The 72,089-nt window shown below is 39.9% G+C and overlaps 2 pseudogenes across 1 annotated transcript; one reads left to right on the forward strand and one right to left on the reverse strand.

The window, feature by feature from the left end:
- The first annotated feature begins 8,559 nt into the window (after positions 1-8,559).
- On the forward strand, positions 8,560-24,523 carry LOC106008011 (zinc finger protein 844-like; annotated as a pseudogene). Its single transcript, XR_015446746.1, has 4 exons — positions 8,560-8,775; positions 22,048-22,174; positions 22,546-22,606; positions 24,099-24,523. The product of XR_015446746.1 is annotated as a zinc finger protein 844-like (transcript).
- A 28,424-nt stretch (positions 24,524-52,947) lies between these two features.
- On the reverse strand, positions 52,948-56,753 carry LOC101697352 (zinc finger CCCH domain-containing protein 8 pseudogene; annotated as a pseudogene).
- Between the last annotated feature and the right edge of the window lie 15,336 nt (positions 56,754-72,089).

Below are 72,089 nucleotides of genomic sequence, written 5' to 3' on the forward strand. Positions count from 1 at the left end.
TATAATCTCCTGTGCCTCTGTAGTGTGGGACCAGGTAGCAGAAAAGCCAGAAGGCCAGAGGCACGGGGTGGGCGAAACGACTGGGCCTTGGAGGTGCCCATGTGGCTAAGTGGACCTCACTGTGGTGTGTGTGGGGGGCCCGGGATGGCTGCAGAGCTTCAAGTTGCTTGTCTCACCTGGCTGGTCACACTTGAAGAGTGTCGGATGGGGGTGGGGCTGCAAGTCACCCCTGGGACCTCGCTGTGGCAGGCATGAGTCCCAGGACAGCCTCGGAGCTTCAAGCTGCTTGTCTCACCTGGCTAGTCACCATGTTCTTGATTTTAAATGGAGAGATAGCTAAAAGTCCCCAAGTATTCCATGCCACATTCTGAATTTTGAGATGACTTCAAATTTCTTTCATAAGATTAATTAGCCTGCTCACATTAATCTCATCTGAGGCATTCTCAGAACATGAGCAAAATGAAGACAATTTTTTTTGCCAGAGTGTAAAACACTTTATCTCGATTCCAGCTGGTAATGGAGCCCTTGTTCCTATCTGAAATTTCCTGAGCCTAGTCTTTTCAATCTTCATTTCTATTTGCATTCAGGTTTTCTGAGCTTATACCAGAATCTTCCACAAGCTTTGTTTTTGCATTCCAAAACTGTTTCACCAGCTGAGTTCTTCAAACCTTCCCAAACTGCACCTTTAAAAGGCTTGTGATCCACAGGGTTAGGTATAATCACAAAAATGGTCACAGTTTTCTGGTACTAAAATCTTGGTTAACTTTCTTTTGATTTAGACATAATACCAGATGCCTGCAATTTAAAGGAGGAGAGATTCATTTTTGTCACACAGCTTGTAGAGCTTCCAGTCCATGGTCTTTTGGCTCCAAGGCAGGACAACATGAGAGAGGAGCATGGCAGAAGAATCAGTTCTCATGTTGTGATGGCCAAGGAGCAGAGACATGAAGGGAGGAGGTAGGGAGGGAGATAAGATCATCCAAGCCACACTTGTGAGTGCTAAAGGCTCTTGGGAGACATCTAGATATAGACATAAAAAACTCCCATCCCAATTTCTCTGATCTTTCAATGGTCACACTTGTCCTCCTTCACATATTTGTCATTTCTTTAAATTTACTCCCTTAGGTCTATATGTAACCACTTCATTTCATTGCAAGCAGTATTAATAATCATTTCAAGTTTGAAGGTACAAGTTTAATGGCTTGAAACAGTACTCCAAGCCCATGTAAACTTCTTCCTGATACACATGGTATGTGGCATCATCCATTCAACATCAGGCACACTGTCTCCATTCTGGGCACATGGGTATCTCCACCCTGCATTCTGCCAGAGTCCTGGACACAGTCCCCACATATCACAATAGGCCAGTTCTCTATCCAGGAAAGGAACAAGGGTCTGCCTTTTTTTCTCTGTACTCCAGATGCTTGTGAGACACTTGCCAGAGCCCTGCAAACATAGGGCTGCATGAATTTCCCCATGTTACTTGGGTACATCAGAACTCCTCTGGGGATTCTTAGTCAACATGAGCCTCTGCCTGCTATCAGGGGACTGTGGCGTGGACACTGGAAAATCCATTCAGTAACTAACATTGGTCCCCAACCAGCATGAACCCACAACGTGAGCCTCAGAACCAAGGCCTCACATCTTCCCTAGCCCAATACCTCACCATGGACAGCTGTCAGAAATGGCATTACAGAGAGAGGTCCGCTTGAACTGAGTAACCTGCATACAAACTCATAGGCCATCAAGAGAAGCAAAGGGGAATGTGACCTGTAAGGTTAAAGACTACTGGACCTCGAGGACAATACTCTTCTGGAAACACAGGAACTTTTTTCTCTTTCTTTTTTTTTCTTCCCCAATCATTTCACACCCCCTTTCTTTGCTCCTCCATTGGTACATTTTTTATTTTTTACTATTTATTTTTTTAGAGGTTGGAATTTTATCACCCCGACTTTTTCAAATATTAGTTTGTTTTATTTGTTTGAATAGGCCCTTCTTTTATTCTTTTTCTCTCCCTTCGCTGCTCACCTTTTCACTTTTAACTTGTCCCCCTAGTAGTTTTTCTTATTTTATTTTCATCTAGTTTAATCTCCATTCTCTTTTATTTAACATGTTCCTGGTTTGCCTTCTCTGTTAGTTTCCTAGATTGTTTTTTCTGTTAATACCACCAACCCAATTTCCCTTTACTCCACAGTACCTTCTACCTCACTCTTACCACACATTTCACACTTTCCATTGCTTTATTTTTCATAATCTATTTCTTTTCTCTTTTTTCTTCCTGCTTGCATCCTTGTACCATTTATCTTTATAAATCTGTAGGTAGCTGATTTTAGCTTACTATGGCTGAATACTGCTTAACAGTAAAATTGCTGCACCAAATGGATATTTAGTGTACATAATTTTCTGGTTTGTTTTAGATTTTCATGCCTATTGAATTTCCTGCCTATTGTTGAAGGTGGCAGTATTAGTCATTATAGTGTGCCATTTTCCAGTTTGTGCTTGATACTATTATTATCATTATTGATTGTACTAGTTTAGCTAAGTTAACAGAGTTGTTGTAATCAATTGATCTTGCTTGTATGTCAATAACTATATTGTCTTGGAGTCATAGACAGTACTGAAGTCCAGTACTATTCAACTGGGTACTAGGGTAAGCAGGCTGCAAATTATAATCACTAATAAATAGAGAAGACAGGATCTTGTGACAGACTCAAAGGTCGAAAGCCAGCTATGCCTAGAAAACATCTCTGAAAAGAAGTCATTACCTGAAGAGGTCTTTTTGCTAGTAATGAAACTACCTACAATAAGCAATTTACAAGACTTGACACAGAAAACAAATTTAAGAAAAAAAAAAAAAGAAAACATGGCAGGAAAATTCACCTGAAAATCCTTACTCCCCCAAAACAAATTGAGGGTGCATTAAGTTCAAGAAATCAAAAGCTACCCAGGTGAGTTTTCTGAAATGGTAGCAGCAGAAGGAACAGAGCAGATAAATAAATCTTTTGACAAAGTCAAAACAGAAATAATTACACAGGTAAAGGCATGATGAACAAAATGAATGAAATAATGAGTGAATCTAGAGAGAGATTAAAAAAAAAAGAAAAGCATAGGAAAAACATGGAAACTATGAATGCCAAACAAAGAAGAAAAATGAATCCCATAAAACAGAATTACATAAAGATTCAGGATATTTGAAAATTCTATTAAATGTATATGCAGCAGATTCAATGAGAATCTGCTTCACCATCAATGTGAAGATAGATTATCAGATAGAATATCAGTTCTAGAAGACAGGGTTGTAACTGGTGATCACCAAATGAAAATTTCTTAAAAATTCAACGGACCATCAAAAATTAATCCAACATCTGCTAAATGATGCAAAGAAGTTTAGTATAAATTTAATTGGAATCAATGAAAAATCAGAGCCTAACAAAAAGGCCAAAATATAATGTTCACAGAAGTAATAGCAGAAAACTTTTCCAGCATGAAAAAAGAATTTGACATACAGATAAATGAGACATATTGAACTCCAAATAGCAATGATCAGAAAAAACTATGCCAAGGCATGTACTAGTCAAAATTTCAGAAATTCAACACAGGAATGGAACATTAGAAGCTGTTAGAGAAGAGGAATGAATCACGTATAAGTAAGATTCATCAGAATCACAGCAGACTTCTCAACACAACACCCAAAGTCAAGGAGAGGTTGGAGTAAAGTATTTCAAGCCCTGAAAGAAAAGAACTTTCAACCCAGATTGATGCACAATAGAAAATTATCTTATAAAATTAATGGAGAATCACATAATTCCATGATAATGAACACCTGAAGAAGTTTATAACCACAAAACCACAAAACCAGCACTCCAGAAATTCTGAAGGATAGCAATGTGAATGGTCTCAATTCACCAATCAAAAAAATAGATTGGCAGAATAGTTTAAGAAATAAGATCCAACAATACGTAGAATACATGAAACCTCTTTAAGTCAAAAAGAAATTCATAGATTGATAGTCAAAGGATGAAAAACAATACTCCAGATAATGGGAAATCAGACACAAGGCAGGAGTAGCTATTCTAATTGTAGACAAAGTGGATTTCAAGACAAGACTGATCAGAAAGGGCTTCAGGATTTAGCTCAGTGGCATAGTCCCTGTCTTGCAAGTGCAAGATCCTGAGTTTTATCCCCCTACCCCCAATACCATAAAACAAAAAATAAAAAATAAAAATTAAAAAGAGCAGACAAAGACAATCACTACATACTTGCTAAAAATAAAGAATCCAAAAAGAAGAGAAAACAATCATAAATATATATGCACCAACTACCAATCCACCCAATTATAAAAAGCACTAAAAATAGGAAAAAAATCAAGATAAGTACTAATACAATAATAAGGGGGAATGTCAACACCTCACTGTCACAAATAGACAGATTAACTCAATATAAAATCAACAAAGAACTATCAGAGTTGAACCACACCTCTGAACAAATGGACTAAATAATGCCAAGCCTCCCACCTAGACAGAACAGTAAAACCATTTCACAGGAGCTGCACACGGAGCTCTTTATAATTTTAAGAAATGTACAACAGAAAGCCAGAACACAAATTCGAGGAAAATATGCCCACCACACCCAGCAACACCTATAAGCATTGACGCCCAACAACCACAAGAGACATCATGTACTCCAACAGACCTCCCCCTCTCAAGTCTCAAAAATTTCCATTCTCCCCTAATGACCTCCACTCCCCTACCTAAACTACTTTATAAAAGTTTTCCCTCACCCCACACTTGAGGCCAAGATTCCTTTTGCCTTTGGCTCAAAATAAACTCCATTTCTTACATCAACTTTTCCTGACTCAGTGGGGTAGTATTGGTCGCGACTCAGGTTACCCTAACAAATAGATGTCTACAGTGTTCCACTCAACACCAGAATACACATTCTTCTCAGCACATGGGAGTTCCTCCACAATAGACCAAGTACTCACTCACAGAACATTCTTATGTAAATGCCAAGGAACTGAAATTATAATATGCATATTATCAGATCACAGTGCAATGAAATAGGAAATAAATGGCAAATGAAACCACAAAAAGGACATAATCACATGGAAATTTAAAAATACCCTTTTCAATGACCAATGGGCCACAGATGAAATTAAAGAAGAAATTAGACCATGTCAACTGAAATTGTTGCAGAAATCTTGGAAAGAAATACACGGCGACACAAAATTCGGATAAAATAATAAAATTTTTTCTTGCGAGTGGACGGTGAAAGGTCGCCGAAGAAGGGGGGCACACACGGATGTTCAAGCAAGCTTTATTGGGGGGGCAGTCTGCAGCCTGCCTGGCTGACTCACAGAATGGAAACCAGCAACTGCATGGGCTGAGCTGGAAGCTTATGTAGGGATCTTGCAGGTGGGAGAGCACTAGTCCATTGGTGGGGGTGGGGGATTGGGGCTGGGGTATGTAGCAACAGGTTTTTTGGGGGGTGATGGAGTCACCACTTTTGGGAAGCCCCTATCTTACTGGAACATCTGACCATGAAACCGGTGGGGCAGAAAGACCTTAACTAGGCAGGGAATCACTAACAAAGGGAGGTCAGTGTTGTGCCCAGTTTACAAAGTCCCAAAGACCACCAGGAGGCCGTTTCTGATGTAAGCACACGAGGGTCGTTTATTCAAGCTTAAGCAGGGACTCCCAATTGTCACCGACACAGCGGATCGAGATTGAGAGCCCCGAGTTTCAAATTAGTAGGGTTTTTATTGAGATTACAGCAAGCTTCGGTCATTAGCAGCCATGTGATTGGTTAACATTTACCAAGTATGACGTGTAGAATTTTGATTGCCTAGGCTCATTGGGGGTTGAAGAGGATTACATATAGGTTTTTACAAGAAAAATGGGGACAAAGGTTAGTGGTCTACTGTCACGTACTGATGGTCAGCAGACATCTTGACTAATGGTCATGACCACCTTGTGTGGATAGTCAGCACGTTAACACATTGTCCTATAGATAGTGGGCCCGGGACACTTGTTTCTAGGGCAAACAGATGGCTGAGTAACGAGCTTAGGAATCTTGAGTTACAGATCATGTCTTTTGTCCCAGATTAAGCACATTTAATCATTAATTTGAAAGAACAAAGGAAACTGCTCCATTTTGGACAAAATGGAGACATTCTGGTCTCACATTAGCAAAATGGAGTCACTTTTGGTCTCACAGTCAGGCCTTAGCTATGCGGAAGTTCCCTGTTCCTTGTGGCCGGAGTGGGGCAAAGGGAAAGGAGAGGAGGGTGCTTGCTCTGTGGGGGCTCTGAAATACCTAACAGACGGGAATGCCAGAAACCTGTCTGGTGAGTATGTGTGCCCCCTTGTTCAACATTTCCCTTTTTATATCCTTTTCAGCCATTGTCTCATCGATGACCTAGTGGTCTTTGATGTGTAAATACAATTCCAGTTCCTATTTACATGTCACAGAAACAAGATAGGCACATATACATTGTAAATTCTCTCTGGCATGGTAACTTTGTTAGGTTAATGAAGTTACTGGTTAAAGAGGCAGATAACAGTCACCTTAAACAAGGAGTTATGGGAAAAGCAAATCTTAAAAGAACACCTTACTTATTTTGCTTCTACAAATACCTTAATATTCAATCTATTGTTATCTAAAACTTTTCCTTATCAAAATATATACATACAAAAAATCTGTTTAAAGTATTCATAGAGAAAAACTCATTTATATAGTTTTCTGAAGAAAGAATTGAGGTATTTGGAAGTTTAGTGAGAACAGATACCTAAGGTAAATGTGAACTGTAGTGGTATTTTATTGTTTTTGTTATTACAGGAAAAAATACCTAACATATAGAGCTTAAGAAAAAAAGTTTTATATGTCTTATTATTTAAAAGATTTTAGTTTTCATTTGATTACTTCTAATGCAGAAACATCATGGTATATAAATGAAGAAAAAGAAAACTATTTTCTGCGAACCAGGAACGAAAGAGAAAGGAAAGAGGGTTAGAGGAAGGGCCCAGGGGTCAGGTTTGGTCCTTCAGGACACACTATCATGACTCAGCCATGCACATCTAGAAGTATGCTTTATATTATTAATGTGCCACACAGCTCTCAAGCCAAAGAAGTTATTACTAAGGGTGTATCACCTGACTCAATGTAATATTTTTCTTTTAGGAATATAAATGTTGAAAGGTGGAGAATTTCAAGCAGTGATTGGCCATTACAGGGCATGGGGAAACATACAGTCTAAAGTCCTTTTGTATCCCAGCCTCATTACCAGGAACTGATCAGGTTGATCAAGTGTGGGGCTCTTTTTCAGCAATCTTTCTGGCCATCACGCTTTTCTATATGTTTATCTTCAGGATTCAGACATTTTTTTATGACTCTGGGTAAAATATGAAGTTTGTCTGAGGGAGTTGGAATGTTTTTCTTTCATCTCTGCTCTTCTGCAGAATACTGCTATCTTACAACTCTTATTTCTTCATTTACTCAATTACTGTATTCCTCTTGGGGGCCATACATTTATGTTTTGGATGACAATGAGTAGACTGAGAGAAAAACTGAAAATCTTGGCAATGAATCCTACTGCCTCATTCTGTGAGACCAACAGTAACTCCATCTTGCTGAAATTCACCATTCTCCTCCTCTCTATTGTTCTTGTAAGCTAATGGTTAAAATGTGCTTGCTCAGGGGCAAAAAGACACAATCTAAAACAGGGCCAAATTCCTAAGTTTATTACCCAGCCATCTGTCTACCCAGAGAAAGAGCGTTCCAGGCACACTATGTATAAGATAAGCAGTTAATGTACTGACTATCCACACAAGATAGACATGATCATTAGTCAGTGGGTCTGCTAACCATCAGTATGTGACAGTCGGCTGTTAACCCTTGCCCCTTTCTCCCTTGCAAAAACCTATACGTAATCCCCCTCAACCCCCTATAGACCTAGCCAATCAAAAGTATACACTTCATGCTTGCTAAATGTTAACCAATCATATAGTTGCTAAATAGAAACCCCTAACCTTGCTGTAACTTCTATAAAAACCTTGCTAATTTGAAACTCGGGGCTCTCAATCTTGACCCGCTGCGTCGGTGACAGTTGAGAGTCCCTGCTCGAGCTTGAATAAACGACCCTCGTGTGCTTACATAGGAATCGGCCTCCTGGTGGTCTTTGGGACTTCACGATCTGGGCACAACAGTTCCCAACAGCAGATCTCCCTTTATTTCATTTATTGCCGGTCCAGCCTGGACTTGTGATGTATTCTGATATAAGGGGACTGATACTTTCATAGGACATTGACCCTGGAACCTTCTAAGGACACTTGTGATCCACTTTCAGGAAGAGTCCACTGAGTCTATTAAGAAACCAGGGAAGCTCTGAAAAACAAGGAGTAAAGCCCTTCAATGCAAGTATTCCTCATGCGAGATGAGTTTGATATCGCAGGAGAGAGACTGGTTCAGAATTTCCTGGGTGACCATTTGATTACTAGTTGAGCTCCACTCCTGCTGGTAGAGAATTGTTTCTCTTGTCACTCTCAGCTCAGGGTGCTGGCAATGGGACAGGAGCCAATCAGCGATGAAGGTGCGGGCTGTCTGAACTACCCAATCAGGTGGGCTGAGGGAGGAAGGCGGGCCCTTCCTGTATCATGGCGGCTAAGTGTACACCGTGAGAGGTTTGCTGAGAGTCCTCAGCTACCACATTTTTCTGTATTTTCTACTGGATGTGAGCTGAATTCAAAGGATTCTGGAGGACCCACAAACCACGCAATGGTAATATTGTGCAGAAGAAGCTGGGGATGGGATGGAATCGGGTGCATTTTGAAAGGAAGTACCCAGAACTAGCTGAGAATCTGCAGCCTCCCTGCTTAGCTCCAGACACCGAGGTCTTCTTAGTGTTTGGTTCTGCATCATCATCTGTCCGTTTTCCCTTTTATTCAGGCAGGGCGAGTTTCAAGTCCTGTAGTTTCAAGTTTCAAGGTTCCTGTGTCCTGTAACTGTGACACTGCCAGCCCAAAATGCTTTATTGGGCAGCTGCAGGCAGATCTGTTTCTCCACCAGTCTGAGGAGAGCAGGAGCTTTGGTGAAAAGGGAGCGCTACTCTGGGGTTTTTTCCTTGTTTGCTTTAGTAATAATAATGAGAGTAGGACACTTCTTAACAATAATTATATGATATAATTATAATTAATATATAAATTACGTATGTTATGTAACCATATCATAATTATATTATTATTATTGTTAAGAAGTGCCCTACTTTGATCATACTATTTGGCTTATATCAGCAGGACGAGGGGGATACAATGGAAATCTTCAATTAGCAGACACGAGACTGAGTAGTTAGCATTAGGGTTAGAGTTAGGGTTAGCCCCACCAAGTTTGTCTGTAGTATACATCTGAAATGTCATCATAGGTCCTGTAAAACAGCTTCACATTTATGATTTCAATTGAGTGGTGTGATTCAGCCTCAGAAGAATTCAAACTTAGAGGAGATATACTTTTTGAAAGGGAGAGAAACTTCTGAGGTGCTTAGGATTTATTATAGAGCTGACTCCATCCTTTAGTTGTGTGGGTGTACAGAAATAGTTTTAAAAAGATGAATAGAAGTGTGAATCACTAGGAATGGAGCTGCTGCAGCCTATACTAAACTGGATTGATAAGGGAAGCAATGCCCAGAAAAAAAATGGACAATTCACATTTGATATTTTTGGATAAATTTTGTCATTCAGAAATAAATTTTTGACATCTTTGATTTATCCTGATAAAAATAATTTAATGCTTTAAATCCTGGATCAGCATGAAGTACTCTTGACTATGACAATCTACAGAGTGTTGGAAAGCAGGAGTCTCACATACAGATTATTTTGTGGGGTTCTTCTGTCTGAGGATGTGAGTCTCATTGTCATAGGGCTCTTACTGGAAAATGTTTGCTTTGTCACCTGCAAAGATTTGATAGAATCAGAAAATAATTACTATATATAAAGAATATCTGTGAAGCACATGTTTAGCAAAAAAAACACAACACAGTGTTTTGTGATGATTAACTGTGATATGAATTTTTGATAAGTAAGCACCTCCTAGCCATTTGTAAAGCTCTGTGTTTCTCTGTGGAAGACTAGTTTGTAAAACAGGAGGGATGGCCCACCTTGTATGTGGTTGACAATAACCAATAGGCTTGTACCCAAGATGGAATAAAAAGGAAAAAATTCTCTTATTTTTCTGTGGAGGACCTCTGGTATTTGCCATTGCCTCTAGAATTTGCCATTACCTGTTTGCTGGTCTCAAGTTTCTTCAGGCTCCTACCATTAAGTCTTCAGCCTTCCAATGGAGAGTCTTCAGCAGAAAAAGAGGCTGAGAGAAACAGGCCATGCACCAGATGTGATCTCCTGGGTCCTGCTTCCTTGACTCAGTGAGACATGTCTTTACTAACAACCTAGGTATGTCTCCAACTAACCAATGTGACAATAGAAGTCTAACCACCAGGTAACATCAGGTGAGAATATTTCTTTAGTGACATTAATATGCCAAAGGAGAGATGCTTTCATCCTGTGAGGAGGAAAAAGCATATTTTGGAAATTTACTGCATTAAGTTTTTCCTTTCTCTGCCTCATCACAGGGAGTGAGTGAGGGTGGGGCTACATTAGAGCTATCATTCTAGTCTACCTGCTATGATTAGGGTTCATAATTCAGGATTTCCTTATGACTTAAGTTAAAGTAACTTGCCTGTCTGAGGCACTTGAAAATTTAAATTCCATCTTGATGCCTTTGTGTAATACTACTAACATATTATGCCAATTTGTTCATTCAGTAAATAATTATATTCCCTGTTGGCATGCTTTTGTTTTCTTTACTGAAGATGATTAGATTAAGAGCTGATGTTTGTGAAGCTGAGTGTCTCCTTCAATTTCCTGTCCTCTGACTACCTTAGTACTCCTACTGCATTGTGTTCAGCCTTTGCCTGGGCACAGATTCTTCTTTGGGTTTGGTGGTTTTTCTCTAAATGTCACTGAATCTGGAAGTACAGTCACAGAGCTGTGATGCCATTGGCTAGGACAAGAAATAGAAAGAGCCCCCAGAGTACAGTAAGTAGATGTTAGCACTCTGCAAAGCTAGGAGCAAATCCTATTTCAAGTCACTGATCCAGCAGGCTGGGTCAAGTCAATGATCTAGGTGGAAGCCTGGGTGGGTAAAGGGTTTGTTTAATCTATCATTTGGACTGCATTAAGGGGATAGTGTATTGTCTTTTTTTTCTCTTTGGCTCAGTCAGCAGATCATGGAGCAACCTTGCATCAGTGAAAAAGAGTTTTGGCTGCATGAGCTGTCAAGAGAGATTGGATGGCCAGAGAATAGAATCCTCCTTTGTCAGTCACATAAGTCAGAAGCTCCCAGTGTGTTGCTGAGAGACTCCCAAGTTGGATTAGCCTGACTTGTTCTATGGATTCTACCGATTGGCTGCATGTGAAGGACCTGGGAGAAGTCAGTCCCCAAGAAGGTGATTGTAGGACCAAATGCCCAAAGACAGAAGTAGAATTTGTCTTAGAGGCATAAGTTCTGGGTGAAAGTAGACAAAACCAGTTTTTTATTTGTTTTTTTTTGTTTGTTTTTTAACAAAACCAGTTTTGACAGGATGTGGGCCTTTCCACATGAATTGAGAAATCTTTGTTTCTGTAGGCCAGTTTTCACTGGAATGTACACATTTGGTCCTTTTATGGGACTGCATAACTTTTGTTCCTTTTCTCCAGCCCCATTGTGATTAAATGTGAGTTAATGGATAAAGATGCTTGTTAGTTTTGGCTCGCTAGAGAAAAATCTGTAACAGACCTAAAGTCCCAGAGTAAACTACTCAACTCTTTGTTTGCCCAGAACTGATATTCCAGGCACCACAATTGTTAGAACAAGCTGCAAATGTCTGCTGACCATCAATATGTGACAGTCGACCACTAACCTTTGTTCCCTTTTCTTTAATTCTATATGTTAACTTCCCCCTCAACCCCCTATAAAAACAGCCTCGGATTCTGAGCCAGTTGCCTCCCTAAGCTATTTTGCTTTGGGAGTGCCGTCTGGCCAGACTAATAAAGGTCTGTTTTCCAACTTGTCCGGTGTGTTCCTCCCCGGGTGTTCTTTGCTCTAGTCAGCTCCTTGGAGCATTCGGTAAGGCTCTTGGTCTTACATTCTGAAGGCACCGCTGGGATTCCTGGGTGTGCTTCACTAGTCAGCTCCTTGGAGCATTTGGTAAGGCTCTTGGTCTTACATTCTGAAGGCACTGCTGGGATTCCTGGGTGTGCTTCACTAGTCAGCTCCTCGAAGCGTTTGGTAAAGCCCTCGGTCTTACATTTTGGAGGCCCCAGCGAGATCCCTGGGTAAGGAACCCCAGTTCAGCCGAGACTCTGTGGCGGGATCCAGCAAGAGACTCAGGCACAGACCTCAGAAATCCTCCGGAGGTAAGTTTTTGGCCAGTTGCAACCCTTTGTTGTCAGGAGTGAGGTGGCTGATGGGCCTGTAAGCCTTCCCTGACGAGGAACAAGGGAAGGTTTAGTTTTGCTTTTGTTGTGGCGCCTGTTTGTCTTATTTGTATGTTAGTGTCCTGTCCGTTGTGTGTTTAATTTTGTATTTCTTTCCAAACCATCAAGACACAGATGAGAAGATCCTGCTCCAGAAATACCCCATTGGATTGTTTTCTCACTAATTTTAAATTGGCTTTTTCCTCCAACAGGAGAAAGAATATGGGGTTAAATTTTCTCATGGAAAACTTCACTCCCTGTGTCAATTGGAATGGCTGGCCTTTGGAGTTGGATGGCCAGCTGAGGGCTCTTTTGACCCAGGTCTCTGCAGGGCGGTATGGAGAAGGGCCACCGGGCACCCTAGCCATCCTGATCAGTTTCCATATATAAATATCTGGGTCCGGGCTTGTCAAGAGCCTCCGGCATGGTTGCAGAGTTTGTTCCCTGAGAACAAACTCTCGAATTCTGGTTATGGCCCCAAGGGAACCCCAAGAGGCCAAAGCCGGGCTCCCAAGCTGGTGCTCTCACAAGATCCTGACCTCTTAGATCTTGTTATAAGACCTCCACCCTATGTGGAGCCATCCTCCTCCTCTGATAAAGTCGGCCCCAGAGCTCGAAACTCTCTCTCCCCTCCTCTTCCCGAAGAAGGAAAATCTCCAGATTCTATAACCTCCCCCTCCCACACGAGAACAGGGGCAGCTTATGGTCCCCGAGGAGCTCTCACTGAAGGGACTAGTTCAGTTCCTCTTCTGTCTCTTAGGGAAATAGAACAGGGTCATTATGTCTATATCCCTTTCTCTACCAGTGATTTGTATAATTGGAAACATCAAAATCCCCCTTTTTCAGAAAAACCCCAGGCTTTGATCTCCCTCCTAGAATCTGTTTTTCATACACATGACCCAACCTGGGATGACTGTCAACTTCTCCAAGCTCTTTTTACCTCCGAGGAAAGAGAAAGGATCGGAGGGCAAGCCATAAAGTCAGTGTTAGGGGGAACAGAGGGCCCCCTCGATGAACAGCAGGCCCGTATTGAGGCGCAACTTCTGTCCACCCATCCCCCATGGCAAGCTAATTCCTCGGGCAGGAGAGAAGCTCTCCAAAACTACCGTCAGCATCTCCTAGCCAGCTTGAGGTGAGCTGCTCGAAAGCCTACCAAGTTGAACAAGGTAAGCGAGGTCCTTCAAGGACTTGAGGAATCCCCTTCTGCCTTTCTGGAGCATCTGTTGAAAGTATACCATACGTGTACTCCAATTGACCCAGATGCCTCTGCAAATTGACAGGAAATTAATTTGGCTTTTGTTACTCAATCGGCCCCAGATATTAGAAAGAAACTACAGTGGATGGAAGGATTTGAGGGAGAGAATAGGGAAAAGTTGATGAGTGTGACAATAAAGGTGTTTAACAATAGGGATCATTTTGAGGATAGAATGGCTAAAAAGATAAAAAAGGCGAACATTGCAGCCTTGACAGATGGAGGTTTTATCCAAAAGGAATACAGAAAAAGAATAAAAAAGAAGATAAAAGTAAAGTATGGCCCTTGTTAGAGAAGGATCAATGTACATATTGCAAAGAGAAGGTCCATTACAAGAGGGATTATGAAAAGTTAAAAAGAGAGAGAAAGAGACTAAGAAAGAAAGAGACGGGGTTCTTCTAGTAGATAAAAAAGATTGACGAGGCCAAGGTGGGGATCTCCAAACACATCCATCGACTCCAGGAAGCCGGCATCTTGGACCCTTGCTAGACAGCCTGGAATACACCCCTGCTTCCTGTAAGGAAGCCTGGCACCTCAGACTTCAGACCGGTACAGGATTTGTGGGAAGTAAACAGCCGGGTGGAGACCGTTCACCCAACAGTACCAAACCCCTTTACTCTGTTGAGTCTCATCCCTCCCGGTCATGTGTGGTACTCGTTATTAGACCTTAAAGATACATTTTTCAGCCTGCCTCTAGCACCTGTGAGCCAGCCCCTCTTTGCCTTCGAATGGACTGACCCAGACACCGGAACAACCAGACAGCTGACATGGACCCGGCTGCCGCAGGGATTCAAAAACTCCCCCACTCTGTTCGGGGAATCTCTCAGCAAAGACCTGCAAGAGGTAAGAAAAGTGTTTCCCCAGGCGACTATTCTTCAGTATGTTGATGACCTCCTGGTGGCGACTTCAAATGATAAGGAATGCATTGCAGCCACCGAGGGCCTCCTGAAAGCCCTCCAGGAACTGGGATATCGGGTGTCCTGGAAGAAAGCTCAACTCTGCCGGACCAAGGTAACCTACTTGGGCTATATTCTTGAAAAGAAAAAGAGGAGGCTGGCAGAATCGAGAGTATCTGCAATTCTCCAGATTCCGAAGCCAGGCTCAAAGAAACAGGTGAGAGAGTTCCTAGGGGCAGTTGGCTATTGCAGGATTTGTATTCCTGGCTTTGCTGAGATTGCCAAACCCCTACATGAGGCCACTGTGGGAGGAAATACACCCCTCGAATGGACTGAGGCTTGCCAGCAGGCATTTCAATTGCTCAAGACTGCACTTGCATAGGCACCAGCCCTGACATTCCCAGACTTAAAGAAGCCCTTTACCTTGTATGTGACAGAGAAAAACGGGGTGGCTAAGGGAGTGATTACTCAGCTTTTGGGGCCATGGAAGCGGCCTGTAGCATACCTCTCAAAGAAGCTCGACCCAGTGGCCCGAGCGTGGCCTGTTTGAGGACAATAGCCGCAGCAGCTGCTTTAACCTGAGAGGCTGACAAATTGACCTTTGGACAGGATTTAACTTTGATGACTCCCCATGCCATTGAGCCCTTGTTGAATAGCTCACCTAGCAAATGGCTGTCTAATGCCAGACTGTTACAGTATCAAGGACTCTTATTAGAACAGCCACGCATTAAGTTTGCCACCACCGCTGGCCTCAATCCGGCTACTCTACTCCCAGAATCTGACAAATGCCCATCCATGATTGCCTCGAGACTCTAGAAAACTCGAGGGGAGGACGTCCGGACTTGACGGACTAGGCCCTCCCCCACACAGAGATAACGTTCTACACTGATGGGTGCAGTTTCGTTCGTGATGGTGTGCGGTATGCTGGAGCAGTGGTGGTCAACCAGGACCAACAGGTGGAATGGGAGCAAGGGCTACCTCAAGGGACATCAGCACAGAGGGATGAGCTGATTGCTTTAACTAAGGCTCTGGAATTGGGAAAAGGAAAAAGGATAAATATATTCACTGATAGCCATTATGCTTTTGCCACCGCCCATGTACATGGGGAGATTTATCAGAACAGAGGGCTGCTAACCTCTGAAGGGAAGGAAATTAAAAATAAGACTGAGATATCGGCACTATTACAAGCCATCTGGTTGCCCCGAGAGGTTGCCATCACCCATTGCCGTGGGCACCAAAAGGGGTCAAGCCCCGAGGTGACTGGTAATAATGCTGCTGATCAGGCAGCCAGACAAGCTGCCCAAAAATCAGTGGGGAAGCAAATGGTTTTGCTACCCACACCAGTGCTCCCAGAAAAACCTGAATGTACAGACAGAGATAATGGAAATGAACAGGAGACACTGGACTCGAGGAAGACATGGGTGGTGGAAGACTGAGGGAAAGGTGGTACTCCCAGCTGCTGTAGCAGACACGTTGCTGCGAGAACTACATGAGTCCACCCACCTCGGTGAACAAAAAAGGATGATGGCTGCCTTACGACCCCATTTCATCAGCCAGGTATTAGCCCAAAAGGCCCAGGCCATGGTGAGATGATGCCCCACCTGCCTCAAGGTAAATGCTAATAGGGTAACCCGGCCCCCTGGGGTCCGACACAGAGGGCTAACTCCAGGAGAACATTGGGAACTGGACTTTCAGAATGGGTAGAAACATACCCCACCAAGAGGGAGACAGCAGAAGTAACGGCTAAAAGGCTCCTGACAGAAATAGTTCCCCGTTTTGGTTTGCCCTTAGCTCTGGGGTCCGACAATGGTCCAGCCTTTACGGCTAAGATATCTAAGTTAATTAGTAATATCCTTAGAATAAAGTGAAATCTACACTGTGCCTATAGGCCTCAAAGTTCAGGACAGGTAGAAAAAAAATCGAACTTTAAAGGAGATTCTGACTAAATTATGCTTGGAGACTGAACTAGGTTGGGTGGAGCTTCTCCCTTTTGCCCTCCTCCGAATGAGGTACACTCCCAAGCCTCCCCTCAATCTGTCCCCCTTCCAGATTGTTTATGGGTGATCTCCCCCAATCATTCCTTAATAGATGTAAAACTGAAAGAAAAATTTTCCCACCTTCGACTCCTTAAATCCTTAAAAGCAGTTCATCAGCTTCAGTCTGAGCTACATGAGACATTATGAAAGAAAATGACTAGTCCAAATGAAAAACCTTTACAACTTTTACCCTATAAGCCGGGAGATTTGGTTTTAATTCGCAGGTTTGATTCCAAGACCCTGGAACCTCGTTGGAAGGGACCGGTTCCTGCTGTCCTGTCAGCTCCCTTGGCAGTGAAGGTTTCTGGACATTCTGCCTGGATACATCGCAACCATCTGAAAGCCAGGACCCCCCCCGTGGATGTCAAAAAGGACAAATGGAAGGTTATCAGCCAACCAGGCGACCAAAATCTAAGACTGGAACGGGTTAGAGATGCTTCAACATAATGATAATATTCTCTGGGACACTGGCATTATTGCCCCCAAGAGGACTATATCACACACAAAAAATGTATGGATTCAATTGGCAAACTCACTTAACTTGTCTGAATTCTGCTTAAATGTTGATGTAAATTTCCATTATGTGCTGGGAAGCTGTCTCATTCCAGTATGCACCTCTTTAGAGTTAATACGACCCTATACCCTATTTAAGGACATCTCAGGAAAAAAAAATCTTACATGGATAGTTATAATTGGGGGCATGACACCTGCCATAAACCTAAAGATGCTGTCAAATTATATACACCCAAGGTAATTATGTCAAAACTGAATGTGCTATGTATGAAAATTGTACAACCAAGTGTCTTAGGATAAAACAGTCAAAAGGGATGTCCTGCCACATAAAACAAAAAAATTGTGTATAACAATTGCCATATCTCCCTGCCCATAGGATGGTTTTATACCTGAGAAGGAATAACCTTTAATTATATTCCAGAAAATTTAACCAACACCCATTGCTGTTTGAGTTGTCTAGCTGTAGTGTTGCCAGACAGGACTGATTTGATTGTGTCTAACAGAACTAAACGTTGGTCACCTTACACTGCACCAGGATGCGATGATGAAGTAGGTCTGTTAACAGATGCTGAATAACCATGATAACATCTTTTGTTGCCCTGCCTTCTATAGGAGTCCATGCTGAAAAGGCAGTACAAAAATTAGCTTGCAAGGTGGTCAAAGGGTTAAATGCTACCTCATCAGCCTTGGAATTAATTAACCAAGAGTTACAAGAACAGAGACAGACAATCTTAGATAATAGAGCAACAATAGACTATTTGTTGCTCCTCCACCACCAAGGTTGTAAAAGAGTAAAAAATATGTGTTCTTTCAATCTTAGCAATAATGGTCCAAAGATAAAAGAAAAGGTAAAACAATAAAAGATCTGGCTAAAAAAAATATATATATATATAGTGAGGATGGCGGGGACTTGTTCAAATGGTTAACTTTGTGGTTGCCCAACCTACAATGGTTAAAACAACTTTTTCTTGTCATCATAGTTGTGTGTACATGCTTATTATTTTCATGTTGTTGTATACAATGGATACCTACATTTGTGCATGATTACTTAAGTCCCAAAAATCAGTGGGGAATGTGGGACTGCATAACCTTTGTTCCTTTCCTCCAGCCCCATTGTGATTAAATGTGAGTTAATGGATAAAGATGCTTGTTAGTTTTGGCTCGCTAGAGAAAAATCTGTAACAGACCTAAAGTCCCAGAGTAAACTACTCAACTCTTTGTTTGCCCAGAACTGATATTCCAGGCACCACAATTGTTAGAACAAGCTGCAAATGTCTGCTGACCATCAATATGTGACAGTCGACCACTAACCTTTGTTCCCTTTTCTTTAATTCTATATGTTAACTTCCCCCTCAACCCCCTTATAAAAACAGCCTCGGATTCTGAGCCAGTTGCCTCCCTAAGCTATTTTGCTTTGGGAGTGCCGTCTGGCCAGACTAATAAAGGTCTGTTTTCCAACTTGTCCCTGTGTTCCTTCCTGGTGTTCTTCACTGTAGTCAGCTCCTTGGAGCATTCGGTAAGGCTCTTGGTCTTACATTCTGAAGACACCGCTGGGATTCCTGGGTGTGCTTCACTAGTCAGCTCCTCGGAGCATTTGGTAAGGCCTGTGGGTGGGGCTGAGACCTAATCATCCTGTCCTATATAAGGATGGTAATTTTAATGTGGCCAGAATCCTGATGTTCTCAGCTCAGTGCATGCAGCTCCACTACTCACCATGCTGTGCAGTGAGCAGGAGGATCCAGAGGAGATTCAGGACTGAAATGAGGTTTCTGTGTGGGTGAGACTTGGCTTTGTTGCATGCCATGTTTTCTTTCTGCAGCAACCTATATATTATTGTACAGTGTCCACTAAATTTGTCTTTAGCATGAAAGCTGTTTTTTTGTGGGCCCTGTACATCAGTAGATTTGTTAATTGATATTTTCATTATCTAAATGTGCTGCTAGGAGGTGACATTTGCTGCAGATGTGTTACTAGGGCCATGTCTGTAGCTACATCCACCTTTCCTTCCTCTCTGGCTGCCATAGTTTGAACATATTTTCCTCCATCTTGGCACTTTCCCATCCAGTTTGTACCTTGGAACCAGGAGAACATGAAACAAAACTGAGTCAACATAAAACCCACTCCTTTCAGTTGAGCTTGTCGATATTTTGTCCCAGTGACAGGAATGTGCTTAAGACATGTAATTCTGCTAAGTCTGTTATAAGCTTAAATAGGAGATCTCAAACACACAAGTTGTATCCTTCACTCTGGGCTTCATTGTGAAGATGGTAAATTCCAAAATTGACAAACACTTCCCCACAGTTCCAAAGTCATTACAGGGAGTTTAAAATCATTTAAAAATTAACATTAGCTATGATTAAATTCAGTGTAAGATCACTTGCCAAACATCCGTATACCTCTTTCTTATATTCAGAGCAGTGAAAATAATGAATAAATAAGTCAATAATGAAGTTTTATAGTGTATCATACCAAAATTAGACATGTTTACCATTTTAAATAAGAGCAGAAGAAATCATGCTGTAAATGACAACTACAAGAAAGGACTGCCTGTTAAACTCACACTTTTTTTTGAAGTAGGTACTCACATGTACATGCAATTCCTGTAGGAGTGCAAATGAAAAACAGGATTGGTCACATTATCGCTGTGGTTCATTGGTAGTTTGTGGACATTATTCATAATAAGACATGCTGAATGAGGTAGTAGTTTGACTAAAAACTATTGCATCAGGTGATAAATACCCTACCTGTCACCAATTGTTCCTGCCTTATTGATGACCACTCTCCTCCTTTGGCAGCTTTTCCAAAGTTTGCCATATGTGGTTTTCCATGAGTAATGCTCTTTTATCTTCCTTCCTTTCAATTTTCAATACTATAAAGGATATTGGATAGGGAAATATTTTGTGAGAGTTTATATTTATTTATTTTTTTGTCTCACTATTGTTCACAAGTGATGATATGTGAATGAAGGGAAAAGTATTTCTCATCCATTCCATTGGGTATGAAGTTCCAGAGTTTTCAATTTTGCTTGAAAACAATTACATTTATTCCCAGGAATAATAGCACAATGTATTTTCTGGATATTGGAAAGAAGTCAGTGGCCTGTGGATTTTGGTAACTCCAAAGTAAAGGTGAAGGATATGAAATGTAGCAGCTGAGTCTCCATTTTTGCATAAGTTTTGTTTTTCCACAGTTGTTTTCTTTAGTGATATTCTTGAGTTGAATCTTCTATATTCAGTGTTTCTCTTGAGTCAGATGTATTATAGTTACTTTTTAGATTAATCTTTATTCTCTATACAGTCTTTATGTTGTGTACCCAGCAAAAATTTTCTTATTGATCTCTTATGATTTCCATAGATTTCAGTTTCTGCTTCTCCTGATATCTACCTGAATTTTTTATGAGGAATCTGTTTCTTCTCTGAATGTTTTTTCACTATAAATTCTTAAGGTATTCAAGTTTATCTTTCCCATTTTAATATGTAACCTAACTACATAGAATAGAAGAGTATATGATCCAGATTTACAAGTACATACCTATTTTCCTTCAACATAAATGGAACACATTGCGATTTCTTCCAGGGTTGTGTAACACCAGCTCCATTATGAATCAATATTCTTTTTATCTGTGGATCCATTGAAGACTATCTTCCTTTCCTGAGGTCCATTTCTCATTCTCTCTACTAATCGTACACTGACATGAAAGGTGGAATTTGAATGTCTTTCATGTATATTGTTCAAGCTCTCACCTTGCTCACAAGGTGTTGAATGTTAGTCTTTTATTGTAGTGTATAGCCATATATATTTTTTTGGTACCCAGGATTGAATTCAGGTCCTTGTGCTTTCAAGGCAGGCATGGTGCCACTGAGCTAAATCCACAGCCCACAGTCATAATTTTTTTAACAAATTAAAGATGTGAGTAATGAGTAGCACAGTAAGCTTTTTTAGTGCCCCATTTTGGGGAGGAATAAGAGACAGAGTCTCACTCTGTAATCTTGACAGCCCTTGAACTTCCTGCATAGCCCAGCCTGGACATTGAACTCATAACAATCCTCAGATTCATGGCAGTCCTCCTATATCAGCCTCCCAAGTGCAGGGATTACAGGCGTATTCCACCACACCTGGTTGAAGTTTTCCTTTTGTATTTAATGATGAATTACATTGTGATATTTTGGTTTTCATTGCATTTAATATATTTCATTAATATTCATCCCCTCATTACCTTCCCTTATACCATCCTTGTATTTCTTATATCTAAGTGCAAGGTGACCATTTGGTGTCACTGAGCTATAAGACAATATGGCAACTTTCCCCTATTTCATTGTTCTTACATAGATTTGCTCCAAGAAAACCGTGTTTCTTTTAGCATTTTAATTATTCATAAACCTTATTTAATATTCAATTAAGGTTTTTTTCTATTAAACCAAATTCAAGTTTCCAAATTCTCCATGAGTGCAAAGAAAGATGGACTGAATTCCGTGAATAACCAGATTTGAAAAGAGACATAATCTATGGTATATCAGAACCATTCATTAGATATTTATGTGACTCTGTGCTTTTTGGATTGTGATTTGCTGGCTTCCTGTATGAGCTCTGCTTTAGAGACAGGGCACAAATACAACTTGTGTGATCCTGAAGGAGAACTAAGTGCTACTATTCCACTATTACTTTAGCAATGTGTTTCAATTTAGCATCAGAATGAGGGTATGAAAATATTTACATATCAATGAGCTTGATGATGAAGACGTGGAACTAATATTTGAAGGAATCATATTCAGTTCAGCTTTTCATGAGAGGAGTTGTGATACTTCAGGGTGTGCATCTGACCCAACAGGAAACAGTTCGTTCTTTAGGAGACTGTGACCTTTGAGGATGTAGCTGTGAACTTTACCAAGGCAGAATGGGCTTTGCTGAATCCACCCCAAAAGAAGCTCTATGAAGATGTGATGTGGGAAACCTGTATGCATATGAGTGCTATAGGTAAGAATAACATCATTTTCTTACTTATACAAGCTTGCTCAGTGATGTTATTTTCTTTCCCTTTTGAAATTTATTTATTTATTTATTTTTTGAGAGAGAGTCAGGCTGGGCTCATACTCACTGAGTAGAACAGGCTGACCTTCAACTTGTCCTTCCTCAGCTTCCTGATGAGTGATGTAGGTTCAGTGATGAACCTACTCAGTGATGCTGGTTCATCATCCAGCTCAGTGATGTAGGTTAATTAAGTAGAATGTTATAACATTTGAAAAATGTCTCAGGTCTGTTTATATTATACCATGTATCTAACTGGAATATATTAATTTTTATGTAATGATATAGTGACTTGTTATATTTCTATGTCTATAATTCAGAAAGAACCTGTGGTAACCAGCAAATGGAAGAACAATACAAAAATTGTTCAAGAAATCCAAGGTAATTTTTACTCACAAGACAAAGGAATATTCAAGAGTCAATGTGAAAGCAGAAATATTACAACCAAGGAAAATGAAGAAATGAGGCTGTTTTCCAATTTATTTAATCTCACAAAAATTTCCAGAGATGAATATAGGTTCATTTTGTATAATGTTACAATTGAATACAGAAATATTCCAATATAGGAAACAAAAGTGGTACTGACATTATGCAACAAGTGACACTATTTGCTCTATTAGTATAAAAATATTTCATAATCAACATCATAGTAATGTAGGAGACTGCATTTAAGTATTGTATATATGCAGATATGAAATGGATAAATTTTGAACTTTACCAGGAACTTATCTTTAAAATATCCATGTATACATGTGAATATGAGACATTTATTATCTAGAAAATTGCTAACATGGAAGCAGTATTCAAAATGCACATGAGTGCTAGTGTTGTTGTAATAGATGTTTTCAAAACATCCTCCAGAATATAGAGCTGTCCATGTTTTAAAAGTCTTAGAAATCAGCCTCATACATTGTTGATGGGAATGTAAAATGGAACCATTATGATAATCAATATACAGATGTCTCAGAAAGTAAATTTATAAGTTTTCATTGGATCCAAGTGTACCGCCCTGGGTATATTCTGAAATGTGTTAAAATCATCACATTTCAGAGATACATGAATTCCAGTGTTCAAAGGAGGGCACGCATGGGTATTGACAATATCTAAGTGCTGGAAACAATTCAGAACAGCCAAGCTCTGGAAAGAGCCTAGATGCCCACCACCAGATGCCTGGATGATTAAAATGTGGATAGGCTCAGCATGGTGGTGCACTCTTGTAATCCCAGAAGTCTGGGAAACTGAGTCAGTAGGATGACAGATTGAAGATCAGCCTGAGCAAATTAATGACCAATAAGAATCTTTTTCAAAATAAGAAAGAATAAAGCTGGAAATATAATTCCCTGCTAAGACCTGTGTTTAATTCTCACCACTGAAAAAACTATGCTATATAATCAGCCAAAAAGAACAATTTATATTATTTGCCAAAAATAAAATTAGATGGGATTTCATCTCATAACGTTTAGTGAAACAAATTTTAAATGTAAAACTAAAAATATGTTTAGGGAGTAAAATGAAGGAAAGATAATAGAAAACAGAAAGGCTGACTTTTGGAAGATGAGAAAGATGATCAGGGTAAGGAGGGAAGGGGAGAGTGATGAGTGAAAAGATATAAAAATGATTAGTATGACACAAATATGTGCCCATCCCCTACAATGAAACTTGATAGTGTGTTTTGGAAATATATGCAAATTTAACATTCCTAAATGAAGCCATTCATTTGAGAATAGGTGTATTGGAGGCATGCTCCAGGCCATTAAGTCAACTTATCATCAGAATTTCTTAGCAGGCATCAAACTAGAACTTGTCCTGAACAGTTATTAATATGGAGACCTTTTTCATTGTGATTGATATTTTTGTCCTTTTACCTTTACAGAAATGATGCAGACAAGTATTTGAGATGTGAAGAGATGTTGTATAAATGTAGTGAACATGGAAAAACCTGCAGTGATTTGCAGTCTTCTCAGAAACATGAAATAAGAAAGACTGGAGAGAAACAATGTCAATATGAGCAATATGGGAACCCCTACTCTGATCTTAGTGAACAAACTCACCCTGGGGAGAAAACATTTCTAGGTAAGAATAATATGAGAGCCTCCAGCACACCTAGTTGTGTTCAAATCCAAGAAAGAAATCTTGATGTGTGGAGTCCATATGGGTACAAACAATGTGAAAAAACTTTTATGTCTTCATACTATATTCAAGTAAATGAAAGAATACATGCTGGAGAGAAGCCCTATGTAATGAAGGAATGTGTGAAAGCATTATCTCATAGTCATTCCTTTCACAAACACAAAATAATGTACACTGGGGAGAAACCTTATGTATGTATGCAATGGAGAAAAGCATTCACTACTCAGACTTGTTATGACATACATGAAGAAAAAAATCACACTAGAGATAAAGCTTATGTATGTGAACAATGTGGTAAAGCATTTGGCACACACACTCAGTGTCATACTCACAAAAGAACTCACACCAGAGAGAAATGCTATGTATGTAAGCATTGTGGAAAAGGATTTGCAGAGAAGTCCTCATTTGAAAGACATAGAGGATCTCACACTTGAGAGAAACCCTATATATGTAAGCAATGTGGGAAAGCATTCAGCAGACACAGTCTCTGTCAGAATCATGAAAGAACTCACCTGGGGAGAAACCCTATGTATGTAAGCATTGTGGGAAATCTTTCACACAAAAGAGTGGGTATCAAATACATGAAAGAATTCACACTGGAGAGAGACCATATATATGTAAGCAATGTGGGAAAGCATTCAGCAGGCAGTCTCTGTCAAAGTCATGAAAGAACACACACGGGGAGAAACCATATGTATGCAGGCATTGTGGGAAATCTTTCACGTGAAAGAGTGGGTGTCAAATACATGAAAGAATTCACACTGGAGAGAGACCATATATATGTAAGCAATGTGGGAAAGCATTCAGCAGACACAGTCTCTGTCAGAATCATGAAAGAACTCACACTGGGGAGAAACCCTATGTATGTAAGCATTGTGGGAAATCTTTCAATGGAAAGAAAATTTTTCAAATACATGGAAGAATTCACACTGGGGAGAAACCCTATGCATGTAATCATTGTGGGAAATCTTTCAAGTGAAAGAGAGATTGTCAAATACATGAAAGAATTCACACTGGGGAGAAACCCTATGTTTGTAAGCATTGTGGAAAGTCTTTTCCTCAAAAGAAAAATTGTCAACTACATGAAAGAATTCACACTGGGGAGAAACCCTATGTATGAAAGCATTGTGCAAATTCTTTCTACCAAAAGAGTGAGTATAAAATACATGAAAGAATTCACACTGGGGAGAAACCTTGTGTATGTAAACACTGTAGGAAATCTTTCAACCAAAAGAGAGATTGTCAAATACATGAATGAATTCACAAAGGTGAGAAACCTTATGTATGTAAGCATTGTGGGAAAGCATTCAGCACATTCAGTCATTGTCAAAGACATGAAAGCATTTATGCTACTCAGACCCTGTGTATGTAAATGCTGTGTGAAGATATACCCTACACAAAAATATTTTCAAATACATTAATGAAGTCATAATGAGGAGAATCTCTGTGTATCAGGAATGTGTTAAATCTTCAGCCAACGGAGTGCTGGTCAGACCCATCAAGAAATTCACACTGGGAAGAAACCCTATTTATGTAAGTAATCTGGGAAAGCACTGAGTACACAAAAGTGCCATTAAATACATGAACGAAGGCACACTGGGTCAAACTATATGTAAACAAAGTGGGAAAAGATTAGCTGCAACCCCTTCATCTTGTAGTCAAAAAATTCATGCTAGGGAGTCACTATGTAAGAAATGTGTAAAAAAGTTCATCTGACACATTGTCAAACACATGAAGAAGAAGCCACTGGGAAAAAAGCCTATGTAAGCAATGTAGGAAAGCATTTGGCATGTACAGGTTTTAGTAAATACATGAAAGAAGTCACATGGTGTGAAACCCTACATATATATATGTTGAAAATTCTGTGAAAATTACTCATGCTATGGGGATCTGTAGAAATGTTAAAATTTTGATGTCAATATTCATTAATTTTTCTAGAAAATATACTCGGAAATATTCTAAAGCATAGTCATTGTGTGTTTTTCAGTAAATTACTTTTAAATATCTAATGTATGTATCTGTGGTCTTTAGTATGAAAAAATTGAGTTGACAATTATATCTTTTAGTGTATTCCAATTTCTGAACTTAACATGTAGTGTCTCCTAATTAAACAAGGTGAATTGAAGTGTATTTTTCACTGTCGACTAGGGTTAATATTTGTGTAGTATTTATTTTCATTTTGTTTTTACACTTGGGAGGACTAGACCGTGAAAAAGTAAATTTTGGTAATGCTTTTTAATTGTTAGGATTTCCACTAGCTTTGAGTTGAAGTTTGTTGGTGTATACACTCCATATTCTGTGTGACAAGATATTTTTATATTTGATGTTATTTTATATTTGATGGAGAGAGAGGCTTGTGAAAGTATTTTTGAGAATGGACAGTTGTTTTCACACAATGTGTATATTAGCAATGTTCTGTTTTTCATATCCTGACAAAATAACCTGCATATATCCCACAATAATTGTATATTGTATTAACTACATAATTTTTCCTAGTTCCTTTCATGTTAGAGTCAATATTATGTCTTACATAAAATTTTGTTTTGTTTCCATGGGCATTTTACTTTTTATGCCTATATTATGCTGGCTTTTAATTTTGTAATTTTTCCAACACCTGTATCTAAAAATAAACCATACTGCTGAGAGTATCTGACTGCCACAGGTCAGCAAGAACATAACATGTCTGCAGGTGGGTAGCATGAATTGTAGTAACAAATCTCTCCAAAAGGTATAAAGGATGGAATCATTTATCAGTAACAACATTATCAAAGGAATTTTTGTTCACAGTGAAGTTGTTTGGGGAAGAATAATTATTGGATGTGATGAGACAAATGCCTTTATTGTATTCCTTGATGCTGGGATTGACATTCTCTTTGATAATCAATATTGCTTTAAGAAGATGAAATAAGGCCATGAAGGAAAAGAAACAGTTTGATAAAAAGAGGAAATTTACTACTTTCTGATTCAGATTGTGTTCTGTTTTACCAGTTTTAGAGATAAATTTATGCAATATCTTCTCATCTATAAGGAACAATGTCTGATATTTCAGATAAGTGCCAACACGTTAAAACACATAGGCTTATGCAAACTGTGACTATGAGGCCCATTTGTTCTCCTTGTCTGGATTTTTGCCTTTCTTTTTAACAGTGATATGTTTTTTGAAATATACAGTGTTTTTGAATACAAATGGTGCTCAATTTCTGATGGGGTTCCATTGTGATAAACTTGTAACAATGGAAATATAATGGAGCAATGAATACCATAGTGCAGTAAATAGTATAGAGTTTGTTCTAGCCTTAATTGTGCTTAAACAAATTACTCACCTATTAAGTAGTAACTGAAATTATGTCTACTTTATATCTGAAATAGCTGCTGTAATTCATGGAATGTAATTCATTGCAGAATACAATGTCAATTTTTTAAACCCTAGAACATGTGACTGAGTTCCCAGTGGCTCACTTCTTTTTACCATCACCAGGAACATATCCAGTGTATATCACTATTCTAGTCAGTCATGTGATTTTCAGGATACAGAACATTTTACCCTGAACATATTTACTTTTCCATCATTTTAGTTCCTGGTGATGCAGGCCTGTAATCCCACCAAGTCAGGAGGAAGATTTGGGAGGAAAACAAAATGGAGGTCAGCACAGGCAACTCAGTGAGACCCTCTCTCAATATAGATGAATGTTCTGGAGATCTGGTCACTGCTTTAGTACCCCAAAGTTCACTCTACAGTATCAAAATTATTTTAATGTAAATCCTTACACATCAGGGTTTGTCTTTTAGTCACTTTACATGTAAAGGACTAAGCCAGATATAATGGTACATTCCTTTAGTTCCAGCATCAGCAGAGGCTGAGACAGGGTGATTATGGCTTTGGAGTCAGTGGGGGGCATCTTGACTTGTTGTCTCAGCAAACTGTGTAAGAGCTCTATATCTGCATTTAAAATTTCAAGAAAGAAATAAGTTTAAATTAATATGTAAACCTGTGATGGGGTGGAAAAAATTGCTATGGCAAATCCTGACTTTGTTCCTCAGGAAATATGATTTTTGTGGTCAATATTTGTAGAGCAGTCATAAGCCTTCCTCATAGCTTTAAAAATAAACAATGAAACAGGAGTGAGTCAGGCATTCCATATTCTGAACATAGAGACATGAAAAATTAGTTTGAGCAATACTTGTACTGGGAAAAGAATTTTACTAGGTACTCCTCAGAGGACTAATATCTGCAATATATAAAGAACTCTAAAAATTATGCACCCCAAAGAAAAGACCTAGTTGAAACACCTGGCAAAGGAAATGAGTACACACTTCTCAGAAAAATTTCAGTATTTGTGGCCATTAGAGAAATGCAAATTTAAATGTCTTTATCACAAAAAGAACATCTCTCAGCATCATTGATGGGGATGTAATGTTCATCACTGTGGAAGTCAGTGTAGAGAGTACTCAAAAGGCTGAAAAACAGCAATTCTACTCAATGTAGCTGTTCGTCTTGTGGTCCTTTGAGGAAATCTCCCGAACAAATACAGACATCAGGATCAGCATGACTACTGGTTCTGTTTCCTCTCAGGAAACAGCAAAACATAACAAAGTCACACATGTTCTCACCACAGGAAGAGGGGAATAGAAACATCACAAGGTGCCTCCCTCTCTGACCAGGAGATGGACCAGGAAACTAATTGTTCACAGTTTAGGAGAGTACAGGCTCAGACAGTGGGGAGAACATTTATAGCACATGAGCTCTCCTATAGAAAAAGAAACTGTTTCTCATGCTCTCATAATTACACATTTCCAACATAGACAGCTGTAATACAAAATGCATGTTATATGAACAAGAAAAGTGAATGTAGAAGAGTTAGATAAGTACCAAGATATGATCTCAACAACTTTTCATATTTTCTTGAATGAAGTGATTGTTATCAGACCACCCACTCAGCACAGTCACATTGGACATACTCACTGCCTTGTCTGAGTTATGCATCCACACAGCTGTCTATGTAGCAGGAAGACATGCAATTAGGGCCTCCCTGTGCTGATGAAAACCATCCCAGCCCTGACACTGCAGATCTTCAGAGGACCCCAGGCCTAGATGCCCAGGTGTTCTCGCGCGGTGATGAGACTGAACACAGGGAAGTAACTATGGAGATTGCACTGTGCTGGTTTTCCTTGTTTGTAATTTTGAAAGGAAAATTATTTGAAACCAAAGATGCTGAGGCCATTAGTGGACATGAGTGGGATAAACCAGGGAACTGTGTGACAGTTTCCTGAGCGGGATATCTCTGTGTTTGCAGGTGTCCAGTGTGAAGTGCAGTTGGCAGAGTCTGGGGGAGGCTTGGTGCAGCCTGGGGGGGGGCGTTCCCTGAGACCTTCCTGTGTGACCTCGGATTTCACCTTCAGTGATGATGGCGTGAGTTGGGTCAGGCAGGCCTCAGGGAAGGGGATGGAGTGGATCTCATACAATACATGATGGTGGTAGCACATACTATTCAGACTCCATGAAGGGCCAGTTCAAGATCCCCAGAGACGGAGGAAAGAACCCACTGTATCTGCAAATCACAGCCTGAGACTCAAGGACACAGTTGTGAATTATTATGTGATAGACAGTGAGTGGACATCAGTGTGATCCCAAACACAAACCTCCCTGCTGGGCGCTTCAGGCCCAGCAGGTGGCCCTGTGCTCCATGGAGAAATAGGAAGGTCTCCAGGAGCAGGTGCAGAGGAGGAAGCAGTGGAGAGAGAGCTTCTGGTTGGCTTCTGGTGTTTTCCTCCTTTATTAACATCATATGACCTGAGCAGATGCTCCCATGCATAAGCTGCAATGAAGAATCCAACAATGTCTTGGTTATATTTACTTACAGAAGTACATATTGAAGTATTGACTTTTTTCATCTTTTATATATGAATTTTACTTAATGGGTAAATATGACCAGTACCAATCTTGAAGTACTTTGTAAGTTTTGTGAACATAGTTTTCTTTCAAGTGTGTAATCATTATCATCTAAAAATAAATCTGCTAACTTAATCCCAATTATGAGGAGTTGTCTCATGCAGAAACAAATGCTTCAGATTAGAAAATTCAGTCCTTCGCATCCCTCTTCCATGGGATCTGAGAACACCTAGCTCTCTCCTCTCCTTGGCCACCTCAGGAGACCCAGTCCCCAGGCTCAGCCCCAGCATCATGTGGAGCCCTGAAAGGGAGGAGGAGAGAGGGGCAGCCTGACTGGACTCAAGCACTGTATGCACCAGACCTCACAGAAGAGGCTGGAGTGCTTGGGAAAAATAGGTCATGATGGTGTCACTAAGTACAACCCATTTCTTACTAGCCGAATCTCCATCTCCAGAGACACAGCCAAGAACTAGGTTTTCCCTTAATTAACTTCTGTGACCCCTGAGGACACAGCCTTGTATTTTTGTTTGAGATACACAGTGAAGGGTCCTCAATGTGGGTCCAGATACAAACCTCCCTGCAGGGATGTTCAGGACCAGCAGGGGGAGCATGGGACACATGGAGCCCAAAGAATATATTTTAGAGCAGTTGAAAAAATTTGAAGGTTTTTATTTCATGTGATTGTCATCTCTCACAGGACACTGAGCCATGGAATTTCCAGAAACTCTCCAGCCTATGATGTTATAATACTGTGTGTTCACGGAGGCGGCCATTTTGTTTCTTAACATCTAGCTCATGACAAAATGTACAGTATTTTCCAGGGAAATCCATCTTTACAGCCCAAGTGACTACACAGTATAGGTCATTTTTAGTCTAGAATTAATTAGTGATTAATATCCCCTGATTAAGTACACTTATGCCTTCCACTATCAGCTACATCTCCATGTCATCCAGTCCTGGTTGATGCAAACCCTTTTATTGAGAATATTTGAGTAACATTCTCTATGATGATATGGCTGTCCACACATTGATGTAGGTACTTTACCTTCCCCTGAGGACTTGACAGAGGACACCAAGCACCCATACTGAAGCAGTTCACCTGCTGACTCAGGAGCATCTGCTCTACCATTTCCATGCTCTCTGCTTCCTGCCTCCTGCTCTGATTCCTCCTTCTCAGCCTGCCCTTCACCAGTGAGACTGGAGCCTTCTCCACCTACTCCTATCCAGACTACCCTGTGGTCAGGATCAACGCTGAGTAGAAATCATTCAGACACTCCCTCCAACAGCACATGGGTTAGGACTACTGTCATTCCAAGCTTATTCAAAATATAAGAAAATGTCAATAAATCATGTATCTCCAAGTCTGTTTCACTAAAAGAAGAGAAAATAATAAGACAAAGCATTTCAAGAAACAGGAAGTTTATGAAGTGGCTCAGCCTGAATTTGTGACCTCAGAACCAACATAGAGCTGCAGATGCTATTTTGGGGGCCAGGTACATGGATGACTCTCATGCAGAGAGGACCTGACATCCCAGGACTGTGTGTTAGAGAGAAGCAGTGGGATGAACGGCTCCTCCTGATGACAGTGTCTGGTCCACATTAGCACAGTGAGGTCTGGTTATCCCTGTTCACCATGGCTACACTTGTGCTGGTGACATAGCACTGGGTGTGGTGGGCATGACAGCAGGAACATCTTGTTCTCTGTCCCATTAGAGAAATAGATGGAGCCATGTGTTGCATGGCAAGGATCTCTTGCCCAGGTGCCTGTCTGGGGAGAGCTGGAGGTGTCAGGGCTTTGGTAGGATGTATATGTTTTAATATTTTTGAATTTTTCCATTTTCCATTAGAATAGTTTAGGTATTACCTCAAAAAACATGTCATGACTCCTAGGTGTTAGTTCCATTATCTTCTGGATTTATGACCTGTAATAGATGGGGCAAAGAAAGGCTAACAAAATTCAGTTCACAGATCCATCAGATGCAAAGCTGCAGTATCCAGTGAACATATCTGAGGACACAGATCTGCCCGAGTGCCTGGTTTGTTCTCTTGTATACACCTTTTATTCTGCAGGTGTCTTGGCTTGTCCACAGATTCAAATTTCACAATTCCACAGTAATGAATTGAGAAAACATTAAAATAATTCCTGTGTTGTTGAGATTGGCCAAAAACACAATCAAATTTACTGATAATGAGTCAGAGTAGGGTGTGACCCATGATTATATCTGTTGAAGAGGAAATAGAATAATCCTTTCCTACAGAGTCATTCCCTGTGACCAAACATCCGTCCCCATGCTTTTAGTACATGTCCTCTTGGGTACATTACTGAAATGGAAACATAGATTAATGAGCAAGAAATTCACCAACACATGGTTTCAAGGGAAACCATAGAGGACAAAGGGCAATAGGTCAGGCATAGGAAAGGGGCAAACATGGGTGTTACAGTTGCAGATCTCACACAGAGATCCTGATCTGGCCCATGGAGGATCTGTGGAGGTGAACAAGCTCCTGAGCTTTAGACTTAAGACAAGGACCTGGGCTTTCACCCCCTACTCAGAACTCCCACTCTCACAACCATGAGTAGATGTCTGCCTGAGTGGGGCATGAACTCTGGTGCTCCTTGCTCCCCTAGATAGGTAGTGAGGCTCCCTCAGCCTTTGTGTAGGTCCCCAAGGGAAATCACTAGAGATTTCCTATAAGAACACAGTGCAGATCCTAGGTGGTTCCTGCACACAAGGGCAGAGCTCAGGCTCCCTTGCTAATTCTGTCTGCTTTGCTTTGAACAGACACAGGAATGTCATTGTAAGTGTTCTTCATGTTGTTCTGGAAGGAAACAAAGACTTCCATGAAAATTTGCTGAAATAAGGCAAGCTCAGACCACTTCACTTTGGTTCAGAAGTTATCTGAATCTTAATAGTGAGTGTCTTGTCCTCAAAGCTCTTGGATGTAATGAGCTCTGTAGGTCTTGTTGCCAGGAATTCGATAACCAGCTCTCGACTCTCACATCCTGGAAAAGAATAATTATGTCAGTTTTATCATGAATCCTAAAGATATTTCAAAAAGAATAGAAATATGCATACCCCCAGTATTTCTTGAGCATGGTCTTATTTTTGAAATGAAAGATGTCTTTAAAGATCAAGGAGATGAGACTAACCAGTCACAATGTGATGTGGATTTGGACGAAATCTTGAACAGCTGAAGCAGCCATCGATTCCGCTCAAGCTTCTGTGGCTTCAGGAATACATGAGGTGGAATGCTACAGTGTGCTAAGTCTCAGGATGGTGTCCAGGTCTTCATGAGCTGTGACCTTCTGCCTGCAGCATGGCAACTCACACAGCCTAGTTAAATCCCTGAAGCACAAAGGCCTGCAGCTCTCTCAGAGTCCCCTGCTTCACTCTCCATGGCTGCCCTGACTGTCCTCTCCAATGTTTCCCTCCTTTTTGTAAAGAGAAAAATGATGCCTCCATTTTTCCATCTCAGTATTATCAGGAAAGAACATGGGCACTGGTTCTCCAGGCCTCTGCAGATTTAAGAGCCACACACGTGATGGATGGAAACCTGCTCTAATAAGAGCTCCCTGGCTGAAGCATAAATCTCACCATAAACACCCTCCACACTGACCCTTCAGAGACCCCCCCAGAGAGGCCACCAGGCTGGTCACACATATTCATCACAGTCCTTTAGGACACAGCCTGCTCTCTGGACCCAAGAAATGTCTCAGGCTCACTCTAGGGCTGGTCACAGACATTTCCCAATCATGTTCGCTCTGCTTCTTGGACAATGAAATTTGAAAATATGTATGAATACCAAGAAGTAATAGATTTACAACTTTAAATGGGAAAAATGAATTTTCATCTGACTTTCACAGCAACCATATATTTGCAGTGTACATAGTAAACTAGAAATGGTGCAAATGATGTTATAAGCAAGAAAACTGATCTTCAGGTATAAACGGGGCACACAGATTGTTAGCAACAAGCAGGGAGATGTTAGTGTAACAAGGTGGTAAAATATCAGCTCTGATATTTCAGATATAAATTTTAAAGGCATATACTGCCCTAAAGCTATGGGATAATTCATGACCAAACTATATACAAATATAAATCTGAACTCTCCCATGAAAAACTGTGGAATAAATGTGTGGAAATGGATACTAATGAGCACTTTACCACTCAGAGTAGAATGAATTCAGTTTTCCTGAAAGTGTAACATCAGGAGGGATCCACACATCCATCAGCAGTGCATTTTGTGTAGTGTTAAAAATACAGCAGCCATCACTTCTTTCTTTTTCTTTGCATAAACACAATATTGTCCATGACCACAGTGTCTACTGGAATTTCTCCACACAAGACACACACTTTGGAGTTCTTGAGAAATCCTCTTAAACTTGTTACAAATGTTGCCTATATTTGTTGTTGCTTTTAAATTTGAATTGGTTTTCTGCTCACTCTAAGATGATGCTTCTGCTCTTGGGTGCAGCCCTTGCTATGAAGATTCTTCCAGAATATTATTTTGAAATGTTTACCTCTTTTGGATATTCCAATCTGTTTCATTTTGAAGAAAAAACCTGTTATAGATTTGCCAATTTATTTCCAAGTTTAGCATTCTAGACAAACAAGTGATTTGTTCAGAAACAGATAAAACTCCTACTTTAGATATCCATAACACTGCTTTACTCTGTTGGAGAATTAGAGACCAGGAGCAGTGCCCTGGAACATGTACAGTGATCAAGCTCTGTGGGATCTTCTGGGTCATGGGAAGTTCAGTGCCAGCAGCAGCTACACAGGGTGTGCAGAGTGGGGCACAGCAAGCTCAGCACATTCAATGTCCAGGTTAGACAGGTATTGTGTGACCTGGTGGAATGCCTGGGATGTTCTTGATCTGTGAGCATTTCCCTCTATCTGCCTTCTCTTCGCATCTTGACTGATGAAAGGAAAATGAGATGTTGGATATGATTTTGTTACATTTACATGAACTTTTCAAGTATGGTTATTTGTTCACTATGAGAACTTTTGACTGCAGGGGCAGGGCTTAGAGAAGAAGGTGCAGACTGGCCTAGTTGCATGTGGATCCCCTGACCATTAAGATTTCTAAACAGCAATATTGCTTTGCTAAAGGCTAGATCAGGATGAAACAGAAACACAAGGACTCAGAAAAATCTCTACCATCCAGACACTGTGAGGCATCATGACAGGACAAGGTCTACAACTGGTGCGACCACTATGGAAATCAGTATGGAGATACCTCAAAGAGCTAGGATTAGAGGTTTCCTTTGAGCCAGCTACTCCACTGTTGGGTATTTTCGCAAAAGAATTAAAAGAATCATACTACAGCAATCTATGTGCACCCATGTTCATAGCACAGTTTGTAATAGCTAAAACTTGGAAACAGCCCAGTTGCCCATCAACTGGAGATTGGGTAAAGAAAATGTGTTTTTAAAAATAAAATGGAGTACTACTCAGCCATAAATAATGAGAAATTAGAGACATTTGTAGCTAAATTGATGCATATTGAGGCCATACCTTAAGTGAAATAAATAGGACACACATGCGTAAATACTGAATAGTTTCTCTTGTATAAAAAACTGAAAGTGTAACTAAGGATCAAAATGTATAATAGATAATGTGAAATAGGAGGAAAGTTTCAAAGGGGAAGGGGAAGTGGGAGAGGTAGAGGAAAGGAAAGAAGGTAATGGAATTAACATGAGAAAATGAAAAAATGGAAACAGTCTTTGGAAATAGTGGTGGAGGGGTTGAAAGGAGGGCAGGGTAATGGGGAATGAAGAAGAACCAAGATATATTATGTAAAGATACAAACCTACAATGATGAATGTCATTATATTGCATACCTAAAATATACTAATAAAATTAATTGTCAGGACCTGCTCTGGTGAAGCCCTCTCAGACCCTGCCCCTCACCTGCACAATATCTGAATTCTCTTTACTCAGTTATGGTGTGCAGTGGGTCCAAGAGTTAGCCAAGAATTATTAACAGTGAGCAATCTGACCTTCCAGGACACCACCATGTATTATTGTGCTACATACAGAGTGAGGGGACCTCAAGGTGAACCTAGATACAAACATTCCTGCAGGGGCCCTTGAGAACCGTAAGGGATGTTTCCATCATACTGAACTCAGGTCAGACCCAGGGTTGCTTTGCACATAGTCTCTGGTTTCCTCTTCGTGTCCCCCATTGCTTCTAAAGATCCTCTGTGCTATTAGTGTCTGTGAACATTGATTCAGTGAACTTATGGGGAAATAATATGATTTTTCTATGGATTATGTGCAATATTTATATTCTTGTTTTCTTATTATCAAGAAGAGAAACATATACAATTTTCACCATGTGAATCAAGATAAGGCTGGGCTTCTGTAGCTCAGTGACTCGGGGAACAAGGTATGGGGTGTCTGATGTTTTTGACTAACAATGATGTTCTTCGTCCCCAGATGTCCTGTCACAGGTGCAGCTGCAGGAGTCAGGATCTGGCCTTATCAAGCCCTCTCAGACCCTGCCCCTCACTTGTACAGTCTCTGGATTCTTAACCAGTTATCATGCACAGTGCGTGTGTTAGTGTCCAGAAAGAGGGCTGGAATGGGTCAGTTTGATAAATAGTGGTGGAAACCAAAACTATAACCCCCCCACAACCCCAAGTCAGCATCATCGGGGGCTCTGCTAGCACCAAGTTTCCTTAATGTTGAGCAGTCTGACACTGGAGGACATGGCCACATATTACTGTTCAAGAACAGAGTGAGGCGACAGCAGTGTGAACAGACACAAGCCTCCCTGCAGGTGTACATGGGATCAGCAGGGGGCATGCAGGACACACTAAGGTCAGGTCAGGAAGAGGAGCAGGTGAGGTTTCCTGGTCTTCTTTGCTGTTAGAGTCTGCGGTTTCCCATTCATGTTCCCTATCTGGTCCAAAGACCACTGTAGGGTTGACATCTACAAACTTTTAGTTAATCTAACTTTCAGGACAATAATATGATTTTTTCATGCAGTATGTTCAGTATATATTTTCTTATTCTTCACTTTTGCAAAGCTGGTGCATGCTACCATATGAGTGAAGATGAGGCTACAATTCTGAACTTTGGTAGCTCTGGATTGAAAGCCAAGGAGATTTTAAATTGTGCACATGTATTTGCATATTTGGAGCAAATGAGGAAGAAACAACCAAAACATACTTGGAAAAGCATAACATGGAAAACAAAGGACAATGTATAAAATCTACTCTGCCACAGGTTCATAAAGCAAGAGCATTCTTACCTGGCAGACACTGGGTCTGCATTATTCACAGATTCCATTTTGAAAACTCAAATAATTGGTAAACATATTTTTAACTTTAACTTCCAAAAATATGATATTTCCACAGTTAACTTTAGACAAGCTCATTGCAGAAAAAATTGATCTGCATATTGTATATATACCAGCCCAGGACATCAACACTTCTCTTCCAGCTCTCATCAAGTCCTCTCCATGGGCAGGCAATACAGTGCCCTGCTTTTCAGGGTTTTGTGCTCTTTTTCATTAATATTTACTTGCAATACATAAAATTAAATTCAATGGGGGGAACTGGTATATTTGCAGATCGGGTCTTAATCATTTCACAGCCCTTCTTCCCAACCTTCTCTGCTACCTCCAACTTCATGCCCCCTTTCCACCTCATAGAGTCCACCTCCTGTATCTTAACATCTCTATGGATTTCACTCTTTCAATTATTTATATTATCTCTCATATTAAAGATACTATGTGATATTTAACTTTTGTGTCTGATTTGTTTAACCTGAGTATTATAATCTCAAGATTCATCCATTTTCCAAAAATGATTCAAATTTATCTTTCTATAAGGCTGAATAGTATTCCATTGCATGCATGTGCGCACACACATATGTATATGTAAATATATATACATATGTAAATTTTCTTCCTCCACTCCTGTGTTGATGGCTACATAGGCCACTTCCATCATTTAGCTATTGGAAATTGCACTGCTATGCACATGGGCATATATGTGTCACTAACACAATGACATCAACTCTTATAAAGAGTTAACTTTACCAGAAGAGGTAAAGCTGAGTCAAATGGAATTTCTATCATGTATTTTTTTCTTGATGTTCTAATTCTACATTTTATAAATTATAAATATTATAACTATTAATTATGTTGACCTCTCTGACTTTGAGTTTCTTCTACCAATTAGAAGCATTTTTCAAGTGTTACTTCGAGGAACTCTATCATGATCTTTACCTGTTGCTCTGAAGTCCCATTCTGTTTCTTTCTGAATGCAGGGAAAACAGGCAGGAAGTGGGAAAGAAACCCTGAGGTTGGATTCCTCAGTTTCTCTAAACAGCATCCGCTCCCTGGGAAGGAAGACATGATCTTTGGGTCTCTTAACTGAGACAAACAAGATATAACATAGTTCCTATTATTCCCAGATCTATCAGATGCAGACCTGAATTGCTGAAAGCATACTCCTGTCAGGACACAGCTCTGGCCAACATGCCTGGATTAACCTCTTGTTTACACCACTCATTCTTCAGGGGTGTTGAGATACCTCTTAAATGCACATTTCACAATGTCCTAGTAACATATGGGAGAAGGATTAAGATGTCAACTGTGTCACAGTAATGCTGAGTCCATACGTGGAGTGATCCAGGTAAAGAAGAAGATCAGGGCCTCATCCATGGTTAGATGTATTAGATGAAATAGTATCAATTTCTGCCTTGTTCTTAATGACTTCTGACTTCATGGGGAAACCCAGCAAAAGGGAACATTTTGGGGTTCTAGAGAGGAAAAGGACCCAAGGGATCCTGTGTGGCAGAATCTCCTCCTTCTCTGCTCCATTTGGGTGAGCCAGGAGGAACACACACAAGACTAAAGTATGATTGGTCTCCATGCTGTATCACTGGAATAGAATGACCCTTTTCTATGTAGCCAATACCACCAGTCAGCACTCCCCTCTGTCAATGGCCTCATATACTGTGTATACTCCTCACAGCTGAGTTTGAGATGTATATTAACATACAAATAACATATAATGTAATAAGACTTTCTCTAACAGAATATTATAAACACACAAAGCCACCAGTTCAACTACAGAGAAGAAGCCTGGCACAAGCATGACCACTGTGGATCCCAAGATGGCAGCCCCATCATGCCCACAGTGGAACTCTGGAGACTCACAAGACTCAGTACAGTATTACCTGAGAGAGTGGAATTGGATTTCACTAACCTACACTCACAGCCATGGACAAGTGCTCATCCTGGGCAAGTCACTAACCCAGTACTCCTGGTTCCCCAGGACAGGTGGGTGAGCTCACTCTCCTAGATTTTCTGCAGTTTTTCTAGCAAGGATATCACGGTTATTGGTCATCTTTCCCTTCACTGAGACAGAATATCCAATAATCACATTTTAATGGTGGAGAGGTTTATTTGGGTGCATGGTTTTAGAGGATTTAGTCTGTATAGTTAGTTGTCTCTAAAGCAAAAATGACATGGCAGAAGGGCATTGTAGGAGACATCCCTGCCCAGTACTAGTGGGCTATTAGTGGCACATGCTATTTGCCTTCCATAATTTGGCTATACTGTTTTATATCAGGAGTGAGACCGAAGCCTTGCGTGACTCGAATTGGCATGTCAGCTAGCACAGTTGGGCTAGTATTGCTCTTTTGCTAATGGCTGTCATGGAAGCCTAAGTCCTGGTCTGTGAAGTGGCAGGGCCCTATTCAATTTTGTGCAGCTGAGATCAGCATGACCCCAATTAAAATCCTTTCCCCTGAGCTATCACTTCTCACCGACTTTGTGGATTTCTTGCTAATTGCACCTGGTCCCAGCACTGGTTTCTTCTACCCTAGCAAGATAAGCAGTGCCTACTTCCTGACAGCCCTGTTTGATGCCACCGTGCCAAGGGGTCTACAGTAATTCACTAGATGACTTTAAAGCTCCCTAGCTCCCTACTGGTTCTCATTATTGTATTCAATAAATACTGGATGTGCTCCGGGACCTTTGTCTTTGCTGCCATCAGCAGCACTGACCAGGTCCCAAGACTCAGCTTCTTCACTCTAAGTCTCATTTCCATCTGTTCTTAAATTCATCTTGTGCTGTTGTGGCTCACAGGCCATGACCAAAAGCAGAGGTCCAGATAACATCCCCTTCCCTGCTCCCTACAGGGTATGGCTTGGGAAATCTGCTCATTTCATGGTAACCACATAGTGCAGAACAGAGTAAGAACATAATAAGAACGAGTTAGGACCCAGATAATGTTCTTTAATTCACTCCACTATGACATGACCCACTTCCTTCAACTATCTCCCACATCCCATTAGACCATTCAGCTATGACATCATCATCAGTTTAAATTAACTCAGTTGTGAAATAAGTGTCCTTAGAGTCTGGTTACCTCCTCAAGAAGTCTGTTACCCATCAAGGTGATGATCAAGATTAACTGGCAAAAGTCTACCACTTGTCAACTTGGTATCTAAATACATTCCTATAAGCCATACTTAACCTCTTAATGAATACAATAACAAGATCATTAATCCATCTTTCATAATAGAATTATCCCATGCCTAAGAAGTTACTACTCCTTTCCTCAAAATCTCAAAAGCTCCAGCACTGATGAAAGAATATAATTCTGTTAAGTGTGCACAGGCCCCATCCAGAAGCCTGCCCAGAAAACAGCTGCCCAAGTGAGCAGGTCCCACTTACGGTCCCACCCAGACACCATTGCTAAGTGCACTCAGACCCCAGAAAGAATCCCACCTGGATATTTAACAGGAGTGGTGATAGTGGACATTTTTGTCTTGTTCCTGATTTTAGTGTGAAGGATTTCAGTACTTGAATATTGTTATGATGTTGGCTGTTGGTTTGTCATAGATGGCTTTTATCAGGGTGAGATAAAGACCAACGATTCCAATTTTCAGTAGGGTTTTTGTCATGAATGGGTGTTGGATTTTGTGGAATGATTTTTCTGCCTCTATTGAGATGATCATATGGTCATTGTCATTGGCTCTGTTAATATAGTGTATTATACTTGTGATTTGCATATGTTGAGCCCTCTCTGTATCCCTGGGATGAATACCACTTGGTCAGAATGTATGATCTTCTTGAAAATCTTCTGCATTCTGTATGCCAATATCCTATTGAGGATTTTTGCATGTATATTCACTAAGGAGATTGGCCTATAGTCCTTTTTCAGTTGGGTCTTTGCTTTTCGGATCAAGGTGATACTTATAAGAATGAATTTGGGAGTATTGCTTTCCTTTCAATTTCATTGAAGAGTGTAAACAGTAGTGGCAATAGTTCTTCTCTACATGTCTTGTAGAATTCAGTAGAAACCCTTAGCCAATCATTAAAAAAAAGAAAAGTAAAGGCTCACATCCATGCAATTAAGAATCAAACAGTTGAAACTGAAACAGACCCAGCAGAAATCCAGGGCATCATCAGTACCAACTTTTGAGAACCTGTATGCCAATAAGATGAAAAACACAGAGTAAATGGACAGATTTCTAGATGCATATGAATTACCAAACTTGAATGAAGAAGACCTATTAATCCTAAAGAGCCCAATACTAATCAATGCAATTTAAAATGTAATTAAAAACATATTCTTGATGTTAGTCCATTGTTTGAGGACTAGTTTGGAAAAGTATCCACATTCTGTAAGGAAATAAATCTGTCACAAAAGCCTAAATATAGTATGATTTTACTTGGAAAAATCATAGAATTATATTAAAAGGCAAAATGAAAGACAATAAGAAACAGAGAGAAATAATTTGCAAAAGAAAGGGGGACCTAGAGATTATGGGGAAAGAGGAAAGGAGTGAAAAAAAGAATTCATTTATCATATATACAGTACGCTTAACAACCACCCACAATGAATGCCACTAATATGTACTGGAAACTGTGTTAATAAACATAAAAGCTAAAAAGTTTTAAAAGTGGAGGGTAGATAAAGACTGAGAGATAGATAATGACATTTGAAAATGAGAGACTCATTTCCAGGCAGCCACATGAACACTGGCTCTGTTTTCTTTAGGCAAAGAACAGAAAGCAGCAAAGTCACACATCTTTTCACTGCAGTCAGAGAGATGTGAAAACCTCTCCTGTGTGTCCAGGGCCTGGATCTGGAGACTGATCCTCAATCCTCCTGGATACTTAGGTAGGGAGATAGCCTCAATAAATTCAAGTGCATTTCTCCAACAATCCTCAAGGATTCCTGTATGGTCATCTATTTTGTCCACTGAATTCTGAGCTAGAATTATGCCATGACATGTGCAGTGGCCCATATGTTGACCACGAAAGAACACTTCTTGGTGTCCATAAAAATATGCAAGAGTAAGGAAACAAGTAATCTCTGATTTGATTAAGACATCTTCTGAATGTAAACAGAAAATGTATTGTCCTCAAATCAATTGTTGATGATGACTATTTTAGTTTTGCTGGCAAAGTATTGGCTAAATTGCTCTCAACCACCAACTTTCCTTGGGCAAAGAATGTTGCATCATGCTTTACATCAATCCTCTTGTGGTCAAAGCAGAGAATGGAAAAGGACTACTTTAAGAATGAGACCCAAGATATATGAGTGGTTTGGAGATAAGATTCTTATTCAATTTGAAGAGGAGTGAAGCTAGAACCTGACTGCTTAGGGGTCAATATTGGATCTAAAACCTAATTATCACCGTAGACATGGTATCAGATTTTCTAGAAACAGTGTATGATGAGGGAGGAAGTTTAAATTCCAGAATATAGTGCGCAGAAATATTCTGAAAGAGTTCAAATGGTTATGATACATAGAAGTGGCATCTGTGCAATGGCGCATTTAAACAGATTGCCTGTTTTTCTTTCCCAAATTCCTAGGATTATCTTTGCCAGTGAAACACAAGACATGTGTTATTTCATCAAAGTTGCCTCCTATCCAGAACAGTTGTGTCATAGATCACAGAATGTGTTACACAGAAATGACAAATGCTTGAAAGTCTGGATAATTTAAATGCCCCAAGTTCATCAATAATGAGAACATTGCTAGCCATTTTCTCCATCTATTTGGGATTACATGGCACAATATTGTAACCTGTAAAGAGCCCTCTGGCTGAAAGTACACCAGGAGTCCTCCCCTCTATCTGCTGTGACTCTGTTCCTGGTGATCAAACCCCACTTTTTCCCTCTGTCCCGCACATCATGCCCTGTGTCAACCAGTATTTCTTTTTTATGAGCTCTGCTACTGAATTTTCCACACAGGAGTGACCTCCTGAAGTGTCTGTCCTTCTATGCCTGGCTTTGTTTCATTTAACATTAAGATCTCCTAGTGCATAGTTTGCTTTCCATCAGTACAACAATTCTCTGAGATAATTAACTTAAAAAGAGAAAAGGGTTGTTTTGACTCACAGTTTTAGAGCATCTAGTCCATCCTCAGGGGTTCTCAGAGCTTTAGAACTTTCCTTCCCTTTACTGGGGTCCTGGTTCCCTGTGTACTCTTCTAGAAGGGAACTATAACTGCACAAAAAAATTATGTATGCGTTCCATGCCTTCCCATCAATCTCAGTCTGTGTGTATCCTGCAAAGGTGTCCTCTAATGTTATTCTGCAGAGTGATAGATCCATTTAGTCCAGTTGAAGGCATCTGCTGACATTAACTGATATCTTAAACTCAAGTTTTCTGGTGGTGACAATTTGAATATTTTGAATTATGTTAGAAATTGGAGCAACACAGAGGACCAGAGGACTACCCAAAATGATGGCAGCAGGCTGCTGTGGACTCCAGAACATTTTAATAAAAGAAAAACAAAAAGAGAGTAATATTCCAAATATACAAAGTAACAATGCAACTCAAACAAAAAATTAGGAGTATTTTTTGAAAAACCAAAATTAATAGAAGAAAATAAATTTAAAAGTCCTCATTAGAAAAAAAACATAAAGATCAAGCATTTCAAAACAAAAATATCAACAGATCAGTGCTTTTTAAAAATTTAAAATGAAAGAGTGTGAGTGGAAGTTCTGAAATGATAATCCCACAAAAAAAGAAATCTAGAGGAAACATTTCATAACAAAAGGATGGGCAAGAATTTTTTCATTATACCCTAAAACAATTGGGATAAAATGGTGAAATAGAATACCTTTACACTAAATAGAACCTACACAACAAAGAAAACAATATCCAGAGTAGAGAGTTAATATACATAACAGTGGAAAATGTTTCCAAACTGTACATCTCATGAAAGTTATATACAGATTGTATAAGACCTCAGACTACACAATAGCAAAAATACTAGCTCACTAATAAATAAAAATGCCTACATAAAAATTTCTCCACAAGAGGCATTAATAACCCACATAAATATGAAAAAATTCTAATTAACAGTTATTATCACTGAAATTAAAATCAAAGAATGGCCATTATCAAAAGACAAAGGTTAATAGGTTCTTGATAAGCTGAGGTAAGGAAATACTTGGATACTCTTGGTGGGGATGTGAATTAGCATATCCATTACAGTACACAATGTCTATGTCCCTCCAACCTTAAAAAAATAAAAGTAGTATATGATCCAGGAATCCAAGAAATGCATCCATAGAAAATGGAAATGATATCAGTCTGAGAGACACTTGCATGCCCGTATTTTGATGCACACACAATTCTGAGACATGAATCAACCAAATTGTGCATCAAGAGGTGGATGCAAAAGGAAGGTGTGGTACATATGCAAAATAGCAAGTCCTAAATGGATGCCATTTGTATAAATAATGATTGATGCAATGTTGTTCTTCCATATTAGATATTAACACATATTTTTCAATTATAAATTTTCCGTTATCCAAATTTAATCCCTAAACTTTGCCACCATTATCACTAAAACACTCCTAGATATGATTGAGTTTATCTGCATTTATGTTTTAAATTGTGCTTTAAAGAAATCTAGAGAATGGAAAGATGATAACAGAAGTTGCTGTGTAGTCACCACCACCACACCCGAGCTGAATATTCATCATCCACCCTGTGATTTTCCCATTGCTTTCATGAGGTAACTGCAATGGCTATATTTCTTCACAGATATATGTAACAAAACTTGCCTTCCACCCTAAGCTTATATTCTCAACTCCTAGTGAAGAGGGAAATCAATTGGCTGCACCATCCTCATTTCCTAAGCATCAAACCCAGCACCAGCACAGTGCCTGGTTATCAGTCTGCTCATCACAGATATCCTCCAGGGCATTTCTCTCACATTTTACTCATCTGCTTCATGCGTCAATGTTTGTTAATTCTTTGATTCTCCCCACTAGCACCATCGTGTGACCTAGCGCACAGGCCATTGCTTTCATTAATAAGATCAACAAGTGAAAAACACACTTTCTAAACCTGGTGACCAAGTCTTCTCTCACCTTTAAGGGAATTAGAGCCTATGACAAATTCCCCAACACTTAATCATATGCTTGCCAGCTACATTTTATTCTTCTTTGTGAGAATCTATTTCACTATTTCCACAAATCCATCAGTGTCCTGAAAATCAGGACAAACAATTCTGCATCAGATGAAAAATAAGAACAAGGAACCACATGGAAAGAACATGATTCACACAGTTCTAGATGTCAGGGTCAGCTGCTCCCCACCTCAGGCCCATAGCAGCTCTGTTCACTTGTCCACATCCTACCCAGCAAGTCCATATAATGTTAATCTGTCTCTCTTACTACTGTTGGTCTATTATTACCTACATGCAGGTGTCCTCATTATTGTTAATATGGGGAGGGAAGGAATTGGGAATAAAAAAAGAATTTACATGTTATTCACATATACCAACTCCCCATGATGAATGTAATAATTATGTACTGCAGAAATAAATACTACAAAATAATAATTGTGAACAGTCAGATTGCAATATGCTGGATTCAAGGCCCTGTTCATGAAATGATATGGACAAAAAGGATTTTCAGAGAACATTGCATACAAATCAGTTAATAAAGTGTATTGGCACTGGGCTGAAGGACATGGACCAGCCCAATCACAAGTGTGACACATCAGGGGAACAGGCCAGGTGTCCTGGTGGGAACACAGATGAGTAGATGAGGATTTAGATGACCTTTTCTTCCTATAATGCAGACTAATATCACTGATGGCAGTGATGACTATACTGGACACCACTGGGTCCCTGCGGTGACGTCACATACAAAGTTACTCCTGCATCCAGTAAGTCCGCCCCTTCACACTGGAGGTCAGAACATACAATCTACATCCTCAGGGTCTCATAGTAAGGGGGGATGGATCTAGGCTCTGCTCTCTGCCACCAATTACTCATGAATTCTGAGACACAGCTTTCTGATTCAGAGACAAAAAGATTTGGAGGTCAGCTCAAGGAAAGATTATTTGAGACCTAATTAATGTCCCTGATAGCTTCCTTTTGCCCATGGTGACTGTGTATTTTCTAATGCATTCATATAGAGTTCAGTTTCAAGGAATCATGAAGGTCTTTGCTGGATTGCACTGGAAAGCATTTCACTGAATCCTAAATACACAATAGTAAACAAGAACTGGACACCAATAGTAAATAAGAACTAGGTGCCACTAAAAACCAGTGCTCAGCACAGCACAGGTCACTTCAAAGCTGTCTCTGTGTTCAGCTCTGAGGTTCACATCCATCCTTATTCTCTATCAAGTGTGGAATCTACAGGTCTAGAACCTCCTAACAACACCTCACTTTATCCAAGAAGAAAGGGATCAGTAGAGAGCTGTGTTTCAACAAGGCTAAAAATGACACTACACAAGTATAAATATCTACTTTGATTCATAAAAAAGGGGAAGAAGGTTTGAGATGAAAAAATATTTTCTCCATAGAACCTCATGAACATAGATATGCATTTCACACACACAAGGAAAAATTCTAGTCAAGTGTGTGGCTTAAAGCCTATAAAATTAATGACAACTTTCATATTTGAGATAATTCACTCAGAATTTAATAGGATGGGCACATTTAATTGTTGGCCTGAAAACTTTTATCACATCCCATTTTCATCATTACTTTTGCAAATCTAAAAGGGACCAAGTTTTGGAGAAGCAGGGGGGAAGAGAGGGGATGGGATGAACAGCAAAAAGAATTAAGATGTTTTTTGTAATGTACAGTAAATGCAATGGTTCTGTGTGGAACACTTAACAATAAGAAATAAAATTTCAAAAACCTTTGGAATATGCACACTTTAAGAATGGAACATGTAGAGAGTGGAAATGGATTTGATGCAAACTCCAGAAATTGATGTGTACATATGAACATGTACCATGGATGTACATTGTGGGTATACATACATGCATAATATATATGTGCATATGTGCTATATTTATGTACCCTACAGCCTTCTTATCCCTGGGACCAGTGTGCTAGTTTCCAAAACTGTAAAGCTGTCTTTCACCTGAGAACTCGTCCAGCTCTCTAACCATCTTCACCACAAGTACTGTCCTGGAATGAGAGGACCTAGGCAGCGGAGCTAGGGAGAGAACATGGCCCTTGGAGGGCTTGGTCAGAATACCCCACCCGGGGGCAGTCTCCAAAACAGAGACCTCCTATCTCTCCGTCACACCTTCACATACAAGAATGCATCCCACATGCAAATACTGCATGAGGCACTCAGATCTCAGATTAAATCACATCACACATTTGCTTAAATTCAGGTTTTCCTTACACTTTAAGATACCATCTGTGATTTGTATTGCTAATCTGAAAGAAAACGGAAAATTACTGGCTCCTTCTCTTTCTGGTGGCAGCTCCCATTGATATGAGAGTCCCGGGGTTCAGACAGAAAGGAGGGGGGAGAGGGGTGATGCTGCATCTGAGCTCCAAACTCACTGTGCCCTCCATCCCCACTGTACTTTCCCAGGTGCAGCTCAGAGATCCTGGTAAAAGTCTGGTAGGAATTTGGAATCCACAGTGACAAGCAGATTGAGCCTAGACACAAACCTCACTTCTAGAGTGATCAGAACCAACAGGCCATGGTCAGTGCAACCAGGGCACGCTCAGTCACTCCAAAGGGTGAGTATTATCAGGATGCCCAGGAGCCAGACCTTCCAGGGGCCACAACAGGAGCAGGTGCACTGAGGCCCTGGGGAGACTTTACTTGCATTCTCCTTGCTGTTCATCACCTGATGAGTTATTTCTCTCCTTTTATTTAAGTGGAATAATAATGGGCTCTGTATCTTTTTCATTATGTCTTCTTCATGCAAGCTAATACTTATATATAACATTTTATATAACATTTTTAACATTTTATAGCTAAAACTTTAATTTTTAACAAATTTATTTTACTATTTCAATATCAATGATCTCACCAATTAAAAGGAAAATGTCCATTAAAGATCAGTACATTCCAAACAGAAGACGTACAACCATCAATACAATGTCATTATAAATCAGTTTTCTAAATTGCCAAAGGAACACCACACTTTTTAGCCATCACTTTTTATTCTGTTTGCTTCCTCTTTCTCCCTCAGTCAAGGAGAGGACTAACATATTTTTGTTTTTATGGAATTGCCAATCCTGAAACTTGTATATGCATCAAACAATAGGGAGAAAGTGCATCTATCAAAGTTCATCTGCTTATCAAAATAATTTCAATTTTATGCACTTGGTGACAATCTGTATGATTGGGATAAAACTTACAGACAGTAGCATATACTGATTAGGATGTGGAAAAACTAGAGTCCTCAAAATAGGTGATGAGATTGTGAAATTTCATAGCTAGTCTACAAAAAGCTCAATAGATCCGGAAATTACCAAAATAAAGCCATCATATGATTTCTCTCATTGGGTAATTAACTAAGAGTGTTGCAACTGCACATTTGCACAAAATCATGCAATCTGACATTTCTATAAAAATCCCTATTTGAAACAACAATTTAGAAACTACTCAAAGTCTGTCCATGCATAAAGGCTGATTAAAAACATATGGGATATTTTTCACCCATAAGAGATGGTATTAATATCCTTGTTACTGCATGAATATACATTAAAAATATGGTAACAGTCACAAAAACCCTACTGTGTGACACTGGGTACTTATAGTATCTACATTATCCATATCCATGCACACAGAAAATATTGCTACATGTTCCAGGGACTGTGGTGATGGGATAGGGGTTAGACAACGAATAACTGGAAATAAGCAAAGATTTCCCTAAGATGAGGAACACACTGGATAAGTACTGCTACAATAGGATTTTACTTGATCCTTTAAAAAGTGGTTTATGGCAAATAATAGATTCTGAGTAAGTGTATATGAGTGGGATAAACACGGAACATGTGTGACAGTTTCCTGAGCAGAATCACTCTATGTTTGAAGATGTCCAGTGTGAGATGCAGCTGGTGGAGTGTAGGGAGCCCTAGTGCTGTCTGCAGGTCCTAGAGACTCTGCTTTGCAGCCTCTGAATTCACCTTCAGTAGCTATAACATGTGCTGCTTCTGCCAGGCTTAAGGGAAGGGGCAAGAGTTGAGTTTTGCTAATTAGTAAGTGGAGGAGGTAGCACGTACTATGCAGACTCCATAAAGGGTCACTTGCTCATCTCCTGAGACAAAGTCAAGAACACTCTGTATCTTCAAATAATCAGCCTGAGAACTGAGGACATAGTCTTGTATTGCTGTGAACAAGAAATAGTGAGGCGACATCAATGCAAGCCAGCCACAAACCTCCCCTCAAGGGAGCCGACACGCAGGGGTCACAGAGTGTCCAATGAGCTCCAGTAATGGTTCCAGGAGCAGGAGCAGAGAAGGAAGCTGAGGGGTGAGGGCTTCCTGTCAGCCTTTGTGGCTTCCTCTCAGTCTTAACATCATATGACCTGAGGAGACCCTCAACACATAAGCTGCAGATGACTTAAGCAGTAACCAAGTTCCAAAGAAAGATTCTTTACATTTAATTGCATAAGTATACATTTACATAATTACTTTCTTCATCTCCTAAACATGAATTTTACTAGATGAGTAAATATGATTTGCATGCACTTCAAAGCACCTTGTAAATTTTCTGAGCTTAGGTTTTTTTCGAATGCCGAATCATCATCTAAAAATGAATCTGAAAGTTTATCCCCATAACATGGTATTGTCTCATGCAGAAATAAATGCTTCAGATTAGGGAATTAATCTGGATGCTTCACATCCCTCTCCACAGGGTCTGAGAACACACAGCTCTCTTTTATGTAGGCTGCTTCAGGAAATCTTGTCCCCAGGAACAGCACTAGCAGCATGTGGAGCCATGTGATCGGGGAGGAGGGAAGAGGGGCAACCAGGCTGAACTCAGGGCAGTGAGCAGGTGTTTAACTGGGCTCTTTCTGTCTCCAATGGCTGAACGCTTTCACCATGGAATTTATAATCTAAGGTTTTATTAAATAGCATGTTACAATTTGTTCTGTCTCTTTCTCTCTCTCATGAAAAAACACGTTTCAATGTATTTTCTGATCTATTAAAGAGAATACATATATATTCATACCAAAATATTCATATTTTATTTTTCATAGTTTTCTCATGACTGTCATTATTGTAATTATTTTATTTAACATTTCATTCATCAGTCACTTATATAAGTTCTCTGAAATAATCAATCATTGTTTGTATTACATAATATCAAGCTCCTGGTACAGTTCTCTGTAAAACAATAGGAACTTAAAAATGAGCTGCACACATGGTCCTCCCCACACAGGCAATGGTTCCTGCAGGTAGAGCTGAAGAGATACTTGCACCTGTAGACCATGCCTCTCAGAAGTGACCTTGGCCCTCTCCTTCCAGCACAACCTGGGAAGCACTGGGCACCTCCATCTGCTCACTCTGCTCTGCACCTCACTAGGACCAGCATCATCACTAAGGTGTCTTGCCTTAAGGAATGAGAGTTCTTGTCCCTGGTGCTGTGTCCCAGGTGCACCTGGCTGCTTTCAGCCCAAAGTAGTAACGCCTCCCAGAGTAGGCCATCACCTGAGTCGAAGCCATCTGATCATTATTGGAGCCTTCTGAATTTCAACCTGCAAGAGGTCCCTGAATTTTCTGAAACATTCTCAGAAATTACATGCTATGACCCATCTCTGAGTCTTTTCAAGTTCCCCTGTGAATGTCCATGTGCTATTTACATTTAGTGACAGCAGAGCCCTGTCTCTAGGAACAGTATGCAAATGGGCTGCTGAAGGTGCTGTAGAACTAATGGCTATCAAATTTTATCAATTCTACAAAAGTACCAAAATCTATGCACCATTGTACATATATAAGCTTATGTACGTGCCATCACCTGAAGTCTCACTTCTCCTGATGTAAGTTATTTAAATAAATTTAGGTGAGAAATTCAATGTGCCTCTATCTGAAGCCAAATTTCTCTTCCTCTGTAGATCTGTGACATAGAACACAAGTTCTCTGCTCAAAATTACAATGAGGGACAGACATGCATCACACCTGACCCATGGCTCTCTCCTCAGATTAATCCTTCCTTTTTCTTGAAGTGCAGTAAGGTCACTGTTCATTATTTTATCATCTCTTCTCTTCCCAGTAGAATTTAACAGTCCAACCACTCATATTATAAATTAGTAACAAAACTCAAAGGATTAACACAATACATGTTGTTTTGAACTCTGACTAAAAGCTACAGGGATTTAGATTTCTTCCAAGAAGGCCCTTCAACCCCCTGTGCCTCCTGGAGAGCTCTTCATCTAATTGGCACTAGGAAAAATGAAGAGGGCCTGTAAGAGTTTCTGTTATTGCTCCATGCATTGATTTGCCTGCACATTCAGTATCTCAATCATTCTCTTATGCCTGTTTTCAACCTCTGATAACCAAAATTCATAGCAACAGAGAGCAGTGTGTAAAGAGCAAGACTTTAATTGTTGAACTATTGCAGAAATAGTGACTCACAACCACCCAAGGTAGAAAATGATTATAACATATAAAATAATATTAAAATGAGTATTTTCTACTTTATAATGGGCCTCAGAAGAGACAGACATGGGAGCTGCATATCCACGTGTTGCCGCAGAATTGGGTGCTAGGTGCTCAATTTCCTGGGTGATGAGGACCATCTTCTGGAGGAAGTCTCAAGGACTGGCACAATGGACTGTCCCAGTTTATGAGCAGAGTGAGGCTGTGGAGGAGCTTGCTTTCAGCCAGTCCCACCCCTGAGTCCACCCCAGCTGCCAGAAGCTCCGACTCCAACATGGAAGGCAGAAGAAAGTCAGATGTGCAGCCATCTCCATCTTCAGGTCTGACTGGGCATGAGGACAAGGTAGCTCCTCTTTGAGTTACTCCTGTGAGGTGACACAAACGCATGCAGACAGTAGCAGGCATTTGCTCATACAGTAACTGCCAATGACTTGTCCATTGTTAGACTCTTCCAGCCCTTTCTATGCCTGTCATAGAAAGAACAGGACTGAACATGCAGGAGTAGCCCCCTGATGTCTCGATATACATAGCACTCTGGGAGGAGGGACTATCTGTCCCTGTCACCTCTTATCCTGCAGGACAGGAAGCACAGGGAGGAACTTGTCTGCTGCAATGAGGGGCCTCTTGGCTTTGATGTCCTCCAACCACAGGGCTCATGTGAGCCTTAGTGTCCTGAGACCCTGGTCCTGACTTGGGCAAGTGTTCCTGCTTGGGGTCAGACATGGAAGCCACCAGTGAGGACCCATGTGTTACTCATCACAGACTCGCTCCCTCTGAGTCCTGAGTCCTCTAATTAGGGTTAGAAATTCAGTGAGGGGAATGCAAATTCTACAGCTCCTCATCTTCTGGATTAAAAAGACCAGAAGGGCCTGGATCAGGATTCTGGTGCCCACCATGGACAGTCTTTGGTCCACCCTCCTTCTGATGACCGTTCCTACCTGTGAGTGCCCTGGTCAGGGCCTCAGGGATGCAAAGGCTCCTTTCCTTACTGAAACCAGCTTCACCTTCTTCTCTTTCTCCACAGGGGTCCTGTCCCAAGTCACCCTGAAGGAGTCTGGCCCTGGCCCAGTGATCACCACCCATACATACCCTCAGGTTGACCTGCTCCTTCTCTGGCTTCTCACTGAGCACACCTGTTATAGGTTTAGCCTGGATCTGTCAGCCTCCGGGGAAGGGCCTGGAGTGGCTGGTAACCATTAATTGGGAAGATGATAAGTACTACAGCCCAGCCCTGAAGAGCTGGCTCACAACTCCAAGGACAACTCCAACACCCAGGTGTTCCTCACAATGACCAGCATGGACCCTGCAGACACAGCAAGAGCAGCACAGAGACTCAGCCTCAGGTTCCTCCTGTACAAGATGCCAGGCTGATTCTCAAGTCTCTTTTCTCTCCACTCTGCAAATCTGGAAAATGTCAAAGGTTCCTTCCTGGCAGCCTCTGGGGATCCTCTCCTCCCCAGAATCTGTGGTCCCTGTCTTACTGTTAATTTTTCAATTCTACATGGTGGTCTTCTTAATTGTCCATGCTAGACAAATTTTCTGTATATAAAGGTGCATCATGGGGGAGGGGAGGGAAAGGGCATTAATAAAAGAAAGAAGAATGGTGTCATATATACATGTAACCGTTCCCTAAGACACTTGTAAACTGAATTCAAACATGTACAAATAAAATTAAAAAGTTTTTAAGATGTTTATCACGAGGAGTTCTAGGTAGCCACCCAGACTGGCCACAGATAGGACATATCTTGTGCCTCAAATCCATAGAGCAACAGAATAGAAATAACCATAACATGGACCCTTACTGAGCTGTAGGTATAATGCTGGACAAGCATAGTTGTGAAAAAGCCTAGGAAGCTGTGGTGAACCTATGGCATTGGTGGTGTTTGGTGTTCTTTTAATACAAATGGTGTTAATGTTTGAGTTGATTTTTTTTCTAAACTAAAACTTCAGTATTCAGGTTTAATTGCAGGGCTGACACTTTGCAATAAATAAGTATTTTGTGTTGCAGTTTGAGTGATCCTCTCTAAAATGTTAGCCCTCACTGGTTTAGGGTTATGGTTTGGAGTTAGACTGGCCCCTATAGCTCCTGTATGGAAGACTTGACTCCCAGTGTAGCAATATTAAAATGTGAGGCCTGAACCTGTGATTAGATCATGAGGACACCAATGTGCTAAGTGGACTAACCCATTGATGGAGTCAGACAGAAATGGGCTGTTGGAAGGTGGGGCCTAGTGTCAGGAAGTAGGTCATGGGGCGTGTCCTTGGACGTGGTGACTTGTTGAGAAAGCACAATTCTCACTTCTTGTTCTCATTCACCTCTCACACCTTGTGGAAAACCAACAAGATAAAACCACATGGAAAACACTGTGACAGACTTTCCAAAGCCAGGCATCATCAGACACAGCCAAGTGAACCACATGTCCTAGGTATCTATCAGATGTGCAGATGGGGGAGGGAAGCATGGGAGAGGGTGATCAATGGGTACTGTGGGAGAGTCCCCTAGACACAAGAGCTCTGGTGTGCTGTTACTCAGTAGGGTGACCATACATAACAGTACTGCACTGTGTATGACACAAATCTAGCAGAAGGGAGTTTAGTGGTGTCACCACAAATAAAGGATAAATTCTCAAGCAGTAGACAAGTTTACTCTGATTTAAGCCCTATAGAATTTACACGTCTATTGAAACATCACAAGGAATTCTAAAATATGTGTGATTTTGATGTTTTTATATATCAGCTTAAACAGAATTAAAGTAAAATTCAATGAAACGAATAATATCTACTAGAAAAAATGGCATAGGAATTTTATAGGTGCTTCAGTCATAACTGCCCCATATTGAAAAGAAATGTGTCATTCAATGAGTGAATAGATAAATGGTGAAACAGACAAAGAGAAGAAGATTTAAAAAAATATTTCTTATATTTTAAAAAATAGTGTTTTCCTTCTATCTGGAATACCCAACTAGATCTATTAGAATTGTATTCAAATTTTCAACTTCATCGATGTTGCCTCATAGGCATTAACTCCTATCTGCACCATCTTTCTAATGGCGTTCTCTTCTTACTTTAGGAATGGATAAGGTTTTTGCTGTCTCAACTTTATTAAAGACAAGGACTATACCAGTCCACTGCTCTTTGCAGGGTTTCTTCATCAACACACTTTCCTCTTCTATTATTTTCCAGAGTTGATGTGGAAACTGCCTGCACAAGAACTCACAGCGGCAGTGTGTCCATACTTGGAGGGAGTCACAAAGAGCCTGATGAGAGAATCTACATATTGTGAGGGCTTCACCTCTGGGGCCCTCATGAAGGGAGCTGGGCTTTTTTTTTCAAGAGATATTACTATGCTTTATTTATAATAGTAAGAAACTGGAAACAAATGTCCAATAGAAGATTGGTTTAATAAAACACAGAATCATACCTTGTAAGCTATAAAATGGAATTGTGAACTATCATTAAAAATGTGTTGTCAGATTATTTAATGACATGGAAAGATCTGTTATATTTTCCCAATGACTTCCTAACTTCCTCGACTTCTTCACTCATTCTCATTTAGACTAACTTTGCTTCTTATTTTATTGAGAAATCTCAGTCAAACAGAAAACACAGCTGCAATTTACTGCCACATGAACCCACACGCCTGCATCTTGGCTTTTTTGCTCCTCTCGTGACCCAAGAGCTGGAGCACCTCGGAGAAGACCAACCCCTTCTTTCACTGTGCAGGCCACTCCATCCCTCTGTGCCATTGTTAACAAGCTGTACATCAGTGCAAGGACACCAGAGGGTGCCTGAAATGAGGAATCCTGTGAGTGCAAATCACCAGTCTGGGACAGGCTGGAACACACAACAGGCGTAACCACTCTTTATCTATACAAAAGCTTTTCTTGACTATTTTATTTACATGTCTTTTTTCAGTATCCACAACTTTAGCCAACAGTTCTGTTTCAGCAGTCTGTGGAGCATGTGAAAACCTGCAGTACTCTCCCTGATAACACTTGCAAGGATATTCATTATGCAAATACAGACACTTTTCACCTCTGGTGCAATATCCTTGTCCATACGCTTACACATGTCCTTTTTCTTCTCCATCTCTGCATCATGATCAAACTTATACTCGTCTCCCTTAATGCATTTCCTTTCAAGAAAGTATTTGCAAACCTTCCTCCCCTTGCGTTCCACTGTATGCTGCAGGCTGACTCTCTGACTCATTCTCACATGCTGCTGCTTCTCCTTAGGCTCAGCATCCTCTTCTTTCGGACCACTCTTCTGCGATAAGGCTTCTGGCCCTTTGTTTCCAGTGCCAGCCTGTTTTTGTTTCATTCTCTTCTCTCTACCATTCTTGTGACCAGGTTTAAGATTGTTAGATTTTGGTTTAGCACAGTATCTTTTACTCTCTCTTTTGTCACAGATTCTTTAGAAGGTGAAAGGGGCTGGGCAGCATTTGCCATTTCTTTAGCTCATATGTACTTTTGAAGTTCTTTCTCAAAATTACTATCTGGTTCCTGACTGCAGGTATCATTGTCAGTGTATGACTCATAGTCTTTAGTTCTTGATTTTCCATCTGGCAAACTCTTTGGTGATGTACATGTAAAGATTTTGCTTCTACCTTGCCAATCCAATCCTAATTGTGTCATTTTATTGCCAGACTATTTGGGTTGGGCCTAGGTTTCAAAGTTTAATGGACAGATGAAGAGTAGGCATATCTTCCCTGGTTCCCCACCTTAAGAAGAAAGCACTGTATCTTCTCCATTCATATAAGGCGTTCTCACTGGAAGTATGGAGCACATGTCTTTAATCTGTTGAGAAGTTTCTGTTTTACTTCTAGTCTCCTGATAGCTTTTACCATGAACAGCTGTAGAATTTAGTCCAGTACTTTTTCTCCAACTCCTGACAGGAACATATGGCTTTTTCCTTTCCTCTGTTAAAATGATGACATATTGGGCTGGATCTTCTAATGCTGAACCAACACTGCCATCCCTATAATAAAACCACTTTCTACATACTGCCAGATCTGACTTCTAATTGTTTTGTTAAATTTCTATGTTCATATATTTTTCTTCTATTATCTTTATCCAGTTTTAGGGTTAGCACAATGTTGATTTCCTAAAATGAGGGGAGAAGTGTTCCTTTTTTCTGCTTTAAATGTTTGTTATAATTTATCAGTTAAAATGTATATAAACCTGTTGTTGTCATATTATAGGTAGGTTTTCAAGCTAGGAATATACTTTCTTTAATAGGTGCTATTCTAATTTTATATTTCCTCCAGAGTTAGTTTCATTAGTTTTCCAAGGTACTTCTTAGAAGTTGTCAAATTTATTTCAAAACAGATTTTTGTAATATGCTTTCTATATCCTCTTAAATTCTGTAAAATCTGTGGTAATATCTCCTAGATCTTGAAATTATAATTTTTTAAATGTATAATTGATATTGTGTAATAAGAAGAAAAGGTCTAAAGGTGCAGGGGAAGTGGGAGGGGTAGGGGAAAGGAAAAAAGGGAAAAGAAAAAATACGAGAAAAGGAAAAAAATGGAAACAAAGTCTTTGCAAATAGGGAAGGGTGGAGGGGGTGAAGGGACGGCAGGGGAATGGGGAAAAAAATAAGAACCAAGATACTCATGTAATGGTACAAGATCTCAATGATGAATGTAACTGTATTTTATACCTAAAATGTACCAGTAAACTTAATGCCAAAGAAAAAGAGGAGAGTCCACTGACCCCATGATTGAAAAGAGCTACCTAAGGAATCAGTTCCTGGGATACTCAGCCTTCCAGCAACTTTCCGTAGCCATTGTACCTATAACCGGGTGGAAGGGGCGCAGCTACTGCTTCATCTGGCAGCACACATTTTTCTAACCTCATGGTGCTTGTTGTTTAGTCATGTCCAATATAAAAATTATATCAGAAGCTTTCACCCAGGTTTGTAAGGAAAGCACGGGAGATCAGGAAAATATGTGTGCCAAAATTGATTTCCTTTCCAGGAGCCCTGGGAAGGTCATGCAGAGAGGCCCAGGAGTGAATTAATGCTGCAGTAGAGACCACAGGAAGTTGGAGTTGCAAAAATGTGAAGTGTTTTCTGAGGAAAGCCACAGGCAGGAAGGGGGCAGAGGCCCTGTAAACTATTAGCAAAGCCTTACTACTGGGGGTCCTAAGACCTTTGTTTCTTATCACTATGTGCTTAGTGTGGCAGACATGGAGATGCAGGATGTGAGTTATTGCTCTGCTGAATTTTGGGCTCGCTTTTCTCCTATTCCTTTCTATTTTGTCTCCCTTTTGAAGTAGGAATGTGAACACTGTGCCAGCTTTCCTGGGGAGTATGTGAACTCAATTTATTTGAGAGAGGATGTTACAGCCTATTTGGTGCAGTCCTCTACTATTCATGAATATGCCACAGTGTTGTTTATGATTCCCAGGCAAGCCAGGTATTGCCACATAGAGAAAACTAATTGAAAGCAACAACTCTGTCACCTTGGCTGAAGTGGTAAAAGCAGCATCAACAATAGTATAAAGTACAAAGTGGATACTGATAGAGACTGGAGAGGATTTCCTGGAACTACCTTGATGATGGGCCTGCCCCCTCTCCAATGATTCCTGCATATGCATCCACTGCAGTCCACATGGACAGAAAGGGAACAGGAGGGAGCAGGCCTGGAATTCATGTGACAACCACATTGTGACCATTATAGACACTCCCAGAGGACATGGGTAGCACATTAGAGAGAGGAAAGAGGGAAAGAAAGCAGCAAGGGTTAAGCTCCAAGAAACCAACACTAGAATCTGAGTAGATGGAGGAGTTGTGTTTGTGCGTGAGGAGGGGTGAGAGACAGAGAGGAGGAGCTTCTGGTCTTAAGAAGTTGGCATTGCCCTTAGGGATGGCCCAACATGATTCCCCAGTGAGTGTTTCCCACCCCAAAATACCCACCATGCCAGTGTAAGAGAAGATAATCCTCAGAAGTCCAGCCTGAATTTGATTTTAGTTCCTATAACAGAGTATGTGAGATGACATAATTTTTTAAAAGTAAAAGGTTTATTTTGGCTCAAGGATATGAAGGCCAAAAATTTCAGAGCAGGTTGCCATTGGAACGCAGCACATAAGGCATGGAAGCACTGGCAGGAGAGGCAGACACAAGGGGCACACTCCCTTCATCTCACCCTGCACTCATGGTATGAATCCAATACCAGGAAATAGCATTAAGCCACATAAAGGTTATACCTCATGCCCCTATGACCCATTCAGTGTTATGCTACCTGTCAGTACAGTGAGGTCTAGTGTCCAGATGTTAAAGGGGAAAAGCCAGCTTCACATTATAGGAGCTAGGAAGGACCACAGAGAGTTGGATCTCTTTCAATTGTGCATCACACATGTGAAGATTTCTTCAAGCTCTTATTAAAATTTCACTCTAGGACAGTGGAAGACCACCTATCTCTTTAGGGAGCATGGAAGTCTGTGGAAGGAAGAGTTCTAATTTAAAAAATGAAAGTTAGGGCCAGGGATTTAGCTCAGTGGTTCTGCCACTTGCCTCGCAAGTACAAGGACCCGAGTTCAATCCCCAGTACCAAAAAAATAAAAAATTATAATGAGAGTTATAGAGTTTCTGTGCCAGGTTAAATTCCCTAAGGTGAGTTTCTGAGACATCACACATGGCTCTAAGCTGATTGTGTCTTCATTTGAGGAGGAAGACTGCCATATCCTATCACAGGTGCACCTGCAAGAGTGGGAACAGGTGTGAGGAAGCCCACAGAGACCCTCAGCCCCTCTGTGTTATAGTATGGATCTGGAATGCCCCTCATGGCTCATAGGTTGAGGAATGTGGTGGCACTGTCAGGATGTGATGGGAATTTAGATGATGGGAAATTTATGGAATATGTATTTTCTTGGAAGATTGTAATTGAGGCTGTGCTTGAGAAAGTGAATATTGTGACACTGGCTCCTTCCATTCTGTGTGTTTCCTGGCTGCGATGAGATGGGCTAATTTGTTCTGCCATGCCTTTCTACCATGATGTTCTGCCTTACCGCAAACCCACAAATCCAGAAACAATGGAATCAACCTCTGAAACCATGTATAAAAATAAATCTTTCCTCATTCTAGTGGTATATGTCAGGAATTGCACTACAGTAACAGAAAGCTAATATGATGTCCATACCAGTCATTAATGTTGGGAGTGGATCCCTTCACCCCCATGGATGAACCTCAGTGCTTGAGAAGATGTCTCAGTTTGAAAGCACTAACTTCAGCCTGCTCCAATTGTTCCATCTCCTCCTCCAGAGACACAGCCAAGAATCAGGTTTCTCTGGCCCTGAGCTCTGTCCACACTGAGTACATGGCAGCTACGCTGTGCAAGACACGCATCATGATGGAGGTCACTGGGAACAGAGTCACAAAGCTCCTGCAGGTGTCAGGAGGGATGGAGAGCTGGAGCTGCACAGGAACCACCAGGCCAGGTCTGGTTTGGAAGTTGGATTTGGGGCTGGTTCCTGGTGGGGATTTTTCAATGCATTAGGGGAGCTGGGTTTCATTTCCAAACAATTTTTGCCGTTCTCATTTATTTCCCTTATGAAATATTTGTTCATATTCCTTTTTCACATTTTCTGTTCATTTTTTTTCTAGAGAAACTGTAATATCTCTTTGAAGGAAGAATTAAGCTCTTTTTTCTGTTGAGTTGCAAATAATTTTTTTTATTTTACCATTTGACTTTGGCTCTGTACATAGTATTTTCTTGCTGTTATTGTCACCAACACAACTAAACCAAAATTTTTAAATATTTCACACAAAACCTAGCTAAAGGCTTCATTTTACAGTGATACATGCATTCTTATGCAGTATAGGAACCAAATTTATAGTACCTAAATTTTAACAGTAGGCTGTGTCCATAAAGAAGGATAAACTTGAGTCATTTGTATAAAATGGGTGCAAAATGAGACCATAATATTAAGTGAAATACATCAAAACACATGCTTAAGTATCACATGATTTCACTTGGATGATACACCTAAAGTAAAAATACATTAAATTACAAAATGAAGGATAGGTAATAGCAGACAAGGAGATAAATCTTTTGTGAAAAGGAAAGATATCAAGAGAGGGCAAGAGGGAGGAGGGAGGGGAGGGGTAGGTTTCAAAAAAGAATGAAGATGTGTTATGAACGAGCACCAAGTCTTCATGAGGAATGCAACCATCATGCACTACAAATTTTAATGATAAAATAGATTATTTTTATAAATGAGGAATTAGTACAGAGTTGACTGTACCATTTAGTTTTTCATTTCATCAATGAAACATTGCACCACATGCAAATATTTAAGGATAGGAAATCACATAGATGTCGGCAAGGAGGTAAGCAAGGAGATGAATTAACTCGGAATCTTATGCATGGTATGTTAGAGCATTGCCATCTGTACAACACATTGGTTTTTGACACATAATACCACTATTCATCACTTTATTTTGTTGGCTATTTATTGACACATTTGTGTTGTAAAATGGGGCAGCCATAGTTTCCATTTATACTCTCCTTGCCTGGGGAAGAGTCCCATGACATGTCAGGCAGTTGGTGCAAGTTGAATTTTGCCTCATTCCCCAAAATTTCTTGATTCCCAGGGTTCCAGAATATCTCTATTCATCTTCACTGAACTCAAATGAGAACTTCAATTTGAGAGTTTATTATTTTGTGTATCATTAATTGGGAGAGGAAAGTTGGTCAGTAGAGGCCAGTTGGTAATCCTGCTAGAAGTTTCCTAGTGTACTTTGATTCCTCACATGTGTGTATACCCTGGTCTCCAGTAGAGCATATGGCAAGGATGGTTCGGAAATAAAATTGCTGTGAACTCAATTCCTTTTTTAAAAAAGCATTTTTATTCCATTCAGGTATCTCTTTTCTGGCTAAGTTCCATCCACATTATGGAGAAAAATCTGATTGCTGTGAATTCTCTGAATTGAATGTTAACGTCAGCCAAAAAAACACTACAAGATGACATGTGATAATGCCATCACAGATCTCCCTAGAGATTGTCCTAATCAGCCCAGTAACATAGCTCATTCCTCTAATTTTGGAGGATGACTGTGTTGTCCGACACTGCAAGATGTACCATGCTCAAGTCCAGCCTTAGCAATAGTCACTTCTCAAAAACTCTGTAGCTCCATTTGTTTCAGAATGGAATCTGTTGAAATAAATCATTTATGCTCCATTAAATAAGAACATATTAATTTAATGGAAATAGTAGACATTATCACTTTTTTCTTATGTCAACACTATAAACAATTCATAGACTTAAAGAATGGATCCAAATACTTCATATTTAATATAATTGACTCTAAGTATGAAAGTGACATAGGCTGTCACCAATATTCAGAGAGATCACAATGTGATGGGGATATAAATGAAAGAATCAAAAATGTAATCAAGAAATGAAATATTGATGTAATTAATCTATAAAATATTGGTAAAACCAAGAAGAAGAAACAAATAATTTGATGAATATATTGGATTTATGAATGCAAAGATTAATATTTTTCTATTTACATGCACATTGTATCTGTCAGCCATGTTTCTGGAATCCACATCTGAGCTTGAGTAAATTAAAAAAGAAAGGTTCATTTTGACTCAGTATTTCAGATGATTTTGTCTATGGTTGAATCGGCCTGGTGCTTCAGAGCTATGGTCATTGCATCTTCTATCGGTGACCTAAATTCCTTCCAATCTACCCAGCTCCTTCAGGTGCACCATGTCCTTATGGTGACATACACAGGGAGCAAACCTTTAAAATAGGATCAGGGCACATTCAAGGCTGAAGTCACAGAACAATTAGAAGTAATACACAAACATCCACTGTTTAGTAAAAATGTACCTAAGTCATACTTCCTTAAAAAAAAAGAGAAATATCTATAGGTACACACAATACATACCTAAAACATTAAAAATACTGGAGAAATCCATGAAAAACTATGTAAAGATAATATACCAGCAAGCCACAGCATGGTAGAAAGCATTCATAAGGTGCAGGGGTGAGAGATAAATTCCTGCAAGGTATAGAGAGAACATTTTAAATTCTATGAAAGAAAGTCAGAAATGACAAAATAAATGAAAAATCTCAACACAATTTTCAGCAACTAAAAGATAGGGAAGGTAAATAAGAGTTGGAAAATATGTAAAATACTAGTTATTACCAAGAGAATTCAACTGAATAAAAAATGAGATGACATAAAAGTAGTAGACTTAGAAAAGAAAGATGAGGATCACAAGGAAGTGGAAAAGAGAGGAGCTAATGGGGGTGAAAAAAACCGAAGTATGTTGTTGTATGCATGTTTAAAGATGCAAAATGAAGCTCATTAATCTGTATAAATATTAAACACTATTAATAAATTTAAAATGATTGCCTAAAAATTCATACCTATTGCAATGGGTGAAAAGAAAACCATGCAAAACTGTTTTAGTGAAGATACAAAGCACCATAATGTCTTCTTTATTCCTGAGGAAATAAAAGTGGTGTAATAGTTCTGAAACACAAGGGACCAGTTCTTTTACAGTAAAAATGAGTCTCAGCATATAGTTCAATGGTTGAACATTTATGTATTTAGCAAGAGAAATAGTAAGCATGATGTCCACAGGAAAATATATGACACTGGTGTTTATAGGAGCTTTTTTATATTACTGATAATTTTCAAAAACTGGACTCGAGATGCTCTTAAGTGAATGGATAATGACAGTGTTCAGGTACTAGAATGACAAACTGGAGGAAAAAAACACGTGGTTCATTAATTCTGAAAAAGAATTGATATCAAATTCAGTTTCATAATTGCAGACTCTATAGTCTGCAGAGATCAGTTTGTAATTGTGCTAATAAAAGCTTCTATAAAAGGCAAATTTACATGGATAGAACATGAAACCTGCCAAGAATATGAAGAAAAGAAGATCATTTAATTAAGGAAAATAGAAAATTGTTTTAGAGTATGGCCATTTCTATGACAGTTTAACAACATACTATGTCAATCAGTGCTTACTAGAGAAACATTTAATGCAAGATATACAAAAATATGAGAATGTACAAGACTGGTTCACAATGGCTGCCCACAGAGTCAGGTGTGGAAAACTGCAAAAAGACTGTCTGCACGCTGGAGATCAGAAGTTCCCAGTCGAAGGTCTGGAGCTCACTTCGGTGTCCTGTGAGAGTCCGCATCAGGAGGGTGAAGGGTCTATGGTGGAAGGTTGAAGAGTCTGCTCAGTAAAGCAGAAGAGTTTGCACTGGATGGGAGGGGATGATGTCCAAGGTGAAGGTGAAGACTGGAGCTCCTCCAAAGAAGCAGAAGCAAGACTTCCTTCTTCATTTCCTTTCATTACATTCAGGCGACAAGCCTATTGTTCAGTGTCGCTCACACCCAGGGTGGAAATTCTGTCTTCAGTAAATCCTTTCAACCACACTCAGAACTATGGTGATACAATTTAGTTGGGCATTTCTTATTCTAGTTGACACAATCAGTTATCTATCACATGCATATATGACAAAATTTATATATTTATTTCTATAATTTATTTATTTTATTTCTATAGTATTTAGAGGAGATTTTATATTTCTTATTGTTGAACTCCCACTTGAATATGCTTTCCTTTTTATGTGGATCCTAAAAGAGAGCTGTTCTCCTTAATTAACTTCTCCTGGGTGAAGTCCAGTGTTATTTTTAGTGGATTGACAGTGTTGGGCAGTTGTAGGCTAAGAAGACTCTATCACATTTTCTGACTTTTGTTCTTTATTAAATAGGCATTGAGTGCTGTTGGGAGAAGACATTTCAGTACTTTAGATTCTTCTACAGACACAAATTGCAATTGCATCTGGTTAAGGTCAGTGCCAACTCTGCCTACATAGGCCTCACATGCAATGGTTTCCCACCATGGCTCAGCTCCAGAATTTGGTGCCTTTCTGCTGCAGATCTAGACATTTATTTCATAGGGAAGGTTGTCAGAATACAGTGTCCATGGTAGCAATTCATTTTCTGTGAGACTTCGGGACTGAATACACTATGTTGGTTTTGACGGATTCAAGCTTCCTGTCAATAGTAGCGAAGCGGTTCTGGGAGAAATTCAGCAGTGAACACTCTTCCTTTAACACAGTGAGCTCAATCACAAATGGAGACAGGGCTTGTCTGGACTCTCTTCAGTCATCAACAAGTTTCATCATGGTGGAGATTACCTTTCAATGATTTCAATGTATTTGTGCCTCCAAAACACCAATGATCAAACTTAACAAATAAGGAAACCATATTAAGAGGTTTCATCCCACGGAGGTGATTAACCATAAGTGCTCTTTCCTCATGAATGGCATTAGCACACTTATGAATGAACATGAGTGAGGTTATTCCTTTCCCTTCCTTCCAGCATGTGAACACTGGGCATTTGTTTCCTCTGTCGTGCGAGGATGCAGCAGCAAGATGTCACTAGGGCAGCAGAGAAGATGCTGCAGGCATCTCATGTTGAGCCTCCAAAACTCCAAAACTGTGACCAATGGATTACTCTGATTTATAAGTTACTCATTATATTGTTCTTCATAGCAGAAGCACAAAAAACGTGAAAATAAAAGCACTCTGGGTGTGGATTGTTTAACATAGAATATAGGATCACTGTTGTATCAATATAGTATCATGAGAACTATCTGAGGGCCCCGCCAGAAGGATTTTAATCCCTTCAGAGACACACGCCTGGTGAGTAATGGACAACCCAGCCCACCCGACCTCTTAAAATCACCACCAACTCTGTGCCACCACTTTGAGGACTAGGGCTCCTACACATGGACCCTTAAATGACAAACTACACATACAAACCTTATTTACCATGAGTAGAGACTGCAGCATGGGAAGTTGGTCAGTGTGAGTGGGAGGTGAATGTGACAGCTAAGGCACCACCACACACTGCTGTAAGGATTATATGCACTGTGCACTTCAGATACAATACACTTACAAAAGTACTTTTCTTTCTACAAATATTTCTTCTGTATTTGTATTTTGTAGCTTGAAAAACATAACTATTGCATATGAGCCTAGGCCTACATGGAAGAGGATCTTCTACATAACTGGCTTCCACCTCCATCTTCCTGGAAGCTCCTTAGTGGCAGTAACATGCACAGAGCTGTCAACTGCTCAGGTAACCATGTATGCCAATCTCCTCCTGGGAGACCTGCCTGGGCCTCTTCCTAAGTTGGGGTTACTCTCTCCTGCAGCCTGGAGAGATGGATTGTTTTGCTGGATTGTTTTCATCATATAGGTTTTATCCATTATAAGAAGATCAGGCACAGGTAACTTTTCTCTCTATTAATGAAATTGCAGTATTGGGATCCATATTTGCAAGATGTAAGCAGCTTGAGTTTGGAAAATATTCTGCTAAGCCATTCAATATGACTTTTTTGGCAAGACACTCGTATCTGTTTCCTCAATTTTCCTTTCTCCTGTTGCTTCTTCTAATACAGTTCAATCACCTTTTCATCTGGCAATTCCTCCTCAAGAACCAAATCTAGGAGCTCCTCCAAGTCATCCTTATCCACACCCAGGGTGTTGCTGTTGGCCAGCGCAACTAGACCCTTGTTGCTATTTGCAACCTTGCCAGACCTGGGAACTGGTGTGAAGACATGGACAATCCCCTGAGTGTCTTACACCAGAAACCACTCTTACACTCCATGGTGACCTCATCCCTGGGCAGAAAAAGGTCTTTGGCTTCAACTGCAGATGCTGTGTGCCTTACCAATTGGCAAGTGTATTTTTCCAGTGCAGCATAGTCTGAACAAAGGGCCTGCCTGCTCAGGCAGTGCAGAGTTCAAGCTGCTATAACACCTTGATCCATGGATCAGGGAGGTAGTGCTTCCAGGGAGAAACATCACTGTCATTTTCTAGTTAAAATTGCCAATAAAAAAGGATGTACAGAGATACTATCAACAATGCAAAAAAATCACAAATGGTCTGCTTTGTCCAAAAATAACTTTTGCATCTCTGTTATGGTAGTGGAGGTGAGGACCTTGGAGATGCACAGGGTGATGCATCACCTTTTCTCCTGTAGTAATTAGAATCTGTGCATGTTGATGTGCTTGAAGGCCCTGTATTCCCACAGTACCAGATTACAAAGACATTCAATTTGTAGCCTGAAAATTTGGACACAAGACAATAGTTATCTTGTCCTAAAAATCCTTGAAATATGACAATTTGTTGAATTCACTATGAAGGAAAATCCTTTAAGAGATCTTTTTCCAAAAAAATAAGGTTTCGTGCATAGGGAAATTTTCTTTGGTGATAATTTTCCTCAATGTGGTTTGCTTGATTTTCTATCATTCTTCAGTTCCCTCCACATATGCTCTCAGAGACTCAGCAGTGTCTCATTTTATGTAATAGTTTACCTTTGAATGTTAAACCACATATAACAAGCCACAAATCATCCATCATGGTTGCATTCAGACTTTACTTTTCTCTTCTTTTCTTTTTTTGAGACAGGCTTTCCCTATGTACATTAGTCTGGCCTTCTACTCACTCTGTAGCCTGGGGTGGCCTGGAACTCACAGCAATGTTTTGCTTTAGCCCTTGAGTGATTGGGATTACAGGTGTGTGCCATCAGGCCCAGAGGACTTTATTTTCAAAATCACAAAAATTCTTGTCCATTGTCCTTGACTATGGTTTTAAAAGAGTCAGAGTTCTGTATCTCCTCTTCATTGAAGTTCCTGAGACATTTCTCCTTTTACTTCAAAGGTCCTTCTCAAATTTTTGGTAATGGCCTTACCTTGGATAAGACAGCTCATTTAAAAGATGTGTGGTAACACTGAGATGTATAAAACTCTTTCCAGTGCAACATCACACACTGCTTTGCAGGAAAGTCTTTTCATACCTCGACAATTTCACTCAAAAACACCAGAAAAATTTTGAAACCTTAAACAAATACAAAAATAACATAATCATTTATTATTGTTAACCACTATATTTGTACATAGTTAATTGTGACTTACTCTACATGTTTGATGGTTCAGCATTAAAGTCATCATATCACAGTGATATGTGTTTATAGTAGCACAGCTCACAATAGCAAAATTATGGAGGTTACATATATATATATATATATATATAAAACAGATGAATAAGTAAAGAATCTGTGTAATGTAATACTACTTGGCCATTAACAAGGATACATTTGAGTCATTTTTAGGAAAATGGATGGATCTTTCACCATATGAGTAACTAAAATAATACAGACACAGAAGGTTAAATATTGCATGGTCTGTCTAATATAAGGGACACAAATTAGAAGTAATTTATATAGCACAATAAACTTGTTAAGGAACGGGAAGGTAGCCTCTGTAGAAATGTGAAGAAATCCATGGCAAGAGGGAGAAGGGAGAGAATCCAAAAATGATCAAAATGTGAAATGTAATCATTATACATCACAAATGTATTCTGATAAAAATGTAAAAAGAATATTGGATAAATATGGGTGAAAGAAATTTGGAAAGTTTCCCAGGTGAAAATTATGGACCAGAATACTGGGAAGCAGAGGAAAAGACATTCATGATACAAAATGGAAACAAAGACTCTTCATTCACAAGTGTATTGTAAATGTGGTAAGTTAAGAACAGTATACCAGGATATATTGTAAGATAAATCTTCAAGTCCTGTGTTGAAGGTTTGGCATTTCTCCCCTTGATTGCTAATTACAAAATATCAGAAGATACAGGATATATGTAGAATACAAAATACATTGTGAAAGAAAATTTACAGATATTGAAAATTATCAGCCTGGCCATGTTGTAAATAATGCAAATATTTGGGAAAGAAAACAAGGGTGTTACATGCACATCTGATAGGGGATTAGCATGGGCAGAAGGAAGCCAGCTGCTGTCTATCAGGGAAATGGGAGAATGATCAAAAAGATAAATCAGACACTGCCACTCCCACCACAGTTCCAGAGTGATGGCCTGTGACCGCAGCACAGTGCCATAAGTGGCTAAGTCCACCTCTGTGACCTCAACACTCAGTTCTGAGGCTGCCTCAAGTTTATATGTCATATATCAAGGAGACAACTACCAGTCACCCACAGGTGGCTACACAATTCCCAGGTAGAATTTGGGCCTTGGAATTGTCCCTTTTGAGGGCAACGGTGTACACGTGATGCTCAATCTGCAGGTACACAGTCCATGAGCTGTGAAACATGTCCACCTCCATCACACTTCCAAAGAATCCAGAGAGAGAGAGAGAGAGAGAAGGACTGACAATTGCAGTGCTCCAGAAGAGGAGACATTGAGATAGCCTTTATTAGGGAAATGGCAGAACAACTGTGGAGTGAGAGTCCCCAAAAGCACAATGCACAGCAGACCTATGCAGTGGGTCTGCCCCAGTACCTTAGGCCTGTAGAGCCACTAGCATAGGAAGTCAGCCAGGGACATCTGTGGACACACATCTCACATGCATGGGGCACTTTTATCACTCCCTCAGGTAGAACAAGAGGATGGGATGCCAGGTCTACTTAGGCCAAAATTACACCCCAACATGGAGGGGAGGACCTCATCTTAAAGAAATATATTCTGGATTCTGAAGTGTAAGGGCTATTTGGCTGGATTTTGGATTTGATCGGGACTATTCTTTTTTTGTGTTCCCATTATCACTTTTGGAATGAGAGTGTCCCCCCTATGCCAGGCCCACAACTGGATTTTAGAAGCAATTAACTTGATTGATTTTATACATTCAAACAGCAGAGAACCATACCCAAAAATCTCACTCATAATTTATTCAGGAGTTACTTATATCAGACTTTGGACTTAGATTTAAAAATTGACACTAGAAATGTTGAGAACTTTGGTGCAAGAACTTTGGTATAAGTGATAGAAAGACATGAAACCTGGAGGACATGATGGAAAGCTATGATTTGAATGCATGAGCCCCTTGATGTTCACATGCTGGAACTCACCTCCAGGATAATATCATGAACTTATATGCCATTTGTCAGGAAATCAGTCCAGGATTGATGTAAACTCCAAATAAGATCAGTGCCCCAAAAAAGGCTTGAGGAATAAGGTGATATCTTTTTGCCTCTGTTCAATGTAAAGACACAGTGGGAATTTCTTCTGCCACATGCGAATGCAGAAACTGGACAAGATGTGGAAACACTTTGCTTGGTTGAAAAGTTAACACTGAGGCAGGACACAAGCCACCTCCTTCCAGAGAACAAATCTGTCATCATCTGTTCTTGAAAATACCCAACTCCAGAAATATGAAAAATAAATCTGCTGTTATAAGTTGTATGTAGTTGTCCCCCAAGGCCTCATGAGATCATAGCTGGAGAGTTTTGGAGCTGGTTGAAAACAGGGTATGGGAGGCTGGGGTTAAGGGTATGATCCTGGTATTAATGGTGCCCTGCCCTGCGTGTAGGTGTTACCACCCAAAGGGCGGGTAACATGGATTAAATATAAAGGCAGGGTTGGTTGCTGCTGCTGGTACTTCACTTCTTGCTGCTTCCTTGCCCTCTGCCTGCCATGTTATGAACTGCTTCTCCTCTGTTGTGCCCCTCTGCCAGGCTGAACTGCTTTGGAATCAGCTAACTAGGAACTGAAATCCCTACAAAGTGTGAGTTAAAATAAACTTTTGCTCTTGTAACTTGTGGATTTTGGATAGTTTGTCTCTGCAACAAGAACAGTAATTATGACACCTGTATTTATTATAAGTTCCTCATTATTTGTATTTTTATAAAAGAAAGAATGGGCGTACACAATCCCCTGTTTTTTCACCCTGTCATATTCACATTCTGATGTTTCAGCACACTCAGTATTTAGTAACCTATGAATTCTTTCCAGTTTAATCTTCTAGTGACATGACATAAGGTGACCTCTCTCCCAGGTAGATAAAGCTCAGCTCTGTTTCTCTAATGTAGGTCCTGCAGCTCCAGATTTCATATTTTCATTTGCTCTGAAACTTCAATTGTTTGATGGAATTTGGAAACTTTCCTAATTTGCAGTTATTCCAGTTCTCCTGTTATGTTCTTCTCTTTGTTTTAAAAAGCATGGAGACCAACTCTTTTTCATGTACTTACATCTGCAAGGTGATGGGGAGCTTTCTTTGGAATGTGCTGAAACTTAGAACATTTAGTTACCAATTAACAAACAACTGAGAAAGTTAAACTGAAGTGTCTTATCTTGTTTGTTTGTTTTCATGGCATCTGGGATTGAAACCAGGCCATCACATATGATAGGCCAGCAGTCTACCACTGAGCGACATCCCTACCTCTGCTTTTATATATTGGGAAATTAATCAGCATAAATATCCAAAAGTACTGTTTCACACATTCATGAGGAGGAATTTCAAGTAAAGATTCTGAGTTTAACATAACCAAATTAATACTGTATATTCTACTTCTAAAATGATGATATAGGAAAGTTAATGTAAAGCAACATGAAGAAGGACATGAGCTGCCTGGTGATAGGATGCAGGAGGGAAGCAGTAGGAGAGATGAATTGCAGAGGAGCTACAGGAAACACTGCAGGATGACACGTGTGTTCAACTCTTTGAGTCTGTGTGATATAACCGTAAGCATCCAAGTGAGTTAACACTTCTTAGATGCATACTTGATGTATGGGCAGTTTGTGTGTTATATATAATTTAGATGTCATAGATAAGCAAGATATGCAAATACCATCTCAGTGTTATTTTAATTTTTTATTTTTCTAATGGCCAGAGTTGTTAAAATATTTTTGATATATTTATTGGCTATTTATACTTGTATTTCTGAAGAGTGTCTATTCATTTCAATTGCCCATTTTTTATTTTGAGAGTCTCTAATTTTTTGAGTTCTCTATTCTGTATATTCTTGATATTAGTTCACTTCTGAAGGAATAACTAGTATGTTTTTGCATTCTGTACATGAAATAAATCAGACATAAAACTTTAAGTATTACATGGTTTACTTGATATAAAAACAAATATATAACTAAATTAAATGGCACAATAAAAGACAGATAATAAGAAA

Source organism: Heterocephalus glaber, unplaced genomic scaffold (genome assembly GCF_053883595.1).
Source record: "Heterocephalus glaber isolate CG9 unplaced genomic scaffold, H.glaber_assembly_v1.0 deba00001724, whole genome shotgun sequence".
Classification (NCBI taxonomy): domain Eukaryota; kingdom Metazoa; phylum Chordata; class Mammalia; order Rodentia; family Bathyergidae; genus Heterocephalus; species Heterocephalus glaber.